We start from the raw sequence: 72,089 nt of genomic DNA, 5'->3' as shown, positions 1-72,089 counted from the left end.
ATTTCTACTGTTAATGAAAATTTACTCAGAAAATACATACAGTTGCTCTTATAATTCGACCCATAGATACATATATAAATCCTATCTGATATCCAAAGAGGATGTAAGTTTACCTAAAATGCTGTCGCTTTTGCTAGAAAACTAAAAATATGAATTATACAATTTCTACCATGATATCTATATAATATATTGTTATCATATGCGATTAATTTGTTTCAGATAATTGCTTTGATATGCTAAGTAAACGTAACAACAGTGTTAGTGGATTGGTTAACAGGACACGTAAGATTTCTACTTCAAATATACATGATTTATTTGCTCAATAAATTACTGAACTAGAGAATATTTAAAAACACTAGCTCAGGTATTTAATACTATAATTTTTGTCGTCGTAAGATTCATTTTCAGCCATATGTTACGAGAATTGAGGAATATTGTAGATATAATATTGTTAGTATTAAAGCCAAACAACCTTTTAATAATAAAATAATAATTCAGTTTATTTCAAATAAACGATCAGGACGAATGTTACCAAAAGTAAAACAGCAAAATATTCGGCTTATGTTCCATAATAAAGATCTCATTATAAATGATACCACAGTATTTTTCGGTATTGCTTCAGATTCAATACTCCAATGGAGTTCTCATTTATCACCCTCGTCAGCTTATAGGCTCAGCTCAGCAGGATACTTATACGAGTTAGGAAATCACGACAACTGTCATTGATACAGCTCGAATATTTTAGTTATTTTAGGTATATTACACTGGGGCTAATGCTTCTAACTTCACTAAAGACTCTTTTCGGGATGTCTTTGGTAAAATATTATAAAATACATTGGTATCACAATATATTAAACAACAACATAATACATATCCATAACAACAAATAAATAAATATTGGACAACATTACATACATTACTCTGATCCCAATGTAAGTAGCTAAAGCACTTGTGTTATGGAAAATCAGAAGTAACGACGGTACCACAAATACCCAGACCCAAGACAACATAGAAAATTAATGGACTTTTTTCTACATTGAATCGGCCGGGAATCGAACCCGGCACCTCAGAGTAGCGTACCCATGAAAACCGGTGTACACACTACTCGACCACCGAGGTCGTCATCATATTATACATGTGTATATAAATAGACCAGAGCCAATTGACCAAAAGCAGTGACCACAACATTATATTCATTTATTTTGCTATTTACTATCTTGTTGTTCTAGTGGCTAGCTCATGTGGCTACAGATCTCATAGACCTAGTATTGAATCTCGAATTAGATCGATGCCTCCGAAATTTGATCAGGAATATCGGTCAGTTTTAGATTGATAGATAAAGACACTATGTTTAAAAAACAAAACACTATTGTAACCTAATACAAAATCATACATTTTGAATGGAATTTAATAGCTCGATTGGATCAAATTGTCTGTAGATTAATTATGAGTTATGACTAGTAAAGCCTCTGGCTGAAATCCAGTTTCATATTCTAATATTCCATAAGCCATTTCACAAATATTAGATAACAGATAAAACCCAACAAATGTCATTCACCTTCAAACTAATCATCATGTAGGTATATTATCAAATCAAATACACTGAGACTAATATTTTGAATGAATCGTTTTGCTAAATATCATCATGATGTTGCATTTGGATTGTCAGACAGCTGTTTTTGTGCGACTAACGTACCTAGTCGTACGTCCGGTCCCTGATTATGTGAAGTGATCTCGTCGTCTGTTATGCACTATGGAACATGTACTTTGCACTACTGCAAACACAGTCTTCAAGGATTAATTATAAGTAAAAAAAATAAAAAAATAACAAAAATATTGGTAACATGAAATATATGTATATGTACAAAGTATTTATGGGCACATGAGACAACGTTCAGTAAAGGTTTGAATGTGAAGAATGAAGCCTCAGAATTCATTATGAGGTTTCATTCTTCACATATGACGTCACTAGATAAGTTAGTCCGATCTCTCAAATGTACTATGTAGACGTTCAAAGAAAAACGTTGTGTCGATAAATTAACAACATTTATTATTTGCATGACATAAAAATAACGAAGACAGAATAATATTATATTAATAATGATTATAATAAAATAATATATGAAATAATTATCATATCAACTTTGGGAACTACGTCCCTTGTGCCTGTAGTTACACTGGCTCATTCAAACCCGAACACAATAATACTGAGTACTGCTGTTTGGCGGTAGAATATCTGATGAGTGGGTGGTACCTACCCAGACGGGCTTGCACAAAGCTCTACCACCAAGTGCGTAGAGCACGAGAAAGGAAGCTCTATTTTATCTGAAAAAAAGCTTTCTTAAATTATATTTTTTTATTTTGCTGGCATGTGTATGAATTATGATGATATAAACAATTTTTATGACATCTAAATACTTGAATCTTTAGTCAATATCAGAAAGTAGTCCGTGTGAAAGACTGACTGAAAGTCGTGTTAAGAGTGACTGTAACGACGGTTACCGCGTCGAAATCGTGTTTATAGTGGACAATGACGGAGATATACGGTCACTAGACATTACATGGTTGCAGTGTCTTGTGAAAGCTCTCACATTAGCTCATACTTTACACGCAGCTTTTCACGGCACGTGACCGTGTGGAACTTCGGTTTAGCCCATACCTCCAACTGACCTCCAAATCTTTGGTCGAGGTACTTTTCAGGAGAATGCTCACAAAACATAATATACGTTATTGTATTATTATCTTGAAAAAAATTGTTTTGAATATAAGTAAATATTATTATTCATAATATAAATAAGGGATAAGATTAAATAAAAAACAAGATATGATTTTCAATTTAACACTTATGATTCAAAGTGTTCTATCATTGTTACTTCTAATAAATTAAATACTTATTTACGATTACTAACAATGACAGCGCATTATCAAAATTGCTTTTACAAGAACTCTTGAAGATCTCTCGAGAACATAAAGTTCAAGGGTGCAGAATTTTTATCCATTAATATGAATATATTCAAAAATAACTCAAAATTTCAAAATGATAAAAAAGTTATTGTCTCATTCGTCCTATGACAAACTTATTGGTACTGTACCGACGTAGTTCAACATAAATATTAATATAATCTAATATTTAGTGTAATTAGAAAAATATTGAAAAATTATGTCAACGTAATGATTTTCGGTTTTCATTTTATTCAATTCAAATTAATCTAACATTTATCTTTCCTAAAATGGCAATCAATCAATTCTTATTATTAAATTATTCATAGTAAAATGTTTACAAATTATTAAAAATTAATAAATTGTGATTCAACAGGGAAATGTTGCTAGCGTTCTCGGCACTTTATCGCGCGGTCATTATTTTTACAGTAACTATTTTCTTTTTTAATTAAAATCAAATATGAAGTTAGTATGACATTATACAAAATGTGTCATATTTAATACTCTATCTATATTCGCGATACACTCCGAAACTACTGAACGGATTTTGATAAAACTTTGTAACCATTTATAATATGGTCCAACTTTTCATCTCAATATTTATTATTGCAAATTAAATGTTTATTATACGACATTCGTGTATATTTATCGGTTAGTTCTATAAATTCTTAATAGATGGCGGCTTAGCATCTAAGTTGCACAGGTATCAGGCAGATGGCGTTGTGTTAATATATCTAGATTATACAATCTTCGAGAACAAACATAGAACAGTTTGGGTTCACATATTTTTCAATTGGATTACAGTATTTACTTGATTCCAAGTCATACTATAACAATTTTAATGCGTGCTAATAGAGCTCATGAATTGGAAGAATAAATTGCAACAAGAAGCGCAGCTCAACGAATCAGAACAGCAGAAATTCGCAGACCAGAATTTCGAGAACAGCATGATGAAGTAGCTGTCAAAAGCGTATAAGGCTCTTATTAATGTAGAGTTTTGCAGTTCCGTCAAATCTATTAAGTACATTTGTAAATATGTTAATAAAGGTAGTGATTCGGAAGAATTTGAAGTAGATATAAGCAGCAGCGAAGCTATCTGACATATTTTCAGTTTTTCCATACACAAAAGAGAACTTTCTGTCCAGCATCTTGCAGTACATCTTAAAAACGGTCAACGAGTGTATTTTACCGAAGAAAATATTATCCAAAGAGCATTTGAGACACCGAAAACGACACTAACTGAATTCTATACATTATGTTGAAAATCTAATGTATTCTTGAATTTATTCAATGTATTATAATTACTGAGCCACAGCAACGCGTGGCTGGGTCATCTAGTACAAGTATAAAGATATTACAGCATTATATAGACATTACAGCAGAGATGTTAACAGATGTTGAGTGGGGAGTGAGGATCTGCTGCTTTTATATAGCAATTACAATCATTATCTTTAACTATTTAAATTACACAGGAGCATTTGAATTAATCAAAAGGATCATTTCACAGCTAATACAACATTAAAATTTTAAACACTATTTCTAATGCGGAGTTTCTCAATATTTCTCAACGAAATATTTAATTTTTAACAAAAATTATAAACTGAATTATTAACAATTCCTTTGACACAATAAAAATGGCTCTTGCCACCATCGACGTTCCTGCTCTTACTGAGCCTCGTGGACTTAGTCGTGATGATGGTAAGACACCTGATGGATTAACATTGGCTCCCTGGGAACGAGGACACTACATGCGTTGTCACGTTGGCCTCGTCTCATATCCGAGAAACAATGTTAAGAGCCGGTGCCACTGCGGAAAAAGCTGAAGCAAAAAAAAAGATCTAAATATTCGTGTCTTATGTCAAATTACTTTTTTTGTCCCATATGCTGTCAAACACTTGGCTCTTGGAGTAGTGGTGCAAAAAGCTTCATCAAAAGTATAACACCTCGACTTATTGCCTCCACCGGTGACATGAGGGCTAGTTCGTTTTTAGCCCAGAGGATTGCGATTCAACGAGGAAATGCTGCGGAAACCATTCCACGCGGTCAAGATTTATACAGTAACTATTTTTAATTCATATTTGTATATATTTAAGCACTTACTGTTATGAATTCTTATGTTAATAAATATTTTGATTCACGCCAAAAAAGAAACAATTCCTTATATCGTCAATATGCCACTAACATTGGTCTTCAAATCGTAGAATAAATTATGTGGTACCTACACTACCTACCCAGACGGACTTGTACAAGGCCCAAGTAAAGATTGATTCAAAGAGCAGCGCAGAGCTCTAAACGAAATATCGTTTCTGACTTTAAAGGTAGTACTAGATTTTTCAGACAATAATTTAAAATTGACATTGTTATTATTATTTATGGATTGTACGTAAATACGAAGCACTCAATGAATGGAACCCAACCCAACAGGTTGATCATGAAGAACGTACATTCTTCGCCTTGCAGTGGGATATTTACTTTTACTGATAAAAGAAGACTATTAAAGATAAGCATTTGCTTATTTGCAGTTTTGTATGATATTTTTAGATATCTAAAAATATAATATATTGGTATGTAGTATTTATTACTAGCTTTTACCTGTGGCTTTGCTCGTGTACAATATGTATATATTTACAAATTAACTTAAAATATTACGTCAATGTAAGACCTCTTTGTATACCACATTGGTATCTATATTCTTTAGCCTTTAGGGTAGAATATCCAGAAAAGCTTAAATGCGAATAAACTCATTTTTAATTGGTAGCCCAAAAAAAAAAATTCATGCTTCTAACTTCAAAATGAAGGACTTCCAGACTAATCTATATAAAGAAATGTCAACCCCTATTAAACCGCTTAAAGGTGGAATATCTAGAAATACTGAAATACGTATTTAATCTTTTTTAAACAGTATCCCATAACTAAGGTTTCATGTTTCTACTTAAAAAACATTACGAACTTCCATACACACGTTCAAGCTTTATTTCACCCCTTTAGGGGTAGAATTTCCAAAATTCGCTCCTTTGTGGATGTCTAGATATGTTAGTTAATAAGTGTACAGCCTAAAATATAATTTTAATGCTTCTAGTTTTAAAAATGACAATACTTTCAACAACTTTCAACCTTTTATCCCATTTTTGAAAATCAAATAAAAAGTAGTAGTAGTAAAAGTAGTAGTGAAAGCGAGACAGACAGACAGACAGACAGACCATATATATATATATGGATTACTATCCATTATCCATTAGAATTATTCCTACGTCCAAAAAACAAAGACTTTATACTATTATTAAAAAAAACTTAATTAATTATATTTATAACTTTATATCAGACTTATCAATTAACTTTTTATATATATTTTTTATGAACATTATCTTATCTTATTGAGTCTCGCGTCGACTTATTACATTATGATCCGCTATAATACAGTCGCTTCCAATGAAGGCAGTGAATTACTCAGTATTCTTGAGTATGTGTTAGTCTTTGCGCGTTTCCCTCTGTCATGGTCTAGTTTGTGGCATAAACACAGTTTTAAATAATAAGATGCTTGCGTTAATAGTAGCAATTGTGCTTTTGACTTTATACTTATACGGAACAAGAAATTTCAAGTACTGGGAGCGAAAAAGAGTGAAACATGACAAGCCGGTACCCTTTTTAGGCAACAATGCAAGAAATTATTTAATGCAGAAAAGTATGTGCGAGATGGCAGTGGAGACGTACTGGAAGTATCCAGAGGAGAAAGTGGTAGGGTTTTATCGAGCGTCTGGCCCTGAACTTGTTATTAGAGACCCGGAAATTTCCAAACGAATACTCACAACAGATTTTGCTTACTTTTATCGCCGTGGAATGAACATGAATAGCCATGGAACAGAACCTTTGCTTCGTAATTTATTCTTCGCTGACGGTGACCTTTGGCGGCTACTGCGTCAACGAATAACACCTACCTTTACTAGTGGCAAGCTCAAGGCTATGTTTCCGTTGATCGTAGAACGAGCTGAACGGCTGCAAGCCTGGGCACTCAATGCCGCTTCCAAAGGAAAGGAGATTGACGCACGCGAACTTATGGCGCGATACACGACTGATTTTATTGGTGCCTGCGGCTTCGGACTTGACTCGGACTCACTCAAGGAGGAAAACTCCGCTTTTCGAAAACTTGGAGCTACTATATTTAAAGTGGGATTGAAAGAAGTCACCGTAGTGTTTTTGAAAGAATTCTTTCCCAATATATTCAAAAACTTGAAAGTTATGACTCGTGTGGAAAAAGGAATATATCAACTAGTGAACGAAGTCCTAAGTCAAAGAAACTATGAACCGTCGGGTAGAAATGACTTCATAGATCTTTTGCTTGAATGTAAGAAAAAAGGAACAATTGTTTGCGAGTCAATGGAAAGAAAAAAATCAGACGGAAAACCAGAAATTGCAACTTTAGAAATGAATAACGATCTGATAGCGGCTCAAGTGTTTGTTTTTTTTGCTGCTGGTTTTGAAACGTCCTCTTCGGCAACCAGCTTTACCCTACATGAGCTAGCTCATCATCCTGACATACAAAATAAGGTACAAGAAGAAATTGACAGAGTCTTGGAAAAGTATGACAACAAATTAAGCTATGACGCTATCAAGGAAATGCATTATCTAGAGTGGACATTTAAAGAAGCGATGAGAATATTTCCATCACTAGGTTTCTTGATGAGAAAGTGTGCACAGAAGTACACTTTCGAAGATTTAGATCTTACCATTGATGAAGGAGTAAGAGTGATAATACCTATTCAAGCAATGCAAAATGATTCTAAGTACTTTAATAATCCGAAAGAATTCCGCCCTGAAAGATTTGATCCGAAGAATTATAATGATGAAAACAAATATGTATACTTACCATTTGGTGTCGGACCTCGTGCTTGCATTGGTAATTATTTCGATATCTTATTAAAATATAATAATAGATTCTAGGTAACTGGTCATAGCTATACGGATATCTATGAACAGCTCTATTCATATACCAGAGATTTCTGTGTACATAGAGAAATACTTTTATAATAGACAGTAATGTGTTACTTCATTTTGGAATAAAACGATATTTCCACTATATCAAAATAATATTATACTCTCCAACTGATATGATATGATAGCAATTCCTTACAGGAAATATGTTTGCTCAGACATTTTATAAAACATACATCTTAATTTTTGGCTAAATGATGTATACACATGTATTATAGCAGAGTTAATGTATAAGTACAGTTTTGGCGACCGCAAAGTATTTATAAGACAACTATACGCCTACGATACGACTACGATAGGTAAACAATGTATAAGATCTAAATTGTAAAGCGTAAATGAAGCAACGAGAAGTATCAGAATTCTTGTATCACGAGTTATAGCATAAAAACGAAATTTAAACTTTTTTCAAGATCGCGTCGAAAGCACATAGAAAATCGAGGTCGACAATTTCAAGTCAAGCTGTTCAAAGTCCTCCCGACTACAAATTAAAAAATCAGACTTCTCGGTTCATATGCATTTCCATATGTACCTATATAATGACTGGACTACTTTACAAATTTAAAAAAATATATATATATTTCTTCAGTGTTTACCAAAAACGTGTTTATAACTTTACATTAGCAAAATGATCAAAAGGCAATAAAAAAAAAATAGATTTCTTCCGTGACATATTTGCTTTGATTAATATTAATCGATTGGTGTGCTTAATCCAGGTGAGCGACTCGGCCTGATGCAGTCGCTGGCGGGGCTGGCCGCAGTGCTGTCACGTTTCACCGTACGACCCGCACCCTCTACGCTACGACACCCAATAATTAACCCCACCTCGGGCGTCGTGCAAATTGTGAAAGGCGGCATGCCACTTTTGTTCCGAGAGAGGAAGTCCAAAGGCCAATAGATATTGAATCGAACGATATGGAATACGAAAAATGTAATAATATATAACTCCTGTTAAATTTTCTACAGTGTTCCTAAGAAAACCGTTATTTATTTTAATATAAATGTACCCGTATCTCATAAAGAGTATAACATTTAATACGTATAATTAAATAAAAACTATTTCCATTTTTAAGCATAAAGTTAATATGAAAATTCATAGTAATTGTTTTTGTTATTTTAGAATAAGTTTGGATAATAGTATTGTTTTCTGCGCAAAATATTTGGGCCACTTGGGCTGATCAATACATACATAATTATGCTTATAATGTTGCTACAAAAACTATGGCTTCTTAAAGTCAAATTCAGGCAGGTTTCTCAAGACATAAAAAAACTTTTTGTGACTTGAAATCATCTTTCTGAACCACAAATTTGTGAAAACGTCCTTCATACTTTATACTATATGTCTTCCTTTGAGAAGTTTTAGAAGTAGCTTATTTATTGACTTCTTTTATAATTTATGTCCACACCATAAACACAGTATATTATATATTCATTTGTTCACTTAACTATTACAACTCTAAATTAAAGATTACGAAATAGATACAAAAAATATACACACAATAATGTCTTCATGAGATGTAAATGGTCACCAAAAACATTACAGTCGCTAAAAATGTTATTGAAGTAAATATTAACGTCAACGATCTATTTACGGTTTAAATATCTAAAATTAATGTAAGCAAAGGCAACGTTAATATCGAATGAGACGATTTATATCTAGCAAATTCAGTAAAACGACAAAATCATTCGGGTAGTAAAAGCACAAAAAATCTAAACAACGCTAAGGAGTTACGCAACGTCAGCAAAAAGATCATTTCGTAAATGTGACCTGACTTACTTTCAAGTTGAAAATGATAATAACCAAAGGATACGGGACAGGTATAGAGTCGCGCATCTTAACCATACACGAAGTGTTTGCAGTTACACAACTGCATCCCCCGCGTGGCTGTGAAGATAGCGGGTTTAAATCCGGACAAGACCGATGAATTTTCACGCGCAATTCCTTAAAATGAGCCTTAGCTCAGCAGTGAGACATTAACAGGCACTTCTTAACTTTGTCAGTTAAAAAATTTAAGTTTGTGTTAAAAAAAAATAATAAATAAGGCATATTTAGCAACACAAAACATGTAGAGTCAGTATTTGTTATTTTTTAAGCAGGATACTTATTAATTATATTATAGACGAAATGTAACACGATTAATTATTACACACACACAAACACAAAAGGTAGTAAATGCGATGTTTAATTTCTTATTTTATATTATACTAATAGTGCCCGCGTCTTCGTGCGCGTTTTAATTTAAGTTATTCGGACATTGCAGCGTGACTTTATTTTATATATAATTCTAAAATAAAACTAGCCTTTAGCTTCTGCCAGTCAAAGTCCCATCAAAATCGGTCCAGCCGTTCCAGAGATTAGCCAAGACAAACAGACAGATATACAGATAAAAATTGTAAAAAAAAATTATTTTTGTATACATACATATGCGTATACATACATATGCATTTAGTAAAAAGCGGTTCTTTTAATATTACAAACAGACATTCCAATTTTATTATATACATTTAGATTTAGTGATGTATAAACTATAAATAGGTTGCTTATTATTATAATATATGAGTGAGACAGGTATTTTAGTTATCAGATCTGTTATAATACGGAGATTTAAGGCATATGTAAAGTCAGTTTATAATCGTCATTTTACAAGGGAATATTATTAATGCCATTAATGTAAAAATGAGTTTATGGGCATATCCCATAACACAGAAATTGACAAACCGGTGATTTTGGTTGTAGAGATCATTTATAGGCCGTCAGCTGCTATGAGGTATTTTGTCTCGGGAAAATTCGTAAGGAGCAATGCGAAGTTGGTGAAGACTGGTCAGCAATATTTATCTCCTGTTATAATTGAATTGAACTCGTGTGCGTGACGTGAAGTTTCGTGCAACCTACGATTTAATCAACGATGGTAAAGCAAGTTTTTTTTATTACTTCGCACACTGTCGCTAATTTGACCAAACATAACTAATTAATAATAAACATAATACTTTTACATCTAATTTTACTATCAACATTTTTTTTCTAGTAATAATAACAATAACAATCATAATACTTGATCCGAGTTTAAAAATAAAATAAAAAAACGGTGCTCTTTCACTTAAATATTAAGAGCTAGAAACTTCCTTCTGGGTGTTATATAAAGTTATTCAAAAATTAAAAATTTTAAGAAGACATAAACTCATGTGAACACTAGAAGTAAGGATATAAACGTATAACACCAAATTTCGACTTCAGGCAGGATTTGATTCTTTAATCAGTATTAATATAGAAGCTTGTGAACTATTTCAGTTTGAAGAAGTAGTTTTGGGGTCATAAATGTATATTAGATATACCTAAAGAATGCAGCAAATAATATTATTACCTATTATAATATGAGTATACATAGCTATGAGGCATACCATGTGTAGAATTTCATACAGAGCTGCAATCATAAAATAAATAAAAGTGTATCTTCTTATTTGGTGTTATGATTATAATAACAATATATAAGAGTTCTATTAATGAGGTAGATAATATTACACAGTGATTTTATGACTTGTTCGTTTTTGTTTGTATAATCTTTTTTCGAAAAAACGTAATTTATGAGACTCGGTATACGTTATTTGGTATAGCGATGATTGAGGGGCGTATCACGCTCACGCAAGATTCTCAAACTTGCGTGTGGCGCCCGTATGGCGGCGCGGCGTTGCCCCCGGGTGCCGAGCCGCTGACGCAGCTCGTAAACACTTGTCAAGTGGCCCGCGCAGCCCGAGCTCGGCCAGCAACGACGCGGCCGCTGAGAGCGCACACGTGGACATGTACCCGTATCAACAATGGATTATATATCAGAGGGTTGATCAAAACAGATCCCGCAGCGTGATGTGCGTGGGGCGGGTTGCCCAACTTCGTACGAAACGTATAATTTTGACACGCACGATGAACCCTACGCGTGCGTACAGTACCGCGCGTGTTGCCTGCGCGGACGCATGTGCTTAAGATTTGTTTCTGTTTTGAAACATCGGTTTCGAAGATCGCGAGATAATTTTTTTTCGAATCGAGTTCCAGGGAAGAATTGTGATTTTCCTGTAATGTTTTTTATTTATCTTTATTTTTAAAGGTAAGATATATTACTTTCTTAATTTAAAATACTTATAGTGTATATAGTCAATAGTTTCACCTCATATATTTTTATATTTCGTCTTTCATTTGTTCCATACTTGGACAACACTGATTAAAAAAATAGCAGCGTATTTACTAGGACTTCGCTTGCAATCAGGAATAAGAAAAAGACATTTTTAAAAAGGTTACTATCGAATTGATTAAAGTAGTAATTGGAGAAAGAGAGTAACTATTAAATTTGTTGACGGTAAATTTCGAACCGATTATAATTTTAAGTGTAATGAATTAAGCAATCGAATAAAATTTAAGTTATTAAAACTAAATATAGTAAGATTTATATTAAAACCACATGTAAGATGAAAATAGTTAAATTTTATTATAGGACAATGTCTAGGTCCACCTGGGCTAGGCACATGGGATAGGATTAACACCTTCGACGCCGTGGTTGGCAGCGCATTAATAAAATGTAAGGGGATTTCTAGCAAAGATAATGGTTTCTCATTTGCCTTTAAAAAAAAAATAAACAAAAGTTTTTGAGAAGAAATGTTCACAAACATATTTCAACACGGATTAAATTTTGATTTTCAAACATGGAATTTTTATATTCATAAATTCATATTACCTTATAGCTGAAAATAAAGGATGTCCGACTTGAAATTTAGAATATAAATTTAAAAAAAAATGTTATAAAATATATAAAAAATGCATATATCTAAAATCAGCACCTTAATATAACAATCTAGAATTTGGTCCTTGCGTGTGAAACTATTAGACAAGATATTGTTTTTTTTTCAGAAATATTGGGTAAAACGCTTATCATCTGATTAATTGATTACCAATCATCCCCTGTCGGTGTTGCTACTTCGCGAACTTGCTGTGCCCGTAATCGCTGACATTTATTATTACAGCTTCGATTCTAATTCATATAGGCTAACGGTCTATAGTCTATAATCATCCTTTATTAATGGACTATATAATACCAAATATGTTTCCAATGGAATCGATAGTTCCTGAGGTTACCGCTTCCAAATAATGTTCCATAACTCTCCTCTGTTTTAATATAAATATAGATTTTAATTGTCTGCTTACTCAAGTATATATTAAGAAGATTATTTAAAATTACTATGTATTGTATAATTTTAAAATTTACTGAAATCACTTTTAATTAAAATTAAAACAGAATTTATAAATATTTTGTATTCATTAGGTTTGAGTGTACAAAACTAACAATGTGTAAATATATACCTAATTTAGAAAAGAAGATTTGTTTGTTTAAACACGCTCAGAATCTACCAAGTCCCATTTAAAGAAATCTCTTAGCTATAAATGGGCCAATTGAGAAAGTTTTTAGATTATATAAATACTCGCATCTGCGAGTATATACGGGCGAGGCAGTAGAAGGGCGAGAAGTTAGTATACTTATAATATAATTTCCTGAATTACATCTATGACTTATCTTGAAAAATAAGTTTCTTTAATTAATTATATATATACAGTTTAATTATAAATTATATTTACTTTGTGGTAGGAAGTTTTTAGTGTAAACCCGTCTGTAGGGACGATTCACTCATAATGCATCAAGTGGCCATTTGTCAGTCTAACTACATACTTTAAATAAAAATTGGAAGGTGTTCAACACATTTGTCCAATCGTATATGAACATATTGTGCTAAATAGAATAATAATATTAAAATTTATAAAAAATATTTTTTTTAATAATATTTATAAATACGACATGGCGAAAGAATTAAAACCAAATGTTTCACCAAAAGTGTAGTTATAATTAGATGAGGCGATTCCGGCATCCTATGATCCGCGTAATGATCCTGTCAAATGTCAGTGCTGTCAACGAGCGCAACGTCGGTTAGATATATTAACGAAGACCCATATTTAACGATTTTTGTCTTTTATTTGATACAATAATACAAAATTCACGCTTCTCACATTACTAGTCTAAAGTATACGTACTAAAACTTTCTTCGATAGGCGTTGTAGTTCAAAAGGTTCGGTAGTTTTTTTTAGTTAGGCGGTAGAAGAAAACGTCTCCTCATATATTATAGATGTCATGACCAAGTCAAGCGAAAATTTAAGTTAGAGATTATTGGACTGAGTTTTATAGTACATACGTACTACAAAACTCCGTCTAGTATAAGTATCTTAGTAGTCTGACTATTTTAGCTTGAAACATAGTAAACTATTTGTCTGTAATTAAGACAATTTTACAGTCTCAATAGATTTGAGAGCAAGCTGATATTTAAATAACCTATTATTGTTTATGTAAAGATTTATTTTTTTAATTTATATTGAAATGTTTTACCCTAACTCCTTTATATTGCAGAAATTAAAAGATTTTTTTTTATGACAAATGGCTCAAAATTCGGTGTTCCTAATTGTCTGCATACACTATTATTATTTATATAGAAATCACCATCAACATATAATAATAGACATAAAATGCTCCCATCTGAGAAATACATACGTATGTACGTGTTTAGGTCCAGCTTCCTGTTTTTACTACTGTAAGATGAGACAACATAAATCACGTTGGTTATACGTGACGTGTGACATTTCCATAACTAATTTTAACCACACATAATAATAAGTAACTTAATAATTTTAATTAATTATCTATTGTGAAATATTTTAATAAAACCTCATTTGTTACAATGACGTTACAAATCAGGGCATCGATTGACAATCGAAAACGATAAAAAATCTGATCGTAATTTCAGAAATGTTTACCATACTATCATATAAAAAGTAACAAAATATTATATATGTAAATATATGTGGCTTTATGTGGTTGGTCAATTGAAAAATGAAAGAATAACTAACATTTCTTATCCCCCTTCGCTTGTCAGAGCGGTGACAGTGAAGAGTAAGGCGCGCAGCTGCGGCGAGGAGGAGACCCGCGTAACCTTTGCGCGATATTCCGGGCGAGCTATTTGCGGCGGCGTGCAAATAGCATCGCGCGCCAACAGACCACTGATTAACTTAGACCCTCCTATACTTGGTCACGTAGACCCACTGTCCACCTCGGCTTAGATACTTTAAATATTTCACTTAAAAACGTAATTATACATACGTATATACCTAAAGAGAACGTTTGTTTATGTATATATTAACGACTTACGGCTTTACTTGTAAATGTCTTCTAGCTGATTAGACATAATTGCGAGTCTTCTTCTACGGAATCTGACATCGATGATACATAAAATAACTGTGTGTTAATTAAACGATATTTAAAAGTAAGGTCAATTACGTTAGTTATTATATTTCATTAATAAAAACGCATGAGAGTGAAAATTTGTAAAAATTTTATCGTATATGGGACGTTATATTTTTTAAGCCGGCAAATAGTTAGAAGTTCATACAAGGAGTTAGGTGTTAATCGTTGACTTTTACACGGGTGGCGCCGACAAGCGGTGTAAATCATGGCAAGCTGGTCGGCAAGATCAAAGTGCTTTCTTACGATTATTGTGTAGTCCGGACTTTGTGCCCACTTTGTGCACAAGTACGCGTTTAATTAGCTATATACCAAGACGGCTTTACGACTACAGAGAAATTCGGAATGTATTCATATTTACGCGCGTAAAAACACTTACGTTTGATTCGTAAAAATAATAATATCGAAGTAAGATTTAATTGAAACGTTGATGGGAATATATTTGAAAATAATATAGAAATACGTCAATAGCTGTTAATTTCATAATTTCAAGTAATTATGCTAATAATCATTACTGCATAAGATATCTGCAAAGTTAACATACTTAATTAAAAAAAATTATATTCATTACATAGGATACTAATAATAGAATAAAGTAGAGCATCTAAGAGCTCTTTATTATATTATAACATATATTACAATGAACAACGTTTAAAATTAGGTTTGTATACGTAATTAAATTTTCATTACTTAATGGAATATTATAACGAGATCATTGTTTATGAAGTGATTTTATTAGTAACGTTTGAATTTTGCAATAAATAGTTGCCATATCTTTCCATTGCTCGACGCGCCCGCGCTCGACCAGTGAAGCGAAGCGCATTCCACCACTTTAATCCTGTCGATTCCGAATGATACCTACGTCTATCTATCTGTATATCACGAAACTAAATGTGTCTTTAAATATTTCATAATTTTCAATTTATATCTATTTGATTTCATATGAAGCTTATTAGAAAGTGACCCATTTGAATAGTTAATTATAAGTTTGTCACTATTTCAACCCATTTCAACACTGACGTTGACTTTATGAGTAATAAAAGTTGATACTTAAACGATAACTAATAATAATCATTCAAATTTATTATATCGTTAAATTCGAGTCCTTGTATGCACATGCGATGTGGGATCCAATTTTTCCATTCCAAAGCATTTGATCGGTTGTGTGGTACACAGAGATAATTAGAATTTTTGTCGTGTGCTTGTAATCAGTCTGTGAGAAGACTTTCAGTACAGAAAAACAACAAACACAGACTATTAAATTCCACTTCTGACAAAGGCCTCCTATCTTCTTAGGTTTGAAGTTAGTGCTATCACGCTGTTCCACTGCGGCTTGGTGAATTGATTAATCATTTAAATACATATGATTCTTGGATATTTATTAGTGTTGCCCAGATTTGTAAGCGCGATTTTTGTTAAAGTTCTATAATGTGACAAAATAATACGAGAAGTAATTATTTTACAATAAAAATAACTATCCTATAATAAATATACTTGTAACATTAGCTAATAATTAAAATATTTTTTTCTTGTTAAAGGTTTTATAAATGAAAAACGCAATGGATGCTGGACGGACAGTTCGTTGATGTGTTTACTGTGACAATACAAAACCCAAACACTTAGTGCATTGTGTGTTGTGTGGTGTAAAGTGCGCCTGGAGGTACTGGTGTTGCTGGTGTGGGTTCAAGTGCTAGTGCAGTATGTGCGAGTGTGTGTGCGGACTGTTGCTGCTGCTCGCTGCCCTACCGGCGCTCGCTGGTATAGTATAATATTTTATATGAATCTTGCATCTTTATGTTCATTATACTGCACTCACAGTTATATGTTGCCAAACAACAAAACCAGTGTCAATAAAAGCATAAGAGAGTATGGTAAATTGAAAGTGTGAGGCGATTTAAAATTTAGATTTTTGTAGCTATGATGAAAATTGATTGAATTTTATATTATGTAAGTTCGTATCACATTAAAAGCTATAAAGGTAATAAAGGTATGTATAAAGTGTTAAAATAGCCGTGGATGTGAGGCGCGTAGGGCGGTCGCATCCTTCCCGCCGCTGCCGTCCCGCGTCGCGGCAGAATTCTCATAAAAGCTTTTATAGGCACCGCGGGGCCACGCGCTGTGACGACACTGCACACATGGCGCTGATTTGTCATGGGAATATAAAGTATCCAAATTATATAGTTGCGGGCATGATACTGCATCGCTTGAGTATTCAATCAAAATTATTTTGTTTCATTATATCTATGATCCGGCTTAATACGGCGTTACTCATCAGATTTAAAATATGATCGTACGTAGACGATATCCATAGGTATACAAAGATCCTTTGTGTGGATTTTTATTGTAGACAAATAGTAAATGTATAATAGTATACTTCTGGACTGGACATATATTAATATCAAAAATATAATAAAATAAAGCAGGTTTTCAAAGGTATTTGCGAAATGAGAGTTTGTCAAAAGATCTTTTGTAAGACGATATGTTTGCAAGGTAAAGATGTTTGTCACCTAAATAGTTTCTACAGCTTTGAACGTTTGTAAAATGACCAGTGGCGATATATTTTTTGTCACCAAATAAAATTATAAAGTGAACATGAGTGAACGTGAGTCGAGATGGCCCAGTGGCTAGAACGCGTGCATCTTAACCGATGATTTCGGGTTCAAACCCAGGCAGGCACCACTGAAATTTCATGTGCTTAATTTGTGTTTATAATTCATCTCGTGCTCGGCGGTGAAGGAAAACATTGTGAGGAAACCTGCATGTGTCTAATTTCAACGAAATTCTGCCACATGTGTATTCCGCCATCCCGCATTGGAGCAGCGTGGTGGAATATGCTCCAAAACTTTCTCCTCAAAGGAGAGGAGGCCTTTATCCCAGCAGTGGGACATTTACGGGCTGCTAATAATGTGAACAAAGGCGGACTTATCCCTTAATAGCTGAATCTTCTACACAGCCTTTGACAGCTTAAAATAATGAACAAAAATGATCCTACGCAATAATACTTTAAGAAGAATTATATGTAAATAAATAAACGATAAGATAAGATACCATAAGTATACATATATAAATATCATATTATTAGTTATCATACCAATACATACATAATCAATACTAAAGATATTACATATATATATATATATATATATATATATATATATATATATATATATATATATATATATATATATATATATATATATATATATATATATATATATATGTATATATTAGATATAAACACGGAATTTTAAATGATAATATTATTGAGTTTTAAAATCTTTAAAATTTCATATGTATAAGATTTCAATTTTATCATTAATTCATTAAAAAAAAAAACAAACATGCAAATAGATCGTGAATTCCTTGAAAGTTAGCGTAAGTATGATAGTATTATTTTATTGTAGATTACAGTCATAATTCATGTTAAGTGCGTAACGACAGGGAAGCAAGAAGGCGTGGGACACGGTATATAGCCTGTCACGTGCTCACGTTATTTTGGTCTCGAACGTGGACCAGAATATTTGCTAGATCTCAAATATTTCCGTGTTCGTAATAAATATCAAATTCTCGCCAAACACTACGTATGGACCGTACACAGCAGGCGTAAAAATGATCTATCTCAATCTAGGCCAGTATTCTAGCCATTCAAAATATATATCTCTATTAACATTTAGCTCATGGAAAGCGTCCAAATGTTTTAAATGAGATTTTTAACGGTTTGCAAAAATTAATTTAGATGTTTAAATATTTATTATTTATGCAATGTATTCTATGTCAACATAACTGTTTAATTATGTTTTATGAAGTTAGTTTATTTATGTTCGTTAAATATATTTTTGTATCTGACTTTCATTATCTATAAGGCAATTAAATGCTTATAAATATTATTGTAATGTAATATTTTGGAGCTTGATGTGACATATATTAGTAGTAGGTAACGCCCAACATGCGTTGCCGACTCTTGACTCTTTTGTTTGTAAAAGATTATCCGGTACGAATTGCGTTGAAATATTATTCGTGCTCAAATGTATACCAATAGTTATGGCAAGATACAACAATTTTATAATATAAAAAAAATCATATTACCAGCCAGATCTGCAAACAGGAAATTTGATTGTTGACACTTTAGGATATTAACTATACCTTGTACTATCAACGCGCCATCATGTTTAGAAGCTAATATGTTATGTTTTTAGTGTCTGTAGACTGACTCACTAACTCTTTAAACCGCAATACCATAATATTTAGTACAACTGTTTGCCGGTAGAATATTTTATGAATAGGTGGTAACCGGTATCTATCCGTGTGCATAAAGTCTTACCATCGAGTCAAATATCAAATATAAACATACTGGATATATCTAAATACATTATCATTTATTAATAATGATAACGATATAGATACTTAATATATCTGAAAACATTTATTCTTTTTAGTAAACAGATAAGTTTATTTTTATAGTGCAATTAATTGAATTTGATATTTGAATATGCGTCACAGCGTCACCTAATACCGAATATAGTTAGTGGTGTTAGTCGCAATAATGGGTATCCGATGATGTCTCATCTCGAACATGATCTCTTGTCACGAGATGACGGACGGTGCGCGGTCGCAATACGATCGACACGAAGCAGCCGAGTTGATCCCCTGCACTCGCTCTTCATTTATTTTTAACCGATGTTGTTTTGTTCTAAATCATTAGAGCATTCGGCATCTTGTTTGTTTTTACTTGTGTAAAATGTTAATGAAGTTTTTCGTGCAGGCCGCAACATAAATACTGAAAGTGTAATAAATACTTTAGCATCGACTGTTGAATATATTTTAAAATAAGTTTCGTAATTAAACTTCGTTTGTATGAATGATACTAATTTCGTGAAAATATTTATTACTTTACAAACGCTTTAATGTCTCAAAGATACGTTGAGGTGGAATGCAAATATACCCAACCCAAGGTTTTTTTTTGTGGGATAGTTTGACAGCGCTTGTTTGAACAATTTACATATAAATTGCACGTAGAGTAAATAGCATCGCCTTTATATAGGATGTACGGGATCGGAAACGTTTATAATATTTTTGAAATGGATTTTTATGTTTCGTACGTTTGATTGATTTATTTTTCACATTCTTGGTATGTGTACGTTCTTACCGAAAACCAACTTTAACTATTTTTCCTTAGTACATTTGAGCTAAAAAAAAAGTAAATTTAATTATATTCGTTTTTAAAACATCTGTTTTATTGTATACAAAAAGGTTTTAATAGATTTAATTACAATAATTGTATCGGGTGTAATAATAGAGGATAATAGGAGAAAGGAGGAAGTTGGAAATTTGAAAATATTAATAAACATATGACACAAAATACTCATGTACTAAACATGTGAATCGATGGTAATTTTTCAGAGTGAGTCAGAACCATCGCTCTCAGCGACACGTGCCTGTGCCGCGCGCCCTTCACGCCCACAGCTCGCACGCAACGAACGCACTTCCGACCGACACATATAATGAAATAAACACATCGAGTGCGATGATTTGGCACTGGAATCTGGAGATGGTATTCAAAATAGAGGAAAGAAATATATTTTTATTACGGAGTAGGCGAAATGACTTAACTTCCCTCGTTCCGGTGACTCAGATCCGCGAGCGTTCGGTCCAGATGTCGTTAGATGATTTCATCAAAGGGAAGCAATTTCGTCGGAAACAAATACTCGTTTAAATACGAAATAAGTATAAATATTTAGTTTAGTTTCAAACAATTACTGAGATGAGTCCTATAGAATCGTCTACGTTTCGAGGCCAAGGATGGCTCTTGTAGAGTTACTCAGTGCAAAGTGTGCGAGAAAACAAAAGAGCGACCGATTAACGTCCGTTGTAATATCGATGTTTGGATCGGTCTTTACTCAATAACTCACTATTAGTGTGTAATAAACAATTGTATACAACACATCATAAAGGGTAACACAGATTGTGCTTTGTTATCTTAACGTTTGATCAAAGAAATATCCCTCAACGTGAATGTATTAAAACGAGTAAAGCTTTTATGGGGCGTCATCGTTTCGAAGCGTATATTTACATCGGAAACATATAAGTAATAATAATAGTCATAGGTTTAATTATTTTTGAAAATATGTCACAATCTGAATCTATTTAATACGTATTAATAAAATACATTCTTTATGTCTTTATGAAAATGTTCAGTATACAATGATCTCTATTAAGGTAAGTAATGGTCTATGATAAAGATATATAAAAGCTATGGAAGGGATGAAATTAAAAGTAAGAGTTTATTGTCCCATCCCTATTATACCACACTTCCATGCGGGTTGTCGGTTGCTTGACAATGTTTCCTTTATTCATTTCTTCGCTGAGTATGAGATAAATCACAATTAAGACAAAATAGTTACGCGGGTTTGAACCCGTGATTTTCATATAAGATTCTAGAGTTCCTACCACTGTGTCATTTCGGTAAAAAATAAATACTCCGTTTAAATAACATTAGTATGATATTGTGTATACTAAGCGGATCTGGACGGCGCCTAGCGACCGCGTAACGTAAACACGTTTAATTGAGCTCTTTCATCTTCCCTGGTTGACTAACAGCACTGGGCTCACTGTACACTACACATGCGCACACATTGTTGTATTTTTTACTTATTCAACACTTTTAAACGCGTCCTTCACTTTTCATCACTTTAGTGATGATGATGTCCTGATCGATTTCAACCAAGGCGGCCCATATCAAGGGAGACTATACATCTGCTAAGGCCTTATTAAAGCGCACAGCTTCCGCGAACACAAGTGAATTTCTCTATCCCCGCTCTTATAACCCGATGGGTCGGAAAAATCAACACAACCAGAAATAGTTCAATCGCATACCCAATGGTTATCCGTGCTTCCCGAGGCAAAGGAGTGTAAACACAGTCCAATCCCAAAATACAAACTTCTATTAAAAATTATCTGTAATCAAAACTTTAATTTTATAAATTCCAAGAATAATAATATAATATGAATAATAAATAGGAAAAAATTACAACGCATGCAAAATAAGTTTACAAAAGAAATTACTGCAATAATTTTAATAATACTATTAATTTGTTACTATTATAATAATTCAGAATGTACGTGTGACGCCTCCCGTTAATTTGCTTTGCTGTGTTTACTCACTACAATGCTAATAAGCGCGAACTTGTTGATTTGCATAATAATGTTAAAGATTTATTGTCGAAGCGAAAGAGGGTAACATCAACAAGTACACAAGCAAGAGCGCCACACACGGCGTGTACCTCAGTCGGTGGTCCCTTTTTGTTCGCATGTGGTACAAATTACAATGAATTATAATAATTTTTAATACGAGGGCAATACTTTAATACAAATTATAATCACATCCCTATATTGACGCCGTTTTTAATCTTTTATAATTGGTATAAAGAGTTAAATGTTGCATGCTGCATAGTTTAAACAGTGATTATATTATACAAATAGTACTATTTTCGTTCGTCCATTTTAGATGTACCTTCGTTTACCTTTTAGTTTCATCTCTGAATAGGAAAAAAACAGTTCGGGTGCGTTCTTGATAACAAACCGCTTGTAAATAGCTGGATACTATTTGGAGGATATCCTGATAACGCTCGGAAGATAAATGCGAGTGGGCCGTTAGCTATGTTTGTGTGTCAGCCTATGTATAAATATCGCGAAGCTGCGATGAAGCGTTGAAATGTTAATAATGCGAGGCCGGTCGTTCCCACATCCCACCCGCACCTACACACGCGTAAGATCGCAAAATCACTAATATCTTTCAGGATTTTTTTTCGTACAGAATTGTTGAATTTCATATTATGTGAATTTTCAGAAAACAATATCTTGACAAATACCTTCTATAATAAAAGTATACCGAAATAAAAGCTTAAAAAAATATATCTTCCAATAAAAACGATTTCATTATTTTTGCAATTGATGAAATATGCTTTCAAAGATGGCGATTAACGCTAGCCTCCCCTTTGGGACTGGGACTGTGAAAGGGACTGTGAATGTACGCTCACGGGCGACCCCTTACTTATTCCAATTAAAAATCAATTATGTGAATTAGTTTTGCAAAGTCGAACTTTCCTATACAAATGAGGTTGATCAGTTTCTATTAAATATTGATTATTTTACATTAACAGACAACGTAAGACAAGTAGTTTACACTCGCATAAATTCGCCTTGGGGTTTAAACCGACCCTAATGTAAGGCAAACTGGTAATCCTTATGTTAACTAAATCCCTTATAAATCAAAATATTTGAAGTAGTTTTTACTAATATTTGTAGAATGAGCTGCCAAAGTAACTTTCAAAGTTATTTAGTATAATAACATTGTTTAAATGTTCATTATGTTGCTTGTATTTTGGACATATTCATAGTTTAATTTTAATAATCATCAATCAAACTTTTTTCTTGACATCAATAAGATTTACGAGTTAATTATTACACTTCCTTTTAAGATTTATAAGAATTCCTTAGAAATATTTATATTGTTTTTCAAATATTTTTTGTGATTTTATATAGTGAAGTTCAACAATGGTGATGCTCATCGTTGTATTAACGAAATATCCGCTTAACTTTTAATTCAACAACTACTTTCCAAGTCCATTGTAACATTAAAACTATGGGCATTGCAATATTCGTTGAAATACTGTACATTACATACGAATGTAAATACCGTGTAGTGTAACCTCACACAGTCGAGGTGATTATTCTTTTCATGGGCAGAATTTTATGATTGTTACACCCTGTAAATTTCTTACTGCTTGGCTAACACCTCCTCTTCCTTTTTGGGCGAAAGCTTGTAGTTAATTCTACCACGCTGCTCCAATGCGGGTTGTTGGATACACATGTGGCGATGTTTTACTTCACCGCCGAGCACGAGATGAATTATAAAAACAAATTAAACACATGAAAATTCAGTGGTACTTGCCTATACTATATCCATATTGCAATATAATAACAGCGGTTAAGATGCACGCGTTCTAACCCACCGGGCCATCTCGACTCTTATTTATCATGTTATTAAATTATCTTACACTTTATAAGTTACATTAACTTTATTAGAATATTAATTATAGCGAAATGTAGAAGACTGTATTTTTATATCCATTAATTATTTGTTAGTATTATAAAAAATAGTAAAAAGTAGATAAATTGTCTATGTCTCTACTTCTCTATAACTCATTGTCTTTGATTAGTAACTATTATATTTGAAAGTACGCCAGACCCTACTCTAACATAGGGTATATAGGGTATATCAAATGACTCTGTAGTAAACAATAGGATAATAAGGTAGTTATAACAAGAGTTGTAAAATATAGAGTATTACTATGCCATAATGTATATATTAGAGTAATCTTACAAACAAATTACAATCTGTGTCACGTAAACACATCATTAGAACAAGTAATGCAACAGGAAAGTATGCAGGCCAACGCAGTTGAACATATTTTATGATCGTTATGCGATCGACTTGGACGACTTACGTTGCCTATTGTACCCTGCATTAATTAATAAATTAATTTTCTTAGTACTAATACAATTGATGACTAATAATGCATATTTATTTTATATAAACATATATAAGACAATGGCTTCACTTTGAGATGCTATATAATACACTGTGTTTTATACTTTACGCACTATGTAGGTTAAGTACAGCCTCGTTAATTTACAATTTCATTCCATTTGATGTGATGCTCTTTCCAGGATACCGATAGATAATTTAATATGAATTTATAATATTTTGAAAGAAAAAAGAAACTACACCAAAAGATTTAGCAATTAAGGCTACGTCAAAGCAGAGCACATATTTAGGTTAGCTACTTGTTTCTAAGTGGAAACTTTAAATTAATACAGATTCGGGCAGATTTGTCATTAATTTTAATGATCCTCTAAAATATGAATTAGTATAAGAGACTCGTTTCAAGGTTCATAAAAATCTATATTGTAATCTATATTCAAATGGGCCAACGATGATACGTCTTCGGAATTTCGTATTGCTAAAAATGATTTTCGACCATTACCGCTCCATTAACCCTATGGTTAGTGGAACTTTAACGGTAGAACCTGTGTTCTATGACGTTAAAGACTTTATATGTACGTTATGTTTGTAATTACACTGGCCGATGAATTCTCTGTTGAAATTTTTTCTTCATGTTTGCCTGGATACTTAAATATTAAAAGTAATAAAAGTCACATTGATGAGTTAGCACTTTATATTAAAAACAAATGATTTACGTCTTGACATCATTCTATTTTACGTATCATTTAGAACCGTTATTGTTATTATATCAATCCTAAAATTTCTTAATTTTTATATGACCTTTTTTTAACCTTTTCTGGGATTGTGTAAATAATAATGATAGACCAAAAACAAAATATGGGATTCATGTTAATAAAATGAGTTGATCAAGAGCATGGAAGTTTAATTAATCCAGTGAGTATTGTGATCAGTACAATTGTGCAGTGTTGACGGTGTGTATGCAATATTATTTATAAATATGTAATTTTAATCCACCGATTTCTACTTAAAGCTGATTTATTATAAGCGCCATCTTTACAATTTCCTTCGAAAGCGTCCGATTTCATTCCTTTTCCTAAGTACATTAAACCAGGACTAAAACGTTCAACGCCTTTACAGTAGATGGAGTTACAATTATTTAGTAATGAAAATCTATTCAATACTAAAAATAGTATTACTTATAAAATATAAGTAATATTTACTTTATAAAAAATAATTTTAATTACATATTAATATAATTCGTAATATTATTGGCGACTTTTATTTTTTACCTACAATGTTTGGATTAAATAATTATTTAAACGTTTTATATAAAATGACAAGTAAGATAAAGTGTATCTTTCATTAATACTTATATTACAAAAATGCCAAATAGTTACAAATGAATAGTTTTGCATAGTTATAATAAAATCACTTTCCTGTGTTTGTTTTTAAAGAACTCATGTTAGATCTACTAATCGGATGGAGATGGACGTTTTTATTATCACATAGTTTACAGAACAGATACAGAATACGTTGATCTTAAGTCAAATCTGGTCATGCACATGTATTTGTATTTATAATTAATCTCGTGCTTGACGGTTAATGCGATATCGAGAGCAAACCTGTAAATACCGTAAAAGACCGTGGAAGATCGTGGTGGAATAATAAGCAAATTGGCTACATAAATGATTTTTCTCTTATGCTTTCACTTACTGTTCCTCAATAGACTTTGAGTTCTCTTATTTTTGAAATCATTTATTTATACCAGCAAAACCAGGCTGTTGATACTAGTCTTTCAATTGATATTAACCAATAGTTATTAATCACTCATACCTATATCCTTCTCCGTAAAAAAATACTTTAGTGGACCGAACCCTCATAAGTTCAAACAATGTCGAAGTCCATTCATCTGAATATGTTATGGTCTATTAATCGGAATAGCTGATATACTAATATCCATTTACATTAGCGCAGTGAAAGAAGGGAATTCTTGGTATGATATTGGTTAAATTATATTGTGTCTTGATACAACTGTATTTGTATTGTGTTAAATTTAATCTTCTATAAATATAAGTAGAGATTTATGATGGTCTCAATTAACTAGGTCGAATTACAATGAAACATAATAGGTATGTAGAATAGCTAGTGAAAACATATAGTAGTTAGCCATTAATAGCTATATTGTACCTTTCGAAAAATCATTTATAAAGGGTCACCTAGATACAAATTGAACTTGTTTCAAAAGTTTTTTTTAGAATGTACATTTAATTTAGTTGAGCAATTCAATTATGTCAAGAAATTCCCAGTAGCAGCTCGAAGTTAGAAGTTGGCAGTTCTTAAATTCCCATGTCTCGGAAAGTAAATAAAAACCATTGTCCCTTCGCCTGAACTCTTCGGTCGTATTGTTCCGTATCCCATCAGACTATGTGAGTTATATAAAGATTGTCACCTTTGCGCACGAGTGCACTATAATTCTCTTGCGTATTTAGTTAGTCTTAATTAAGAATGGCCGCCGTACCCAAAATAGGTCAGAAGGACATTTTACTAGCACAATGAATGAAATTAAACACAAATATTAGTTGGTAATTTACAACCAAAGTCAGAACTTTATATTTTGCAATACAAATTGACTTAAATTTGAGTTTGGAACAAATACATTTTATTTATACAATAATAACGTATCATTCGCTTGTCATTGTTCAAATTATTTGGTGACGGTGCAGTTTGATATCTGTCTGATATCCACTCTTCATGGTAATGCATTAGCTTGTTAGTGGTTTTCCCGCCACTAAATGAGATTTTGAGGCGCTATTGTAGAAGTACTGATGGCATTGTAAACGCAACCAGTTTAAATTATTATTTAGTTGGTTCTATTTTACTCTGACCGAGATCACATGACCATCTGTTTTGTTATGACATGTTTTTGTTTTGTAGTTATTTACTTATCATATTAATATTAACGATATATAATTATATCTTAGGTCCACGCATCGCACCGGCAACTACTGCTGCAGCCGGTCCTGCGTTCGATGTGCAGCAGCAAACCGCATTGTTGGCGCGTGTGGGCGAGGCTGTTGCGCTGCGCTGTCGCGTGTTACACCTAGCTGATCGCGCGGTACCTATTATATTCCTGATATATCCTACTTTTTTTTTAATTATTTTTTAATTCATCAGCGCTTAAAGTTTTTTTCTGTTAAATTATATTCTTATTTTATAATTAAATTGTTAGGAATATTTGATTAGGAATTTTCGATGGTAAGTGCAGTGTACTGAATTTTATATACAATTAAACATAACATGAACTCTTTTATTTAAGCATTGTCTAAATCTGATTTTATTTTGATGACTTAGTAGATAGACCATAGTTTACGGAAAATTGAAATAAATAGATTTTTAATTGTGCTAATAAGCAAATGCTTAAACAAATGTCTAACATGACAAACATATAGATATAGAGCAATGGTTCTCTTCTGGGCCCCCAGTTTTGCGCAGCGGTGGCGTATTAACTAACTAGTTATTAGTATTACTATGGTGGCCGAAAGTATTATCTGTTAATTGAAGGAAGCGTTTAAATGAGGTACAGCATAATAAATTACTCACAAAGCTTAAAAGCAATTAAATTTATTTCAAACATTTTGAGCGGATCGTCTAGAACTATTTACAAGTCAAAGTATACTTTATTATTATTTTTTGAATCTTCAGTCACATACCGAAGACTTAAAATAGATTAAATATCTGTGGTCTAGCATAGAATAGTCATGTGTAATCAAAGTCATGTGCACCGAGAGATCGCTTTAGATGCGCGCAGTTCTGCGGCGCCCGAGTTCGCACGAAGCGGCGTAACTCGCTGTATACTAAAAATAATCAATGCCAATGTCACACGCTTCCCCACGTGCTTCGGATGTCCGTTCGTTTGTCTGCGAGCTTCCGCTCAGTGAATCACATGAACAACCCTCGGATTATTTACATGTGACACATTAAACTAAACCCTTTCATCGAAATCCTTTTGATGCATAAATCAACAACTAAACCAAATAATGTAGAATGATCGAGCTAATTCATGATAAAAGTATAATTTATAAGAAGCCATTAAGCTTGTTAATAGGTGTGTTTTTAAAAAAAACAAGTCCGGATTTTATTGGCGACGTTAACATCTAGAGTTTGAATGGAAAATACAAGTGACGGAACATAAATACGACTCGAATCTAGTTGCCTTATTCAAAATATGCGATATAAATCGACAGGGGAAAATAGGCCGCATTAAAGTATAGGTCGGTAAGTGGTATGCGAAGCAGGAGATGACGTGGTGCGTGCGGACTGCGGCCACGGAAACGTTCGCGAATCCTTGGAGGGACGTCACGCGGCTAAAAGTGGCGACTCGGCGATGTCGTGCGGGCGATTAGAAAAAGCCGGTCATCGACTCGCTCCCAATATAGCGGCACGCGCGCTGCTTCCCGGAAGCAGTCGCTGCCAAGGAGGATTCGCGAGGGAGTAGCGTAGCGCTAGTACGCTAGCTAGCTACGACATAATAATCGCCACCGTACGATGTCTTCATAATTATTTTTTATAGTGCTTCTTCCTGAAACTATTTGTATATTCTAATAATTTAAATCCACTTTGTAAGAAAGGAATTTTATTATGTGTCTTATTCATTATAAGTCTGAAAGTTATAGGAATTTCAGTTTTTATTCGTTTTCATATTTTGAATCATCCAACTTTCAGTGTTTTAGATAACAGTAATAAGTGGATTAGTTGAAGTCGACATATATTCAAAATCACTTAAATCAATTTAATTTTTTTTTACATTTCATCAGTTCTTTAACTTTTTTATATGCTGTATTTTAGCAGACTACAATCAACATAACAGTATATATTTAGTAACACAATTTTTATAACAAATGTTGATGAATCCTTTTAGTAGTTTACTTATGAAAACATTTTCCCCTAGGTGTCATGGGTCAGGTCGAGTGACCTGCAGATATTGACGCACGCGGGCGCGGTATTTACTGCCGATGCGCGCGTATCGTGCTACGAGGCTCCGGCTGGGCCTGGCGTAGGAGACACAGGCTCGGATGAGCTGCTTGGTGATATTCTGACGTCACGAGACGACACTGGCCGTGTGACGGGTGCAGTACATACGCTGCGCATCGAGAGGCTACGAATGAGCGACTCTGGCAGATACGAGTGTCAGATCAACACAGAGCCCAAATTGAGCTTGTTTTTTAATTTAACAGTAGTAGGTGTGTATATGCAACGATTGCAATTAATATTATTCAAGCAATATGATATGTGATTTATATGTTACTACTATGTTTTTTCTAAAGATCCGGCTCGAAGGATCAAAAAATGTATGATTTTGTACCTTACAGCTTTAACAATGTAATGATACGCAACTTATTAAACTTTCATTAATAATATTAAATAAGCGGTGGGCTGATAAATGGAGGAGGCTTATATCCAAAAAGAATCCATATCAAATACTAACAAAAAATTACAATACCTTCAATTTTGTTACTAAAAATATGAAATAAAAAAAGTTTTATTATTATTATTAAATAATTATACAAATGATGAGCACATTTCGTATGTTTGAAATACGATTTTCGTAAATTTTTTCGTTAGTTAAAATAATCATGATTATTGTGGAATTGTAGACGTGATCTTACTTATTTTTTATGTTTATATAATTTATCTTATCTCAGCAGAATCGGCGTTACCGGTGGTATCAGTACGCGCGGTTGGTACTAACGGAGGTGCGGTGTGGGGCGCGCCTGGTGGAGCAACGAGGCTAACTTGCGAAGCTCGGTACGAGGTCACACATAGCTCGGCGGAGTTGCCAGCAGACGTTCTTGCCGCACTGCCACCCTTGCGCATGCGTTGGCTGCATAACGGGATAACACTAGATCCACAGGTATATTAATTATATATAAATTTACTGTTTCAAAGATTTTCAATAGCTATTCTCGAGGCATAATAAAACTATATATATTTATTTACAAGAGGTTATGTTTAATAAAGACGTTATACGTTGTTGAGCAGGGTTCTCGTGGAGGCATATCACTGGATACGGAACGATGGGCGGGCCGTGTGGTGTCTCGGCTTACGCTGGCGCAGCTGAGCGCGCTCGACGCGGGGCGCTACACGTGCGCGGCGGCCGACCGTAGCGCCACCCTACTCTTGCGATTGCAAGGAATGGACGACCAAGACTATGAAGCAATAGGTATATCAATTATTATTTCTACTGTTTTATATGGTAGATTAATGCTTATGCTTTGAACATTCCAAATATAACTGAATCATCTGCGAGTTCATAAAAGCTGTGCTCAACTACTGATTTTTTATTTAAACTGAACATATAAATAGGTCTATTACTGCTACGTATTTTTAGTTTACATTTTCTACTGAAATACGTGTCATTACACGTGTATACATTTTAGTTGCATTGTATTTAATGAGTTCTCCGTTAGTTATTTGGGTCACCTCGAATAATAAAACTCAAAGATTTAACCGCGAAGGTCTCTCGCATTATTATATATTTTATACTGATTTTCTTCAATCATTTGTCTTTCTCGACTGAAAATAGTTTTGGATACATTATAAAATAGGTATTTTGAAAAGATCTGTGTAGTTTGCCAAATATTTTAGCAGCTATGAACGTTATTAACTGCTTAATTGTAGAGTGCTCACGTGCTCACGTGTCGAGGAAAAGTAAATTTAAAATTAGTCTTCATGAACAAAGGGATAAAAATTCTAAAAGTAACAAAAAAATGAGATAAATGTGCTAGAAATTAATGGAAACGGTTTTACATTAAAATTACTGCCGTTGAAGTATCTTACCACCTAATAAAGATCGCAGTTAAAGCGTTAATTTTATTTCTACATTATGCCAAATTATTCAACTCTAGCGTAATACAATATTAGATAAAGGATTGTAGGTACTCGTTTAGACATTCCTATACAAAGTCACCACCATCCACCAGTTAAATTTCCAATTCCAACTATAATGGCGAGTGAGCCATTATAGTTGGGCATGTCCAATCCCATGGTTAGTGTAAAACATTTTTTATACTACCCTATATTTGGGCGAAGATCACCTAACCAATAGAGTAACATTTGTATTCCTTTAAAAAAACACCTACACAAAAATGTATTCGTCTTTAAATAATTAACTTGATTTCCTGTTCTTATTTATTTAGAGAGTGAAATGGAGACCATGCAACGTGATCAAGCCGTAGCGCGAGTGAGCGGGAGTCCTCGCTCACAAAGGGCGCCTTTTGCAGCGCTGCTGCTGCTGATACCACTGGTTCTCACGTGACGACGCCTGCGCACTGCGGCGGTGTAAATCTTGTACATATGGTTATTTATAGAATGTAAATAAATATCGGATAGTACGCTGATGTTGTTTCAGTTCATAAATTACACCGAGGTTTAGGTCGCGGGTTGCGATTATTGGCACGCCGTTGGCAGTCCGGCTAGTTATAGCGCAAGAATTAGAACGGTTATATGCCGAGTATTTCCCAATCCTAAAAATAATAACACCTTTTTATTTATTTTATCGATTTAATTATTTCAAAGCAAATATATTTACAGTAATATTAAAAATAGTTTAAAATTTATATTTTATTTGCGTAAACATCGTTTAAGTAGGTATAAGTAACGTTCTATAAAATTATAAACCTTTTAAAAGTAATAGCCAAACTTTTGAACTTTGAGAGTTTACTGCTAATAGAGTGGATGTATTCTAGGGACATGTAGTTAAAGAGAGTTAGAATCCGTTTAAACTTTTTAGATTATTTAAATTAGATAAAAATAAACGATTTTAATACACCAAAACTTGGTGAAAACAAGGAAATCAAAGAGATCTTTCGATATACATTTCATAGTATAGGCTCATAAAAATCAGTTTTGAATTAAATGTAGAGCTTCCACCGGTTCGGAAAGTAAATTCTACCGAGAAGAACCGGCAAGAAACTCACTAGTTACTCTTTTCCATCATTTAAATACAGAGTATATCAGTAAAGTACAATTACATTTTATTATATATCGTGTCTAGAAATCAATAAATACTAAGTCCAAGCTTTTTATCTTATATTGAGTAATATGATAATATAATCTTGTATTAAGTAATATGCCGTATTTATCAATATTTTTTTGGCATAAGGTTTTATATTTTTCATAGGCCAATTTTAAAATAACTACGGAATCTTATTATAGAAACTAATGCCATGCCCAGGAAGGATGCATTAGATTTGCGAAGTTGAAAACTAGGTGTTATTATTTTACCTTTCCTCCTCGTGTCTCTACAATGATTGTCACCGTTTCTTCCGAAAAGATCTATATTATTGTAAATATACATAATATTGTTGTATACACATTGCGAAGCAACTGTAAGTATACCCACTTATTAAAAACAACCTGAAAGGAGTCCCGAAGGGGGAATAATTCATATGATCCTCTTATTCATACGTTTATACATAAATAGGTAGGCTGTAAATGTTTTCCCATACTGATATTGTAAAATAAAAAACGTACCTCTGACTGTCATTTCGTCTATGAAGATACTTTAATCTAATCAAATTTAATAATGATTACCTCACTACTATAAAGTACTAAAAATAAGTAAGTGAATAATCGAATTGAACTACATAAAAAAGTTAATAAAAAAAAATATCTACTATGATATTAAAAATATTATGCAAAGTGACTCTCCAAATAATTTTACATTTTTAATCATTATCGTTCAAGTCGCAAGCAAAAGGTATTGTTCTATAGTTTCACAACTATCCTTTGTAATGTTATACTTTATCGTAATACATAATATATTCGCTGCATCTGTGGCCACACATATTGTTATAGTTACAATTAAAACTGACTTTTTCATAGTGGGACAAAACGTATTCGAAATTTAAAAAAATCATTAATTATATTATTGCTAGCAAAATTATATCAAACAGGTATTCGCTTAATATACTACGTCGTTCGTCAAGCTCTACGATTATCTTTGACGTTGACGAAGGAATGCTAGATCAACCGAGTGTCGCCGCAAGGCGAGGCGAGCGTGCCAGATATAGCGTTCCTGAAAAAGCGTGCTATTAGCGGAGCGGCCCGCTATTAGCTGTTTGTTTGTTGCGGCACGCACACACGTTCACGCACTATGCGCCCACACACGCAACGTGCCCCGTTTACGCTGTCACTATACTTTTATTGGACATAAGACATTGCTGGTTAATGACTTGATTTATTGTTAATTAATTAAAGATTTATCTATATACATTAAATTTCGATTCCATTGGAACAAATTTATTTTATCATTAGTAAGAATCGTATCGGTTATTCTAGTACGCGGAAGTTGTTCTATTCAAATAGCCTCACGTTGTAAATACTACGCCCAATACAGATGCTCGTTTAGTTCTAATTAGATACGAAAAACAAACTTAACATATGAAACATATATAGGTACGTTATTTACAATGTATAAAAAATATATTTTTTTTTCTTTATCAATTTGAATTATCAAATATGTTACTAACTATTGTTTGCTATTTCAAATAGTTATCTAATTAATTTGAACGTAACAGTTAACTAAAAGTACTTAACGGTAATCGAGGTTAAAGATTGGTTGACTATATTATGGACGGAAAAAGTACAGTCACGTAGCAAATTAAAAAAATGAAGAACTGTTGCTTTTGCTTCACACGACGGAAATCTTCAGAAAAGTATCCGGGCCCAAGATGACGATTTCGTCTTTTTCGCAGAGCAGAATCGCAGCATTATCGTTTTCACTTCATCGTCTACTTTGGACCATAACAGTCTCATAAAAGCAGACAGTCTCATGGAAGATCTGCCTTTCAAGGGGTACGGTTACGTTTTCGTTGTTTAAGCGGTGCCGGTCCATACAACAGTGGCGACATATCGTCGTCTCTTCGCGTCTGATAACACACAAGTAGTCTCCAAAACAACAGTGGCCAGTCATTAATTTCATTCCAGTTATTACATGTTTAAAGACGTCGGATCTACTTTCGTCTCAGCCAGGATTGCTTTAACGACGTATTTGCGTAAGTACCATTTGAGCACATTCGAGGGGCCGCGTTTTTTTCCATTCTGATGGAGGCTGATATGCTGGTAGACTGTCACACTCATATTCACTGGAATATCTAAGGTTGGAAAACACACTAGGAGTGTTGCCACCTGGAAGTATTATCGAGCGAATACCCCACACTATGCGAATGGACAATCTGCTCCGCTGCGAACTTTGGGTTTTAGGTCTGCAGTTTGCTACTGCAGTTACTGATGCACATCAGTCTGTGTAACCAAATGGGCCACCGGATACCTCCTCGAGTACGTCGAAGTGCCAGCGACCATCCTGTATTTAATATACGTGGTTACCTAGGCGTCTGGGTCCAATGGACTTAAATAAATAGTACGACAAAAGTATGCCTGTCTTTGCACACATACTTATGTTCTATTAAGAATAAGTAATCTCGTATTTTTGGCCGAAATCGGTTAGAACATCACATCACATCAGTTTAAGATAATTTCAGTAAAAATAAACAAATTACATTTACTACCATTTACTCGTGTAACCGAGGTACGTCGTTACAAGCCACAATGTCATGAAACTCATGATATTAATGTATGTACAAATTTAATAAATTTGACTTAAATAATTGTGCGGATTAACTTGGAAATTGGCACAACTGTATCCATTATGCTTGGTAAACCATCAGCTATGATAGTTATATGAGTTATAACTGAAGATTATCCATAGAAATCGGTATCAGAGGACTTCGAAACATTCAAATGGCAGACGTGGTAAAGATAAACAAACCTGGGATTTAGATATTCCAAATTTATCTTTGCTATATTATGCAGTGCAAATAATTCTTGAATAATATGTTATGTTAATTTATATAATGACTTTAATCTTATTTCCAAAGTACTCATAATAATCTCGATGACTTTCAATACGCCATTTTTTCGATCAACACACGTATCTATAATTAGTAACATAAATTATATTTTAGATTTCAACCAATGAGGTCACCTCAATTGAAGGTCAAAGTTGTTTATTTGCCTTCACTACTCCTGCTATTGGTTATACATAATCTGTCAAAATAGCACTTTCGTATATTGAAGCGCTAATAAATTATTGGTATACAAAACTGTATGGTAAAGTTGATTTTGTGTGTGTTAGAAAATATATTTTTTGTAATATTGTGTTGAGATATATTTCTTCAAGATACTTCATTAACAAGATGAACGAACACCTATCTAGGAAAATTTGTTATTGTATTAATGATTCTTCGGTTAGTTACGTACTAAAGATAAAACGATTATGTATAATCCGAGAATTACGAGGATGAAAGCTAGTATTTGACAAATATATACAATACATCTCATCTAATCATAACTTTAATGTAATGCTTTTTAATGTACTCTTATACATAAAACAAAATTTTCGATAAAAACATATGCTTACTGTGAACGACATGTAATAATTGATTTCTACATTTTTGTAAACCTTTTGACGAAGAGTTTTCATTTATTAGCTGCTAATATCTTTCACGAATTGGTAGTTTCTTATATAATATCATTTAAATCGAATTGAATGAGAAATAAATTAAGTAAAAATTACACTATAAGACGTGAAATAAAATTGATTTAGGGTCGATACTTTGATTTAGAATTATTAATAATGTTTTTTTGAATACACACATGTACATACTTATATAGATATAATTATATAGATTTGAATGGTATAATTGTAAAATATAATCGAAATAAAGAAATACTGAATGTAAACAAAAACTCAGTTTTTTACCAAAGTAATAAGATAATTTTCGTACTAATGTATTTTTAATGAGTCGAGATGGCCCAGTGGTTAGAACGCGTGCATCTTAACCAATGATTTCGGGTTCAAACCCAGGCAGGCACCACTGAATTTTCATGCAGTGAAGGAAAACATCGTGAGGAAACCTGCATGTGTCTAATTTCAACGAAATTCTGCCACATGTGTATTCCGCCAACCCGCATTGGAGCAGCGTGATGGAATATGCTCCAAACCTTCTCCTCAAAGGGAGAGGAGGCCTTTATCTCAGCAGTGGGACATTTACGGGCTGCTAATGCTAAAATGCTATGTATTTTTAATGTTAGTCTTTAGTGAAGAATGTTTGTATGGTTTTATTATAACATCGAACATCTCGTTCCTGGAAGGATATACTGACTTCGCGGAGTCGGAAATGTTATTAAGTTCATTTTAGTATACGGTACACATTTTAGTAGACGGACGTGCAAATAAGTCACCTGAGAGTGGTCACCACGTCCCATATACATAAGCTCCGTATGAAATTTTAAAATTATTCACATTACCAAAGTGCCACCAACCTTGTGAACTAAGATGTTATGTCCCTTGTGCCAGTAGACACACTCACCCTTCAAACCGGAATACAACATAGTAACTATTGACACTTGGGTGCAATATATGTTGAGTGGGTGGTCACTACCCAGACAATCTTACACCAAGTAAATGTCCAAAATTTAAAGACATAATATTTAGTAATAATATTATGTTTAACCTTTGTATAACTTCTATTCAGGTTATCATGTCTCACATTTACAGATAGAGATTAATTTCTTATCAAATATTATGTATCATTTATCAACAAATGAGTACGAACAATTACAATAGTAGCAGCTTTAATTACAACGAACATATACATATTTATATATGTATGTCCCTTTTTTATTCGGTAGATAACCTTACTAATATGTCCGATAACATCGTATCGTTATCTTTGCAAGGAATATAATTGTTTCTGCTATTAATCATATTCTGTTTTGCTTTCAAGCAGTTATTGGCAGCCAGGAGATAAAAATGACTTAAAAAGTACACAAAGCCGTTGATCTTGCGCTCTTTTTATCTCTGATCATGTCTAAATACCTCATCTCATGGCACTTTATATTCCATTCTTAATGACCAAGAATATCCTATGCTCCATCCAAGAATATTAAAACCACTGGTTCAGCTAGTGTATAATACAGAAAGCCGAAAGGTACTTTGTTTAAATCGGACTTCTCACGTTTTACTTATCAAAATTTAATTAAATCTGTAATTCCTTTTTAAAAAAAAAATCGTACATTTTAGTGCTGAAAAAATATGAACAATTTTATAGTGCACTATTATTAATATACTAACTGTGCCCGCGACTTCGTGCGCGTTGTTTGATTTTAAGTTATTTGGATATTGTAGCATGATTTTTTTTATTCTACATATAATTCTAAAATAAAAGTACCCTAAGTTACTCCTTAATACATCCACTATCTGCCAGTGAAAGTCCCGTCGAAATCGGTTCAGCCGTTCCAGAGATTAGCCGGAACAAAAAGAGAGACAGATAGACAGACAAAAATTGTAAAAAATGTTATTTTGGTATATGTACCTTGTATAGATACATATGCATTTAGTAAAGATGGGTTATTTTAATATTACAAACATACACTCCAATTTTATTATATGTATAGATATAGATTTATTTGATTCAAAGTATATAAAATATAGTAAAATCAAATTATAAGCAGTTAGGTCTACTACGTATGCATAAAAAACCCAAGGTATTTTTAAATCCAAAGAGACACAAATATAAAAAGGCGCTAGGAACAGAACGCCACGTAAATAACTCGAAATTGGACAGTTTCGTCAATTACTCCGTCTGAGATTATGTTTACTCGGGAGTTATGACGACGCATTAGTTCTGTTCTTTTGTAGATTTAAAAAACACAAACGCTTACGAAATTAAGGTTAATTTCTTATAAATTCTGGCGTCATCGGAATTCATTTGGAAATTAATCTTGGCACCGCTTGCGGAGCGTTCTTTATATTATTTTTTTTCGATGTGAAACATCTATTGGCGCGCCTTGGGAGTAACACTGAATCGCATGTCGTGACGGCAAACGGTATGAAGCCGCGCCGCTCTTAGCGCTAAGCCTTGTCTCATTCAAGCTTCTTTTTCTGTGAATGGCTCGAGAACAATAAGGAAAAAGTAATAAAAACTAATTCTCATATTAATATTGTATAATTACATAATCATAATTACTCTAATACTTTGCACACGATGGTATGCGAGTTGGCAACGGACGTGTTGTATAACGCGACATTGTGGCGTGCCAGAATCGTGACGAGATTTAGCAAAAAAGGGGGCTCGTGCTTAGGAAATACTACGATATGTTATGTATGATAATGTCATGTGATGATCAAATTTATAACTATTACGGAATAATATGAATCATATTATAACGTTTCGATATCTATGACGTCATACTAATTGCAAGTGAGCATGTTTACATTTAGGATAATCGACACACAGATCTAGTTTAACACTATAATAATAGCCGAGAGGTCCCAGTCGAAATAAGCGATTTCAAACCAGGGTACCACTAAGTTTTTGTGTTTATAATACATCACGTGCTCTGATGTCAATAAACATTGAGAGTAAACCTGCATGAGTCAGATAAATTTCTGCCACATGCGTCAATTTTAAACACTTACGTTGGAATACTACCATTATATAAAATCCATAACTTTTCAAAAGATGGAACAAAGGCACAGCAAAATCTCTTAACTAAACTAACTAAAAATCCAATTATAGTAAAATTCCGAAGCAAAGATGGGGTATCAAGAAAAAGGATAAAAAATGCAATGAATATGTAATAACACAGAAATATTTGTGAAAGAAACTGAACTGTAATCGACTGTCGTATCTTATTATAAGACGAATCCTAAATACGAATGAGGATAAAGGATAACAAGGTAAGAGAAATACCGAATAAAAAACTGGTTCATTTGTGTGAAAGGATGAAATATGCAAAAAAAAACACAAGAATATGTCTAGATATAGAGATGAGTGAAACAAAAAACCCACTCCAGTCATTCTTACTAAATATTAGGACGGCGCACGTACGTACGTACGACGTACGGACGTACAGCGCTAATGTCTATCAGCAGCGGTGGCAACTTACCATCATTTGCCCGTTTTCCTACCTGTTATATATGATAAAAATAAAATTGTAAAAAAGGACCAGTGACTACAAGTAATGCCTATACCGTTATTTTTATTTGATATTCATTTATTTTTTTTATTTACTATTTAGTGATTGCAGTCGTCTTGTTGGTGTAGTGACTAGTTCATATCGCTCTAATAGTGGCCCATCAATGCGAGCCTTCAAGTTAGAGGGGTATCTAGGGTACTCAGAGAGGACCCGGCGCGTATATCACCGACACCTTCTCCCCGATCATCTTCGGCAGAGCAAGTCACGCTCTTGATCCACGGCCTCGTGCCGTTCTAAATACAGCCCGAACTAATGCTCATATTTAGTATCTTATACTTATCTTAAGATACCTCGGCCGATTTCAGGCTTGTTGTGATTACGGTTTATTTTTCTTTCACACTGTACAGCACTAAGCCCAGTGGTACGCACTGACAGCGCGGTGCGGGGTTGGGTATACGGCCAAATAATTCAGGTACAGCAACATAAGAAAATAATTACAATACTGAATGTTACGCAAGATGAATTATCGTATAGTTATAAAATATAGGTATACCTATATTTGTTTTGCATTAACGGGAACTTAAAAAATCTGACTTTACACCGGTCGTAATACTAAGAAAAATAGGTGGCGTAGCAAAGTTAAATACGGCTATATTCTTCACAGTGTAAGTGATAAATTAAATAAAAAGACATTTTTGATATCGAACTTAAGAGTTTGGCCAGATAAAATTGTGTCTTGTTGAGATTAGTTATGGCTAACATAGCTTATGGCTGAAACTCATTTCTATGTTTTTCTATATTTCAGAGATCATTTCACTTATATTAGATATGACATAAAACACAACAAATGTTTTCAAACTAATTCTAATAATTTTTACAAAATTCCGGAAATCGAGACGATTACTTTGTATGAATTTTTTTGCCAAATATTATCATGATGCTGCGCTATTCCGCCTGGATTGTTAGACGGCGATTGTTTTCGTGCGAAACGTCAACAACAACGTCTTGTACTCGCTGACTCGGCCCGTGTGCTTAAATATTATTCATAGTTTCACTTATACTCAATAAAATTCAAATACTTCCCAAATAATAGTTACAGGTCCTATAATCTACAACATAAGCATATTTAGTTTAAACAACCTTAAATACCGATTTGAACATTTCTATCGTCAGAAATTTAATTTTCATTCAAACTAATCCCATGTCTAACCCACTAAAAACTTCCTTCCATAATGCTCACCTACGTTCCATCTAGGATTTCTATGTTGTAATTAGTTCCTGGATGTTATCTTGTTAGAACTATCGATTTAGGCAGTAACTTGTATGACAGTTAGTCATTTTTATTACTAAATTAACCCTTGGATTTGCTAATGTCAGTAAATCTTATCGCTTATTGATTGTCTTTTGCATCGTCGACTGCCATCCACCAATGACAATTCAGATTAAACTCAAATTATGGATTTTGACTTTGACCAGTCATTTAGAAATAGAAAATAAGTCTATTGTTATATTAAATATTAGGCAAATATTTAGATGTCGTATTTATGCTAATATCTAAAAAACTTTATTTTCTCCAAAATTACCATAAAAATCATTACTGTTAAAAACTATTTCAATGAAGTCTTAAAATGAACGAAAAAAATAAAAAGACATAAATTAGTCAGCATTGATTACTTAAGAGAGACACTTCAGACGTTTTAAGAGCGCGTTAGGTCACCGCGCTCACGATCAGCCACTAGATTGAGATCAAAGTTAATCTCAAAACTGGTTGGGAAATGTAAATTTTAGAAGTAATTATCAATGCTATATATAAAGGTATGTACAGTGTACAGTGGACATGTGATATACCGGTTTGGTATCTAGGCCGTATAATCTATGGAATATTCCTTAAGTTTTACGTGCTCAAAGACCTAAGTATATTATTATTAAAGTAGAATTAATGGCTTCTTAGAAATTTTATATTTTTTAATGTTTGTTTTAATAGGAACTCCTATCGTACAGTGACAAAGTTCTCGTTGATTAGTCAACAGGCTAGCTTATGATCTTAACCACAGTTTAAGATCAGGTTGTGTCGCTGCGGAATTTGGTCAGGAAGACTTCATTAATGTAGTGCAATAGAGACGAAACTAATTTTACAAAAAATTTAATTTTGAGACATTGTCATAGTCTGAAGTTTGGCCAGATCAAATTTCAGCTAGTTCAATTAAAATGAATATAATTCACAGTCCATTTATTTTTTAAAGAAAATGTCGCCAATTTTTTTATGTACATCAATAAGATTCAATCACCTAATTTTGAATATTTTTTTATCACATAATAATAAAACCTAAATTATTAGTTACCTAGGATAATGATTATTAACGATCATCTTCAAGGTTACGAGCGATTATTTTGAATTATTTATTTTGCCAAACATCATTATCACGCTGTGCTCAGGTCCCCGGACTGTTAGTGACATTTCATATATGCATGCATTCGGTCGCCGTTTAACAGCTCAGTGATGACCGTGCTAACTCTTCCACATGTACACTATTTACGCATGGTTGACTGTTGCCCGGCGGCGGTGGTTGTAATATTGTCGAGTTACCAGACTGAAGACGTCGAAATTGTCATTTTGCATTGCATAATTATGATCCTTTACATATATATATTCTCAAACAATGTATATATTTTCATGGTTGTTATATCTAAATTTTGTTTGTATACTATACTTATAAATGGAAGATATTAAGGTCCTGAGCATGAACGTGGATGGATATAGAGGAAGGGGACAATAGATGGATGGGTTGTGTGAAAGATGATATGGCTGGAAATAATGTTACTTGTGAGATGACGTCAGATAGAGAAGTATGGAAGAAGAAGACAAGCTGCGCCGACCCCAAGTAAATTGGGATAAGGGCAGGAGGATGACGAGGATGACGATGATTTATGTTATTAAAACCCAGATGTAAATTAAATAATATATATAAACAACACGTAACTAATCTCTTACAATTATTCAGAACAACAATTCAAACATTAATACTATTTCTAATTCCTAAAATCAACACAACCATTTAATTAATTAGAACAATTATTACGAAACGAGCATAATTTAATGATAAAATTAAAAAGGACCATGAATATTTCAAAAGCAACTATTTAACGACCACCGCTCGCAAAGGCCCGCACAAAAGTGAGCCTGAGGATGTCATGATCCCTCTAACGTAGTTTCTTTCGTCTACCCGACACTGTTAAGCCTTGACAAATAATTGGAGGGTAGGAAATGTTGGCTATGTCTTATTTTCTTGAAAATTCTCTAACAATGTACGTGTAAATTTATCTAGATTTTGTCTGTATACTATATTTCACTTTTACTAGCTATTGTAGAAGAGGGCCATTGGTACAATCTATAACTCAGGGCCAAAAGATTCGTTTCGATGTAAATTAAAAGAAATTAAAATAATTACTGTCGCTTCTCAATTTGTTTTTTTATAATGTTATACGTATGTACGCAAAACTTAATTATTTTTCCAGAAATTGTGACTGATACTACTAATAAGGAACAAGCGTAAACTTGTTACTCCAAGTACCTGATCACACAGGTCTAGTTACGGGATTATTACTTTTTTACAACAGAAAACGTTCGAAAATATTCAATTGTAAAATTTAAAAGAGTCGGTCCCATATATCTTTTTGTAGTAATACTTTTTATTACATTGGTGGGAATTAAAGAGTGTTGAGCCACAAGCATAAAGGGCATAACATCTTAGTTGGCATGACTATAGCGTCGCTTTAAAGGAATTAGTTACATATTTGTAGCGAAAACTGTATTAAGTTATGGATCAGGTAACATAAGAGCTAAGTGGGTTTTTGTGGTATATCTATAGATTATATAAAAAAATATATCTGAAATGTTCTTTAGGCGATTATAAATGTAACCAAATATACCACTGGTTACAGTTTTTCTCTAATGTACTCCTCTTACCTTATTCAGAAAAATAAACGTCATTTTATTTTTCTGAATTAGTTAACATGAAATGATGAAATAAACGTAAGTTTATACATAGTGCTATATATTTTATACCTATAATAAATAGGTGTTCTCATGAAATTTCCGTTAACTATCGAGCATGAAGTGAATAATAAACACATGAAAACCCAGTAGTGCTTCTGTATTTTGCCTATTTATCCTCGTTTAAGATCCACGTGTTCTATCTACTGCACGATATCGGCTTTTCTGTATGTGATGTGTAAATAATTTAAATAATGACTTACTTTATGTACAATTCTCATTGAATTCATCGGGCTTAATTATATATCTGAACGCATAAATAGTTGAAGAGTCAAAGCGTTCTTCATCCACTCAAAGAAATCCTTTTGAAAACTTAAAACGACTTTGTGAAGAAGAAACGCAGAAACTCGACAAAGCTTTGTGGTCGCCTCGATTTCTTTATACGGATATTAGATATTATTTACTAACAATTTAAATTTTAAAGCTATTATATACAATAAATACAAATAGTAGAATTTGAGTTTGAATCGTTAAAGATAATAGAATGAAGATACTTTGGAATCAGTGATAGAGTCACCTGTCCGCCCAGTTGCAGCGCCGACTCCCGTTTACGGCTCTATTATATAAGTGTCGCCGGCACTTGCAGAAGTCGGAGCAGCCGATCCGATAATCCCCTCGTATATCTGAAACTTATAGCCGCCGCATTAAACTTGCCGACTTGTGAGTGTTCCTGCACCCGCTCAGTTTAAGTACTGTTGCCATTGTTTTGACGAATTATTTTATCAAATATTATATTTTAAGGTGAAGTGAAGCACACAATTATTGTTAAACATGTTTGTGATGGCAGTCTGGTTTTTTATACTAAACTCCATATTCAAATCCTATCTCCAGTTGTTGACTTTTGTTTGTCTAGAATTCATTATTTGATCCCTTAGTAAAAGTTAGTTTTAATTTTCAGTCAGCACGATATTTTTTATTGAATGACAATTGTATCGAAAAGTGCTAATAGCACACTTGTGCTAATGTCATATCAATGGAGTTATTTCTCTGTCCTTGTTTTTACAACAGATTAAAGGTTACCCTGGAAAAATCCTCGTTCCTTTCCTGATATCGTGATAACTTGTTTTTATTCTTTCTATTGCACAGTGCACTCGGCTAAGCATTAAAAATACGTGTCTATTATATCTTTATTACAAGTCATAAAGATATAATTGCAATATTTTCAAATCTGTATATACCTAGTCGTATTCCATAGTAAAGTATTTAATAAATAAGAAATCTTAAAACTAGAAAATTAAAGCAAATTGTCACAAATAAAAATTGCTATTTCCATCAGTAAGGGGCTTTTAATCGGGAAAACTTTATTGTGATCAATTATTATGATTGCAATTGTCAGATATTATAAATAGTTATGGAGATGGTATAGTTGTAGAACGATATCTCATTTATATAACGCTGAGTGTTATTCGTGTTCAAAGACGAGTTTTAATATATGAGTATGGACTCGCCGAGCGGCCGGCGCGTCGTCTACCGAATTGCTCGTTATCAAAACTTCTTACATCGCTAGGAAATAAAAGGGTGTAAATGTGATTCGTCATTTGTTCTACTCAAAACAAATAATTATTACAATTTAACCCCTTGCATATAATATGATATTTATATTTAGAAACATTTTTTGTGTCCTAAATAGTGAAAAAATGGGGTATATGTATCTATGATATCTATTTTAATTTTTATTTATATATTTTTTTGTATTTTACAATGTATGTTAATTAATGGATGGTAGTTCTACAAACGGGTGAGTTAAAAGTATGCACATTAAAACGAACATGAAAAATCTTTGATGTAATGAAGTGCTTTACTTACTGCGCGTGCCGGCTGTTGCGTTTCTTTTCCTCGCTACTTTACACAGATGAAAGTTATTTCGTTCCCGAGCAAACAGCTTGCGTTCCAACCTTATGATATAACAGCGCACTTTAAAGCTTACGGGATATTTGTATGAATGCTGTAACGAAGGTTGTTTTAAACACCAGGATTTCTTGGTGAACTAATTTATTAATTTAATGGCTCGGATTTAAAACATAAGTGTTAATTTTTTATTATTACTAAAAGCATAAGTATAATACAATACTACGATTTTACGATTTATTATACAATACTGAAGTGACGATCATTATAAGCTGATTCAGTAAAAGCTCCTTTACAGTCTTCCATATCTTCTGAAAGAATCGATAAACATAACTCAAGCTATTACCATGACAATAGCCGCGGGAGCCGCAACAATTCCTGCCCATTGAGCCGACTTCGCTCGTTATACGGAATAAATAAAGTGAGAAGACCCTTGAAGGCTAAGTATTTCTTCACCGATAAACAATTACATTTAAATTTAGAAAACTGTGCTCTATGGCAATATATATAAAGTTTGAATCGACTGAACGTTTAAAGGTGTCGGATGTTGAATCTCAAGAGGCGCGATGGCGACGTAATTGCTTATAGCCCTTTATGTTTAGCTTTATTCGCTAGATAGCATTGTCGTGCCTCACCGATGCTCAAACACAATTTGTTCGGCACGGGTCCGCGTGTCAACGATGTCATTGTTAAAATTAAGTCGCCTTTGTCAGTTGAAGAGTCTATTAGCGCTACGGTGCTGCAGTTAAGTCATAAAATTCAAGTTCCCATTAAACTTTTTCCGCCTCGCCTTTATTAAGGCGTTTTGCGCTCACGATGTTATCACAAAGGCCTAAAAGAAAAATGCCGGGGGTCTATAAAAATCTTAAGGTGAACGTAATTACTAAACACATAGTAAGGTGCGTTTTATATTTTAATTTTTTACTATTCAGATTCGGATTTCCAATAATTTGGTTACTCGCATTTAAAATATCCAATTATCTTAAAATAAGTTATCATATATTGAATTAACTAATTACTCTGTATTTAATTTAAGTGTAACTTGGCTTCACTTTCCTTTGTAGGTTACTCCATTGCCTACTATGTATAAATGTGTACATATAAAATATTATGTCTTCCAATCTCCTTGCAAATAAATCCTCAATATATGTATTTATAAAATCTTATGTGTTTTAAAAAGACTACCGTGTAAAAGTTAAAAATGAACGACGTGAACATTCTTTCTTTTCCTTTAAAGATTTATTAAAGTCGATCTATAAATCTTAAAAATAATTTGTAATAAGTAAATAAAAAATAAAATAAATAGTAAATAAAAAAATCGAAATAAAAATACCGCCGATCATTTTATTTGACTACAAAAAAAAGATAATTTTATTTTGTCAATATATTACATACATAGATTGACATAGGTTTGTGTTTTATTTATTGTTACATTGTAATTTTAATAGTTCGGCTCCAGTAGATTAGCTTTGAGTCACCCTTTCTACGTCAGCAACCGAGAATTCATATGGTGGCAATGAAACAACCTTTCAAAGAGAGCATTACCGAGATAAGTTGGTAGCCAGCCGTATTAGTTTAATAAATCGAATAAAGGCATGTAAATTATGTAGAGTTTTATGATTAATCATCAATGCGGATTGGAATCAGCCCACGCTACAACAACGCGCTAGAAGGTATGCGATCCTACAACCTTGAAAGTGTTGAGTATAATTTCACAATGACGTAAGGGATAAAACTCAGTCGTGGAGTATTTACAACGTGCAACTGCCGTTGAATAATCTATCTTCGCGAAATAGAGTACGAAATTTAGTGTGGGTAATTATGAATTAAATTAATTAAAACGAAATTATAAATTAAATAAACGAACGAATATGATTTGGAAGTATTATGCGAAATAACAAGACATTAAAACAAAATAAAATATATGTACAGCTTACATGTGACTGTTTAAAGCTTACTTGCGTAAGTTTGCTTTTATTGACAATAAAATAAAGTATTTGTTGCAATCGTACAGTAATAGGGCGGTAGGTACTAGCAAAACACAGGCGCTTACAGCGCTTGAGAGCAATCGCTCCCGAGCTCACAATAAAGTTTCGATATCAAAAATCGAGTGTCGAATGCGACCGCTTCGACAAATTGCCCTCATAAAACGGGCGGCGCTGCTAGCCGACTTTATGACGACTTGCATTTCTCTGTGCGATACTGCGCTCAAACTTGGGGAAATAAAGCCTCGATCGGATCGGGAGCGAGTGCCTGCAACTTATACGAACATTTATGTTCATTCCGCACTTTATTTTATTCAACTGTAGCTGAACAATACAAATAAACCGTGCAAATTTCGGATTTGTAAAACTACGGTCAGCGCTGACTCGTTTGCAGAGTGATTTAGGTAGGTTTGTTACAATTTCACTTTCCATTGAGGCTGAGGTTTCATTGGTAGAGTGAATAATCATTATACAATACTTTCGTTTCAAACATAGTCTGTCTCGCTGCTCAGGAAGAATCTTTCTCGTGATCGGACCTCATGAAGTACAGGGGTAAATTTATATGTAAATTGTTTTGTGGCATCGGTTTTATGTTACTCGTACGAATTTTGTGAATATGCAAGAAATATTCATTATGATTATTATTCATAGCCGCAGCGCTATATAGATAGGAAATTAATTTAATCTTAGCGTAATGGAATAAAAAAATAATACAATAATTGGAGATTTTGCCTTTTTTTTAGGGAGCTTTGCGAATTTTTCCCCGTCACTATTTAAATAATATTTCTTAGTGGATATAGAGAACAGCCGCACACGTAAGTGATAAGGTCGTAAAAATACCCTTATTTATACAAAGGTAGTAAATCTGAAGAGACAGGAATGTGGCGCTGCGTCCCAACCAAATACATGCTTGTAATTGAACTACTGGATTATTTATTTTTTCATTAGTTATTTATCTCAAAGCTTCTTCTTTTTTTATATTAAGTTATTGCCTTTGAGCTTCATTGTTTTATTAATTTACTCCATCTGTTATTTACAATTTGTGCAATTAAGTATGAATGATTAATAATACACTTTTTGTAGTTCGCGATGAAGACATATTAAGAAATGGTTCCAACCCTTCAAATGATTGTTCCATAAGACGATCGAATTACAAAAAAGTTTAGAATTTATGAATACTATTTGAAATAAAAACTGTATGTTGTAATGGCTCTATAGTAATCAATAGTATAACATTTAATTTTTGTTCTTATCGATTTTTATTTTAAGTGTACTTAATTTTTTTTATAGATATTAGAATAGTATTTTAGAACCCTTAGAATGGTGGCATAGTCTTTGTGAGGAGTATAATAAAACCACATTGTCAATATCTATGTGATCAGATCATCAATTTATTACTATGTCGTATTTGGTGCTAGGGCTTTGTGTAAGCCCGTCTGGGTAGGTACTACCCATTTATCATATATTTTACAGTCAAGTAGCAATGCATTGTATTGTTATGTTAGTTTGAAGGTTGAGTAAGCCAGTGTAACTACAACAAAGGAGATTGTAACTTTGTTCCTAATGCTCAACCTTTACATACATTAAAGATGTAATAAAGAATGATGAATGTCTCTGAGTGGCGGTGACCACTTCCACCAGGTGGCCCATATTGCAGTCCACCTACCGATTTCATAAAAATATAGAATGAAAGGTCTATATTCCATTTACCATCAGACTTTTCATTTGCCCGTCTGTTTTACAAAAAAAAAGTATTTCTCCAAGATTTTAAAGCACAATATCCTTCATACCTTATTATTTGCATATAGCATTACGTGTTGACTGTATATTTTTCACGTGCATTGTTCGTATTTGCCAAACATCGTTTGCACGAGATGTTTGAGGTGTGGAGTGAGAAGTAAATATTGTATGAAGTTCAGTCGCGGCGCGACGCACCTGTTGATGCTCCGCTTGATGACTGCTCATTGTATGTTGGCTTTATCATTATGTCAATTCGGTTATTTGATTTTCCAACACATGAACAATCAATAGATAATATACGGACTGTGAATCAAATTTGAGCTGCATTTTCCTAAACGTTAGAACACGTATGTTTACCAAAGATATCGACTGTCAAATCTGATCAAGCAACACTGAATTACCATATCGTTAATTTTGTTATTCTAAATCATTTCGTGTTCAACTTTAAGGGAAAATATCATGGCATGCGTCGGATAAAATCCGCCACATTTGTAATCCGCACTGGAACAGCTCGTAAGGAGAGGAGGCCTTAGCCCAGCTGTGGGAGATTTTCCTGCCGTTACCTTACATTTTACATTACTGCGATGCATAGTTTCTATATATCTACTAAAACTAACATTGAAGTATTATTACCCTTTAAATGGATTTAAGTTGTCGCTATTTTGTTGCGTCAGTACTTTGAATATTAGTTATAATAATAATACTTCACATAAGTTATTATATCGGTACTATTTTTATATTCGTACGTGCTGTTTAGTATACTTTATTTTAACCCTTTAGGATAATAACTGTTTAGTGGTATTTTTTTGGTTTCGTTTAGTACTTACTACAACGCTATAATTATATTTTGCGACTTGGATGGCATGAAGGCAGTAAAACAGAGTTTTATTCTTTTAAATGCTTTATATATCGAGATTCTAATGTTTCGACTACATATGGTACAGATATAACGAGTATACTGAACAGTAGACGAACTAATGCTGTCTTGATTTCAGAAAATGAGCGTTATTGTAGTAGATATATATTCCTTTAATAAATAATAAAGCGGCTGATTTTCCACTTTGACATATATACTCAAAGCACACGCTGTGATCAAAACCGGGGAGAAGTTGTTTGCAAAAAAAAATTATCATTTTAAACTTGAATTTGGAATTGCAAAAATAAATATTCGGTTTCATAGTTGGATTTGTAAAGCGGAACTATTCAAACGTTACTAGTGAAATACAAACATACCGAGGTCATTCAATTTTGTGTATGTACATATTCGTTTGTATAGAAACAGATCAAATATTTCGGTTATTGCGTGTTATACTATGTTTACTTGCTTTAACCATAATAGTTAGGTCCCTAATGGGCAAGCAAAATTTATACACACACTGAAGGTACGGTACTTAAACATTACACAATAATAATGCAGATTATGAGAACTATTTCGGAAGTGAAAATTAGAAAAGATACTTTCTGGACACAGACTTTTTTATTTAAGAGACAAAAATTATGCTCATGCAGTGTATGGATTGAAGGGTTTATTGTAGTACATTTTAAAATATTTTTTAATGCTAGGGAACAGTTATATCGTAAATTTTATTACAACATATTTTATCAGTATGCGATGTCAAGAACTCGAAAATTTCTATAAGGCATGCAGGAGAATTCGAGGACTATATAATAAAGAGTGGCTTCCAACTAAAACGTAGCAATTGAGTTTAGAACGGAATTTTGATATATCGTCATGTTTTCAAGGTCGAAAATCGGATTGCAATATTTTGAAGTCAATTAAAATATCTGCCTAAGCGAGAAATGGTTGTAAGAGATTGAGCTCAAATATTTTTGTAATTATTTAAAATGACAAATTTTGTACAACTATTCCATATAGAACGTTGGTGAGGACTAAGTATTATGCAAAATTCATCTCCTTGGAGTATTTAAGAGCGAATGAAAGTTTGTGTGAAAATTTAGTTATTTTTTTTTAATCTTATATTTCATTATCATTGCATACAGTATTTTTATTGGTGTGTCGTGACCGTGGTAAGATTTACGTATATTCAATGGTTGTTATCAAAAAGTTCTAATACAAATAGAAATTGATAGGCTTCTGAATAATATTTCCGATTGGATATCACATCAGATACACGTCAAACAATGAACTAAGTTTGAATTCCATACGATGGCTAAAATTTCTGCAAATCAGGGTAGGTGCCACAACATATTCTACCGGTAAACAGGAATACTTAGTTTGTTATATATGATTAAGGCACAAGTGACAATTACATCTTGGTTACCATTGTAAGCGCGTTAATAGTATAAGAAATCTTACATTCCAAATATCTATGAACGCAGGTTATTCGTTAGTTTGACGTAACATCGTAAATAAATTAAAAATATGATTCTATTTGCCCGTTTCTCATGATTGACATCTCACTAATAATATGTGATTTATAGCAGGCAGCTGTCATATCATGACTATGTCAAGTTCATTACTAAGAGGTAATTTCTGGTGGGAGGAAGACTAGTTTCTATTATATTGGATGAAACATTCGTCAAATGGAGTAAAACTTACATAAATTGTTCGTTATGACAGATATTTTATTACTTTCCAACTAATATAAAACACATCACCGCCTAATTACTAAAGTTAAAATAAATCCAAAATCGACAACAATTTTTCCAATGTGAGAGATTAGCAACGTTTTTTATTCCATTAACTTATTGGGTTTTAGAACGGATTTTATTCGTTAGCACTTACAATGCGCTTGTGAGCATTTAAATGTAGAACGTTAAAATATGGCAGCGAAGCCAAGAGATTAGCGACTATTAGTGGGACGTGGAGCGTCTGCTGGCTTAGTGGCGGACATTAATCCTTCATTACGTTTGGTAATTAGACGGTAAAGGCTATTAGTGGGATTACTATCATGCGAGTGTTCAAAGAGATTTGTATTATGCGAGCATCGGCAGCGGAGCGGCAGCGGTGTTCAATATGAGCGGCGGTTAGCAGTCGCGTTAATGCACCGCAATCGACGCTAAGTACGGGACAATGACGCACACGTTCCGCTCTAGATATGTTAGAGGGCCGATTTAATTGAAGTAGTATAAATTATACTAAAAAGTAGTGAAAAAATAAAAAAAAATATTTATATATATGTTTTAATTTGAGTTGCAAACTACTGTATATAGATTAATCTGTACAGTTTGCTTATATAACGTTTCTCTATTTTCACTATTCCTAGTGATAGGTTTTTAAATCAAAATACATTGGGTTCTGAAAATAAAATGTCAAAAAAAAATACAATTTTATTTTATCTATTAAAACTATTTCTAGACTACATTTCACAGACAAAAATTGCTTAACCTTCTAATCCTTAATAAAGTTGTGACTATTCCCTGCCTATCTTACTTAAAATATAATTTTACATTTAAATTTCTTATATTTAAATATCGGTTTGGCTCGTGATTTCGTCTAGTTAGTTAGGATCCATATAACGTTGACTTTGTGTAATAACCGTGTTCTTTTAGAGCGTCAGAGATTATAAATTCAATCGACTATAGAGGAGTCAAATAAAACCAGGTTTATATTTTAAATGCGCTTTTAATATAAATATTTTGTTTAATAATATTTGAAATAATAATAATCGAATGTATGAGATACCGGTCCCATTTCCTTTAACACCTCTTACGAGTAGCTGAAGGATGGCGCTCCTACCCATCTTTATATATTTAACTCTTTTGAAAAATATAAAAGGGGGAGGAGGTTGAAATGGCCCCGCGCCCGCCATCAACTGTAGATTCCAACCATAGATCGGTGAACCTTCCTCGAGCATGGGAAGTGCAATTTTATAGTGTGCCAACACTTTGTTAAATAATATATGAACTAGAACTAAAGTCCAGCAGGTATCACAGCCGTAGCTGAGGTGTATAAAAGACTAATAGTCTTATAAATAAATCAAGACCGTAGTCTAGCGGATAGCACAGTAATAACTATGTTATTCAAATCGACGATTAGACTTATAAATAAATCAACAAACTAGACCGTGGTCCAGTGGGTTTCACAGTCGTAACTGCGGTGTTTATAAAGTAGCCAATGCTACAACAATAATAATAAAAATAAGGATCAAAGTCCCATAAATAGTCAATCAGTCATAGCTGAGGAAATATGTAGTCAATGGGTTTAACCCTGGATTATCATTGCATTAAATCACTGTTTCTCATACCAGTTCAAGTGCACGACCATCAGGCGGCCTAATGCAAGCACAACGTTATTCGTTGCTATATCCACTGTCGCAGAGTGTCGTTTTATCGTAAGATAATACGTATTAATTCCAAACATAGTGGAATAATATTCAATTAAACTCATAGATTACCGCGTAGGAATCATTTAAGTGGATTTAGCATAATTTGCTATATTTTCTACCGTAGTAGGTTATAAAGTATGAATATATATATATCATGTATCATAAACGTATAATCGTATTCTTTCTTATAACTAAGACTTATATCTAAGACTTATAACTAAGACTTAAAACTAAATCGAACGTTTTTTTAACTAGCTTATAAACCTTATAAACGCTTCGCGTATCACGTTTTACTTAAATCTATAACTATACAGTGGATATACTTAACTCTACAACAGGCACACACCCGACAGTCGATTACTTAAACCAGCTTTGAACTCAGATCATTATTTGCATGTGATAATCAACTTCAAAGAGATATACGCAGTGTTATTACTAAACTAGGTGTCCTACTACAATATTTCTTATAATATCCTTAACACTGGGCTAAGGAGGCGTCCCTAAAAGGACGAACATTTTGCTACAAACGACACTTCTCGTATAAAGCGATTAGTGCGCCATATATGTATAGTGATGCCAGCCTGGATGAAATCCATTATTTGGGTCCTTCACTGCATGAACGTATCACTTCAGCATTATTACAGCCTCCGCAACGCCCTGCAACATTCGGTCGTGATTCTGGTACTACCGATTGATGAGAGACATTAATAACGACATCGTAACGTCAACCAGCCATAGCTCAGTACCACATAGCACATACACTACTCTAGTAACCCGGTAAGACAGAGTGAGGGACATTACCGTATCGCCAAAGACGTTATACAGTAACCTCAAACCCCGAAACTATCTCACGTAGGCAGCCTCATTGGTAACAGAAGGAGGGACACTACCGTATCGCCGAAGACGTTATACAGTAACATCACACCTCGCAACTGCATCACCTAAGCAAATTCAAGACGACATCGCCACGAGGGACACTAATGCAGCGACTCTCGGTCGAGCCACACAGCCTCAGACCACGCGTCGAATCATCAAGAATCCACCAGAGTATATTCAGTACAGTACTCGTGCGCGATCATTTTGCATGTGCATAGTACAAATATATTATAAAGGTTTTGTTATTTAACAATAAAAATCTTAAAACATCAACATCATTAGATCGTTGTCGTCGTGATCGTATCAAACAGTTATACCAAACTTGGATCTGTTTACTGATAATAATTGTGGAGTTTTAGAACGACCGGTTTACGAACTTACGTCCGTCGATCGACACAGTTTTACATGAAGAGTATTTATTTCGACCGCTATACGAACTTACATCCGTCGATCGTCACAGTTTTACATGAAGATTATTGATTTCGACCGCTATACGAACTTACATCCGTCGATCGTCACAGTTTTACATGAAGATTATTGATTTCGACCGCTATACGAACTTACATCCGTCGATCGTCACAGTTTTACATGAAGATTATTGATTTCGACCGCTATACGAACTTACATCCGTCGATCGTCACAGTTTTACAATATAATATCGCTACAACTTGCTCCGCTTACGGTTTACAAGAATCTGCAACATGGAAGACAAAGTTGATAAGCAATATGTTTAGTTATTTTACAAATTAATTATTATTGAAAGAAGTTCAATCATTATTTATAGCCTTATTGCTATTTATTAATATACTTGATTTAAATTTCATAATTAATAGTCACCGAGGTAACCCTCTACTATCAGTATGCATCGCCCAGTACATACTTTTTTTCAATTAGATATTATTGCAAGACGGCTACCATCAAACCATTTCTATATCATATTAATTTCATTATTATATTTTATTCGAGGTTAACCCCGACCTTCTTTATATCGCTTTTATATAATAAATATAATGTCTCATTGAGAACACTCATTCATATGACGGCCTGCCTTACCGTCATTTGTAATAATCATTTGTATTATTTATAGGAAAAGTGCACGAAGCACATTCTCATTATAATTATATTTTGCCATGCATCCACCATTAATATATGAGTAGGCACTACACCGACACACGGATCTGCGCCACTCCTATATTTCAGAATAATCAACCATAGCTAGCAGCCTCGCAGTATAACCCGCACAACTGCACCGCCTAGTATCATTTCTTATTATGTAATTTGATATGCATTATTGCACGCGGCCGATGCGACGAGCGCAACACTCCACGCGTCCAATTTGAACCGAGCTGCCAAGCATCATACCCCTATATATGCTTTCACGAGAGTATGACATTCGGCGCAGGTCAGCCTTAAATCTATAGAATTTTGTATGGAAAAAGGCTGGCGCCGAGATTTTTCCTCAAAAAGTGGCACGTCATTTTCTTCGCCAATACACGAACATATCCATGAATACACGAACGATTTCACCAAAAACGTATGAAAAAAGGTAAGCGTGATATAATGTCATTAATTTATTATTCCATGTATTTGTATACATTTACTATGCAATCTCATGAATTTATTTGTATGTATGTTTTTATGTTTCTATATATGACATATAATTCTATATATGTATGTATGTATGCATGTATGTAAACTCTCCAAAACAACTTGACCAATTTTAATTAAATTTTAATATGTGCTTAACTAAGTCTACGGACGGCTTATATTGGATCCGGTAGGTGGCGCTGCGACCGATGTTATGTTTTATATATAAAAAAAAAATGTATTAAAATAACAATAATTAATTCTCACGTATTTATGTAAATAGTATAGTATAGTCCGTTACAAAGTGTTATAAAATAATATATTTTTGTCAATTTTTCAGTATAAATAAATATCAATGACATCGCCATTCGTATAGGCAATAAAAAGTTCAAATATATTTGTTTATTTTCCAACAGTATTGTCGCTGAACGAAGGTTGTATTGTGTTGAGAACAAAAGGTCCTCTGAATAATCTGGGAAATAACTAATACAAATAAACCCGATAGAGTCTATTGTGAACAAAGTCGAAGTGGACAATTGCGTTTTAAAAAACTAAATTAGCTCTTCGAAAAATAAAATATGACCGTGACGATTTTTATTGTTTCTATAAAAATAAACTATTATATAATCTCGATTCCAATACATGTATATAGTAACTGTTTTAATGACGATCGACGCATGCAATGAGAATTAAAGTATTATTATACCGGTATTATTTTATTACTTTAAAAAGTAAAAATATATTTATCATATACTTTAAATATTAAATAGAAAATTGTTGACACATTATCAGCTTTGATTAAACAACAACGTTTTATAAAGTGCACTTAGCTTAGAGAGTTTTAGCGGCAAATTAATAAACTAACAGAATTTTGATTACTATAAAGAGAGATATTTACATTACATTATATTACATTAGCAGCCTGTAAATTTCCCACTGCTGGGCTAAGGCCTCCTTTTCCTTTGAGGTGAAGAGAGATATATTGAAGATTAATTATTATTATTGAAAGCGTTTATAACAATTATTAAAAACATTAAAATACCGAACAAAGGTGTTATCGTGTCTTTGTTCCTTCAATGTTTCGATTATATTATAATGATATATTTTAATTAAATAATATTTTTATTTTGTGATTCTTTAAAAATATAAATAGCTTGATGTATGTATTTGGTACCAGCTCATTAGTATTCTACCGCCAAACAACATTGCATAGTATTGTAGTGTCGCAGTTTGAAGTGAGTGAGTCAGGGTGTCTACTACAAGGAACATAATATCATAGTTCCCAGGGTCAGTGACATCGGTAATATGAGGAATGATTAATATTTCTTACAATACCACTGTCTAAGGGGTGACTATTTATCATCAGGTGGCTCATTTGCCAGTTAGTCAAACTATATGATATAAAACATAAGTTTTTATACATTACAAACTGTATTTCTTATGTTATACTCTGTTTTTATTTATTTTACTTTCTTTTTTTATATTGCCGTCGAACCATGCGCAGGTATACTGGTTTTACAAAAGACCAGCGCTGTCTTGAAACTCGAATGAAAACCACATTGGGGATCAAATCTCAAATAGTGATTTAGTTATTTGAATTTTTCGCTTTACCTATTTTATACTTCATTTATTTTGTACCAGATGTAGAATATGTTATGATGAGTGGGATTACCTACCGAGACGGGTTTGTACAAAGCCCAAAAACCAACTAAATGTTATGTAAAATTACTTAACTATTTACAATAAAATATTACTACTGTAAAACATTTAATAATCATAAAAAAAAATCTAAATAGCAGTTAGCGGTAATTAGGTATAGTTTCTTGTTATAAATCAACATACTTTTACATTCTTCAAAATAAGACAGTAAAAATCTGTAGTGTTTGCTGACTTTAACTAACTAGTGAGTTTTTTGCCACCAAACCGGTATAAACAATCAAACGACGAGGGCATTTATTGAAATAATGTCTCCATGTGACCTGATTGAATTTCTCAATGTGCGGCAATCTGACAAACCGGAGAGAAATTGGGCATACTGACTTTACATGCGTTCCACGGCACAGGAGTTCAACACTGCTAGGAATTTGCCAAGGATTGGACCAGAATCACCTAGACAGCGGTGATTCTGGTCCAATCCTGGGCTCGAATCTACAATTGTGGGATTTTCAGTCTTATATACCAGATCGACCAAGTTTATTGATAGAATACAAATGTAATTTATATCTGTTTAAATAGCTTGCATAGTTGTAACAAAATTTAATTGCACCCAAACGTTTTTAGGTAAAATAAATAGTCTATTATAAAAGTAATATAGAGCACATGAGACTTAATAATTATCGTCAGCGACGAGCGCGCATTAGAGTAGTTCCCAGAGTGCTCGTAAATATGTAAGGGAGGTTTCAATTAAACGTTTCCTATTAACAGATCGACCTCCTCTTACCTTCTGTGACGTATTAATATTAGAGCATAACTGAAGCACTATGATATAAAAATATTGAATTTTATTACATATAAAGTTATACAAGTAGAATAGTATCCCCCATTATACTCAGGAGAACTTCTTTTTCCCAACTAAATTACTTAAGTGTGTTAATTAAATACGATTATATTTAATAAATCCCGTCCAAAAATCGACAAAAACTGACGTTATATTCAGTACCTTATTTGTTATTAATTTAATATATTAATGATTTGAAAAGTTTTCTTTGCCAATTAATTTATTACTAGGTAAAGTTAAATATATTTATTTAATTTAAATATAGAAACGAATACCTTGCTACGGTTATGATTTATTGACTTTCCGGAGTGGGAAACTTGGTGTAATAAGCTTATCTTTACTTCTCTTGTTTATGCAGTGATTAACACTGATACTAACAAAATAATCAATGTTATTTTGATTATAGGTAACATTGTTCTTAATATTTGATTAATATTCAAAGCATTTATTGAGAATTAACCAATTTGTACCAGTGTTAATACATTGCTTACATCATCAAAATTAGTTTATTTTGGTGTCAAAAAAAGTAATTTTGTCTTGGCGGAAAATATACCAAAATATATACATAATTTTCAACGGTCAAATGCTTCGCTTTAGAAAAATTTCAGAATACGCCAACAGCATTGTTACTTTTCCTATGCATTGTAAATATCTTCAAGAAGAATTACTTTTTTTTTTCAAATATTTTACTTTTGAATTAATGTTAGTATAGTTTAAATATGGCCTTTGCGTTATCAAACTACATACTCGTATCTGTCTTGAGATAAATACTCTACAAGAACTCTGACTCCTATTCGTAAGTACTGTCAAAACTTTCCGCTTTACTTCGACGTTGATGTTTTTCTGCAAACTTTAGCTAAATTTACATCAAACTAACGTTCAACTTGCTATCGTCCAAGTTACTTAAGTGTTGTCAAATTTCAAAATGTATCCCTCAAAATTTAGTTTTATACTAAAAGACGAATAAAGTAAAGAAGAGTAAAGCATTAAAAATTTTAATTATTTAAAGTTTACAGCAGCAGTAATAATATTGTAAGAACTCACTTCGCATTTCACTTGTGAAACTTGTTTACAGAATAACAGAATATCGCTACAAATTATTCTTTGTTGGTAACATAATTTTATTTCGAATCATCCTAAGCTATGGTAGTGAATATTTCGCTAGAAGTTGCGTTTGAAATGAAAAAAAAATATATTGGTCATGATACACATATCACAATTGCTCAAAAAATGCCACTAAAATAAAAGGAATAAAAAATAAAGCTTCTAAATCATGACTGTTTCGGAAAAGTAATGCAGCGACTTGGTAGTACTTTGTGCTAGCCCATCTGGGATTATACCACCCACTGCATGAATGCAATGACAACGAAATTAACAATGAAATGAACAAATGACGCAAGATGACAACCAAACCGATATAATAACCTAATTAGTTAATTCTATCTAATGTCAATTGTAATTAAACTGATACGTGAAATTAAATTGAATTTTATTTTTTAAATTATGAGAATATCCTAAAAAAGACGGATTGTGTCAGCAACATCAAATATGACGTAGGTAGCGTGTTGGCGGAATAGAACGAATTGATTACGTTTATGCCGTTTACATTGTTATTAAGCGTTTCCAATTAATTTTGAATCTAATATATATAATATTATATAATATTATATATATAATATTAGAATACATAATTACAATACTATTTGGAGGAGAAAGATAACTTGCCTTTTTAATAAATTAATAATGACATTTGGATATGCTCAATTGTGTATCTCCAAACGATTTTGCATGTTTCAAAAACAGCTACCAATAAAGTAAAATCATTTGACAAACAGAGGAGGAAGAGAAAGAGTCTGTATTTCTGTTTGTTGCTTTTCCACGGCCAAACCACTGAACCTAATTTGATGAAATTTGGTATGAAGCAAGACTGAGCTATAAAATACAAATAGTAGAAATTAATATTGTTTAACTAATCACCCCTAAATAACATTTATAGGTAAAGCTGAATATCTCTTCATAAGGGAGCTATTTTCCGTAACAACAACGGAGGAAACTTCACCAATTTTTTAGAACGAGGCCGAGGGATTAATTTATTTAGCAGGCGCATAATGAAATCGCTCTTCAACGGCCAACGGCTAAATATTGAGATTTTTTTACCTTAATTAATATTTCTTGCCTTTACTTTAAAAATAAATGAACAATGCTTCGTAGATAAAAATATTCTTCTAAAATATATCTATGCATGCTTCCTTGTAGAGTGTCAGTTCATGTATTTCTTTGATAACGTGTCTTAGTCATATTAAGATGGAACGAAAATTTTATTTATTTCGTAAAGCTCATGGCAATTTTAGTTTTATTCTCACAGTTCGATCTTAAATAATTTATGAAAAATGACCTTAAAATTATTTTGATTACCGTTAACTAGTAATGAAAGTCATATTCGAAAATAGTATAAGATATTATTTACAGATGTTGTCAGTACGTAATTATGCTCATCGAGAATCTAAGCCACTCATACTATTTTCTGAATCATTTGTCGTTATGCAAATATATAAAAGTGGATTCAAGTGAACGTTTTACACAGAATACTAGTTTGAACTAGTAAGAACGAATTTTGTAAAGGTACGTGCAATGCAGGATGGCAAAATGATCAGATATAGTCCAATTATTTAAGCACTAACTTTGAAAATAAAGTGTCTCGCTCACTTGCCTGCGGTAAGTATAAAATCGTATTTCAGTATAGATACTGCACGTTCTGTGAGGTTCCGATCCTTCTAACAAGCGGCTTAAATCAAAGCGTCCTAGCATCGCCGGCGTTTTTGTTTCGTACCTCGGTCTTTGTTGTTGGATGTACTTAGAAGGGATTTGTTGAACATTTCGTGCCAATACATATTATACGACATTGCTGTATAATGTTTTTGTGTATCTATTAGTTTTTATAGAAATTAGCTCCGCTCTGTGAGAGTGAAAGACGGCCAAGTCGTTAGAACAATTAACGAATTACACACGCAACGAAAGTCACGTTGATTTCATGTGATCAATTTATGTTTATCATAACATCGCGAATAACCCCACATACATATATAGTGTACAAAACTTCCTCACTTATATCCATCAATCTACAATAGAACAATGACATGGAATACGCTCCAAACCTTCTCATAATGAAAGGAGACCATATCCCAACACTAGGACATTTACAAGTTGTAAAGCTATGTTAGCACATATTTGGTTTGTGTGTGTCGAAAATACATAATACGCCAAACATGTAAATTTCATAAAATATCATGGAAAGTTTCAGTTAAATTGTAATTGGACTGGTCACAATCAGTTATACCGGTATGCGTTGGGTTATTATTAACAAGGTTATGCTTTTATAAGATTCACGCACTGCCTGCTGTAATATTTAAAAAAAAAATTCTGAACTAGTGAAGACATGCTAATTTGCCATATCCTTACGATAATAAGCTATAAAATAATGTAAGCTAAGTTGAGTACTAGCGCTTGTATTGAATGTTTCTGGTCCATTGGAGCGTGACTCGCCTCGGTCGCAGGCGATGCAAAACTCCAAGGAATTTTAATATGCCATCCTTACGTTATATATGCTTTGAGCGATATGTTGAATGTTTGAGATTGTTGCATAAAAATGAATTCCTATAAAAATAAATCAGAATTATTTTTAAAATAAACTTACTATAGATGGCACAAAGTAATAAAAAATCTTCATACATCAGCTTAAAATATTATTTTTCACTAAAAAGGCAAATATGTAAAACTGTTAGCGCTATTATTTCCAGCTTGTTATATCTTATAATCTATGACAGTATATACGGGCCTGTCGCGTTGCCAAATTAGAAGCTTCCGTGCATGTAAATGCGAGGAATAACGACATAATAGACCAAACAAAGCAAGCCTTTTCAGTCTTTGTTGGCTTGTAGTACAGCCGAAATTGGTCTAAACTTGTGTTCGTTTACGTCGTAGTTGTCCAAATATAGTACCATGTCCAGGCAGGTGGAAACACAACTGTCGTGGAACGAAGCGACCGCGGCAAGGAAGTGGAGAATTCAGTTTTGTAGCACAAATACTATGACGCGACTTTATAAACTCAATCGCCGCTTTGTTTGATGTACATTACGAGTTATAGAGGAAGTGAATATTATTGAAAACGATGTACGTAAGCAATGGATTTAAATTTTCGGAAAAATATAGAGTAAAAGCAATATTGTAAATTCCATATATAACGTGTGAGGGTTGTGAATGTGTTGGGAGCGCTTGTGGATACGCTCTAACGGACAATTTTGTTATTATATCATGGAACAATTGTTGTAGTATTAACGCTTAAATGACATTATAACAGCGGTTGCAATGTTGGTAGGCTTCCTAACGTGACCGATTAAGAGTTGTGTAATACAATATGAATTGTGGGACCTGTAAACTGGGGTAAGATTATTGCTTATTAGGTACTTCCACGACTCAATTATAACCGAATTAATTTTAGAATAATATGCTACTTTTTAGAAAAGTGAGGCAGAAAAAGCTATGCAAAAATATACTTTATATTTTTTTAGTTTTACTTTATAGTTTAAGCTATAGTTTTAGGTTTTATCCCGTAATATTTATTAGGGATTCAGAATAAGATTACGGCTCGAAAACGTGATATTATTCCAAAAATCAAAATATTCCTTATTCATTTAGACTTTTCGTTATTTTATAGGAAATCACACGTTAAATATCACCTATTCAGAATGTTGATTTTACTGAAAAGAAGCGGAAACTTAGTATTTTCTTGGAAGTTTATAAAAAGATGTACCTATTTGAAAAAAAATAATGTTTTAATATTCCTGAGGCGTGGAGTAAATAGATACCCAAATTTCGGTCCAAGTGTGAAATAGCGGGTGCCAAACACGAAGCTTATTTAGCGCAGACTTCATCGCGAGAGAACCATCCATTAGTCGGTGTAACGACGGCGCCACCAGCGGCCATAACTCAACGCAAACGACTCCACGTTGCCTCAAACAATTTATTTAGGGCTCCTTAAAATTTAAAATTACCATTTGATTTCACCGCCATTGTTTGCAAAGAAACACGGAGAGGAGAGATACGACGGGAGAGACAAATGTGAAGTGGCTTTGTTTGTGGCGAAATATAATAAAAATATAGGAGATAAAGTAGCAAGATTTATACTCTCCCGCCCTCCGCTGCGCGAGACACTGCAGCGTGCTCGGGTCCGACGCGCGACGGCACTGTCGCGTCTGCTATATCATGTTACAAAAATGAAAAATGGAAATTCAATTTACTGTTCTTTTTACTATTTTAACAATTTTTGTAAACGTTCAAGTCTATACAAAGATTCGTAAAACGAGTGTAAAACTATAAAATATAAGTAAATATACCAGATTGACACCGCAATATACAGGCTGAATCGTTAGAACCGAGATTTTTAATTTAAAGTCTCCATATTTTATTATAATTGAAAAGATTTTCTAGTAATTGAAAATATTGTATATTCTGTACGACTTTAATTAAATAGAAATAGAAAAAACAAATATTTAGTAGCTATAAAAAAAAAAACAAATTTTATTTGTCAATTCCTTAAATACTACTACTACTAGCTACTCTAATTCTAAAAAATTCTACGCTCTACCTTTTTTGTATGCAATGCTTTTTCTGTCCACACGATACATTTCCGAAACTTACTAATAAACAAAATAACCTTATTTAAATATCTTTGCTAATATATCATTCTTTGTATGTATTTTAGTTACTAAAAAATAGTGAACGTTAAAATTTTTCGTCTCTTTCAAAGAATGTCTATCCCTCAACATAAATAATGCAATAAATAAATAAAAAAATTAACAATTTTCGCCTATTCTACATATATTATATATTAAAGTATTTTTGTTAGTTAATTAAAAAAAGGAAATATTATAAGTTTAATTGCTGCAGGTCTAGACGAGTGATTAAATTGGTCGACAACAAAGGGAAGGATTGCGGTTGGGATCCGTTAATAGTACGCCTGTGTGTGGACACTCTGACCGAACGTGGTCACGTCCCGCGACACCGCTCGCTAACGAAGGATAAACAAGCGACGGCCGTAGCGCCAGCGGTTGGTATTCAATGAGAGCTGTATGAGGGCACGTATTGGAAGGATTGGTTTCTACACTGGCCGCCTGGATACATGTTATTTTCTTTTTTGTGTTCTAATTTTTTTGTTGAGTTCGGAATTGGAATTCGATTTCAGTTTTATTTAAAATATAAACTTCAATTCGCAATCACTTCAAAATAAACAGGCGATTGAAAATTATTTATGAACAAACAAAATATCATGACGGGGAAATGTTTGAAAATATATTCGAACATAGAATATTACATTAGAAGCACGTTTCGCAAACAAAATCACAAAATAAAGCATTAGTTGATTGACAACGTTCAGTGCAGGGCTCATTATAAAGCTCGTGTATAATTAGCCGCCTAATGAAAAATATGATACGCGAAAGATCAAACAAACGTTAATTTAGTTCAAAATGAACTGACAGAAAATTACGCAGTATCTCTTGAAATAAACCTGCTTTTATAAATACTTCTTAAAATAGAGCATTCATTGTACTTGTACTAACTAACCTAGACTTAGATTTTCTTATTGACTCGCTATGCTTAGGATTTCCTGCAATTACGTATGGATAGGTATCACCTCATAATATGATTTACCATTAAACAGCTTTACTTAAAATCGTTGTGTTCCAGTATGAGTGGTAAATATGCCAGTGTTACAGACACAAGGTACATACTCCTTATTTCGCAAGGTTGGAGCCCATTGGCGATGTATTGTTGATGTAGGTTACTATTTCTTACTGAGCTAATGTCTACGGGCAATGGTGACTATATCATCAGATGAGGTCCATTTGTCGGTCTGCTTACCTTAAAAAGATTAAACAAACCGTAATTGAATTCCTAAGTCTCATTAATTGAGTCGTTCAATGATTTTCCACTTTTCGAATCCCACACAGTACACATAATCCCCTAAGCTTTTACATACAAAGTTTTCAGAGTGAGTTCTATATTTTGAAAAGTATACTTCTTGATCTTTTACGAGCACAAACTGTGATAGCAGTTGACGGGTCATTCAGGCTCATTTGGGGTACCGCTGGCCAGTTATCCTATATAAATCCCAAGAGCAATATTTTGTATTGTCTGGTGAGTGAGAAAGTATAATTGTGACAGCTAAAAATATTATAACATGAACATGATATCTTAGATTCCGGTTGTCGATTTTGGATGTCATATATTTGTAACTTTTGCCAGAGTTTATAAATTACATATTGAGCACATCAAGAGTATTAAACTAATTATTAATTTAAACACAAATTAAGCACAGAGAAAACACTGGTTCTTAACTGAATTTGCCGGCAATTTTTCGTCTTTTTATTAATAACTTTAATTTGGCTATAAGTTAACTTTTTTTTTATGATATAGGCGGCCAACGAGCAGGAGGCTCGCCTCATGGTAAGTGACTTCCAACGTCCATGTATATCTGCAACACTGGGGGTTTCTTGAAGGTTCCCAAGTGGTATCGGTCCAAAACACCAGATAAAACTGGTTCAACAAAATGGTTGTGAGAAGTAAAAAATTACTTAAAAATTGTTGTGGATTTTTTGATGTGTGATTGTTTTTCGAATTTTGAGGGTTGAATTGGACTAGATTATGTTGCCGCCAGTCCGAGACTTGTTAATCTCTACCTCTAGGTAATTCTTAAAAGGTTACCTTGCTTAAAATTAAAAGGTTACCTTGAAGAGATTATTGAAAAAAGTCTTTGTGCACTTTAATTTTCATATAGTTGACTTTGACGTTGTGTAGACAATAAGAGGATTAGCAATAACAAAAACAAATTTGACTTATTATATCCAGTCTACCATCGAGGCTTACATGAATTACAGTTTTTTAAAGTAACACTTAAATTTATAGCACTTGGTTGATTATACATTTGATTGAATTTGAATGATTACATGAATAAGTCTAAAGTTTACAATATAGTTTTTTTTATTATACATGAATACAGAATATCCAAAATTAATTGGGGGCATGAGTTAAAAAAGGCTTAGAAAAAGGTAGTAATTTACAGTAATTATGAAGATATAAAATGATTATAGATTAAAACATTAGATATCAGTTTGTATATCAGTAAGTTTGACTATAAGCGATACACATTTGTTTTACAATGTTAGGATCACGAATTTTTTTTTATGGTTTTGGTAGGCGGTCGAGCAAAGAAAAAACCTGACGATGAGTAGTCACACCGCCCATTGACAATGGCGCTGTAAGAAATATTAACCTTGGGAACAAAGGTGACATGTCCTTTTTGCCTGTAGTTACACTGGCTCACTTCCGCTTCAAAATGGAACACAACAATACTGGGTGCTGCTGTTTGGCGGTAGAATATCTGATGAGTGGGTGGTAACAACACAGATAGGATAACATAAAGGAAATTGCCATATTGCTTTTAAATTATTGGTTTTACAAGTAATTTAGAACTAATTTCAAAATATGATGTAAAGCATAATTTATATTATTATATTATAATAATTGTAGGAGAAACCCACATATTCTTTTATAACATTACATCAAAACGGCGCTACAACATCCTTGGTCTGAAACAAACGTATCAAAGAGACGTGAGATGTCGCACGCACTACGCTCGGACGAGTTTATTAAAATGCATGCAACATAAATCTTTTTATTTTCATTCCGTTCTTTTAGAGGCGAAGTATTTGTCCAATTTTAATCCGAATCACACGCTTTTCTGTACACAACTTGGATTAAAATTGCAATATCTATATTCCTAGATAGCTCGTAGTAACTTTAAAATGCCATACAAGATGAGTTTTTATGATAATATATACCAATGAATGAATTTATTTGATAATGAAACTGATTTTTCTCTTAGGGATTTTACTCAAAAACATTTCAATATATTTTATTGCTACAAATCATAATTCTAATAGTTGATATTTTCCAAAGATATATTAGTATGCTTTAGTGCAAATACCTATGGAAACGTATTTGATATACACACTCACACACACGAGTAATACATATGTACGTGTGCGCGCGCTTGTGTGAGTGTGTACGTAGGTATGTATATTGTGTAGTCTAATGTACTGTAGATATTGCATAAATGGGGGCATAATATTATATTGCATGCTATTTACAAATAGTCTCTAGTTTCATGAAAAATTAAAGCTATTTATATTATATTAAAATTATGGCTTTTCAAGCCATTTATAGTTTCGTTTTACATTTATATTTACATATACAATGCAGTTATGTTACTACTTGTTTCAATTTGCAGTTATATTTTATTTTGAATTAAAAGGTGCTTAGTATTCGGTTGTTCAAAATATTGGATGATAGCTAAATTGCAATTACATAGAGATTTTTCCCCTTTAAATACATAATTAACTCAGAATTCGAGCAACGAACGCAAATAGCAGCAATCCTGCGTATCCTCGTCGCCATTGTTGCGCACCGAATTACGTTCTTAACGAGATTTTAACGTTTATTTTGCTGGATTGCGTATCTATATTTATAATAAATGCCGTGATAGTATGAGAATGAGAGGCAAGCTAAATGTTGGTTCTTGATGAGAAAAACCAGAATATTAACTTGTCAAAGGTCGGCAGACAAAATTATTACTAAAAATAGATTTCAATTATTAATTTTTAATAAAAAATAATTGTGTTTAACTTATTTTTATCACTGCTTGAACATTTTACCAATTTAATATTAGCGTCAAAACAGGAATTCCGAATTTTAAACGAAGATTGTGGTTTCAAACACGAGGAAGCACCACTGAATTTTCATGTCAGTATAATTTCTCTCGTACTCGGCGGTATCTGAAGATATTGTGAGGATACATGCATGTTTTGGATGAAAGACTGTCGTGTGTTTAACACAAATCGGCATTAGACTGAGAGGTCAGTGTATCAATGTCCCAGCAGATAAGCATTTACAATTTTAGGGTTAAAATGTGTAATTATAGTATTGATGTACTATAGTGATGTACTTTTTAATGTGTGTTTAAATACTACTCAATACTAATAGTATTTTAGATCTTCAGTATAATTCACTACAAGATATCTTTCGAGTGTAACTTATATTTAAATAAAATGTAAGATTTCGATTTCACGTAGAATACGTGGGAAGCGATCGCGCGGTTACCTGTCCCCGCCAAGCGATTCGTATGCATGGAATACGCGTCATTTGTGACCTCATTGCTTCCATCAAGCACATTTGGGAGTTCGGGAAAAGCCTACGTTTCCGTATACTCATGAAAATTTATAAGTCGTCTGTCAAATATATTCCAAAGTTATTGAAATATAATTGATAATATTAAAGATGTTTATTATATTGTATAAAAATCGTGGCTGTGGTTTTATATAAAAAAAGATTCGCTCACAGTAGCCAATCTAAATGACTAGCCATATTGTAGAGCTCAAGTACCAACCGAGTTGAACCATATTTTCTCTCACCCTAACCTCCTAACCAAGACCTGTTATAGGAAATTCCTTTTTATATATAAATAGATAGATAGGCGGACTGTCAAACGAACCACCTGATAAATATACATAAACATAAGCAGCCCGTAAATGTCCCACTGCTGGGATAAAGGCCTCCCTCTCCCTTTGAGGAGAAGGTTTGGAGCATATTCCACCACGCTGCTCCAATGCGGGTTGGCGGAATACACATGTGGCTGAATTTCGTTGAAATTAGACACATGCAGGTTTCCTCACGATGTTTTCCTTCACCGCCGAGCACGAGATGAATTATAAACACAAATTAAGCACATGAAATTTCAGTGGTGCCTGCCTGGGTTTGAACCCGAAATCATCGGTTAAGATGCACGCGTTCTAACCACTGGGCCATCTCGGCACCTGATAAAGGTGCTGTAAAAATATTAACCATTCCTTACATCGCCAATGTGCGTCCAACGTTGCGAACTGGGATGTTATGTGCCTTGTGCCTGTAATTACTGCAGTAGAACGCAACAATACTGTGTATTGCTGTCTTATGCTGGAATATCTGATGAGTGGGTAGTACCTATACAGGTGGGCGTCCAAAATCCAATAACTTTTTACTGGCACTTAAACAACAGTTAAGGATGCCTCGTTAACTGCAGTAAAATACTGTAAAATAATAGGATTCTTTTTTATAAGTACGTCTTAAAATACCCGGTAATCTTATTTTAAATGAAATAGCGAAAAAATATCTTCGCCCTAAGCTGGCGATTGCTGTTATCGGAGCGAATTCTGACAATTTATAAGCGCTCGATTTTCAACGAGCCTTTTGCTTCCTTCGTCACTGTAGATATACATATACATTTTATGAACATGTAGGTTCAGAAAACCTATATACACATACTTTAGTAAAGTTAAATTGACCTAAATTAATAGATAAATATTACTTACAGCAGCTTGTGACTCATGACTTCGTCGGCTATTTCTTTTTTCACTATTTTTGAGCAATAAATAGTTCAATCTCTTGATAAGAATTAACATTGTCTTTTATTATGTTACGTGACTTTACCAAATCTCAGTTCATTTTCTCTATTATAAAAACAAGTCAGAATCGGAAGTAGGTCATAATGAGAAAAATAAATTTGGATCGAACACAAATATTTTAAGTTACACGTGATACATCTCGAAAATATACATTTCCACTTGATGTCGGTTAAAGAAATATGTATATGTGTCAAAGCAATGTGGGACTGGCCGTATAGTCGAGGTGGCGTTTGCCTGTCGGACCCTATCCTGCGCGACTATCCGACCGTGACCCTACCTACCCCCTAGCTGACGACTTATATGTAAAATGGCTTAAGCATACTTAGAGGGAAATGAATAAAAAAAATACTGAATTGCTTTGGTTGTTTTGATTGAGTTTAGTTTAGTGATTTAAAAACAATGTATTATATAAATAATATGCATATTTCATTACCTCTTTCAGCTTCAGCTTCAGTTTCAACTTCAGTTTCTGTGTCTGCCTCCTTGTGGACAGAAGCTAAAGCCCTTCCGGGTCATTCCGACCTTGCGTTAAACAATACGTATCTACTCAAACTAAACCACTCTACTTTTACTACAACAAGTAAACGAAGTTAGAGTAAATATTAGTAACTCTTTACTATCTTATATTTTTATATCTTATATTTTTATTTTACAGTATAAATGTGTATGTAAATAATAACCCGATAATAAATTATAAACAGACGATTCGCGAACAATGTTTATATATTAAAAATCAGAGTTACTGTCATATTATATAAAGATTATTTATTTAAATAATTCGATTACATAACGAATATATAATATAATATAAATTGAACATAAATATCGCACAATGAAACCACGATTGCTATCTCCTACTGCGTTAATGTTGTGTCATTTGAAACAATCGTTAGTGTCCATTACATACGCATAGTATAGGCGATGAAACTGAATTTAGTGTAATGATAATCTAAATCGCGTATTCAATTAGTATTATTTCACGTACAAGCTGTCAGGTTGTGTTAACTATCGCGTTAGTGGCGCGCGGCGGGCGCTGTTTAAACTCGTATTATCAAGCGAGATTGGTGTCCATTGCGGTGCGCGGTGCGTTTTTTATAATGTTATATATTTTATAAGTCAGAATAGTAACGATAAAAATCTTTCACGCTTCAATGTAATCGTTTCTCAATAATAAGGGTCGGAAGTACTAAACAAATAGCAGTAATTTTGTCTTCGCCAATTAATCAGTGAATCATTCCATTTAATCATTATCATAAAATATTTTTGAAGCCCTAACATTTATAATTTACAATGTCTAGTTGCCTAGTTTATTTTAGTGGAAATTACATAAAAATAGTTTATATATCTCTCATGTATATATAGTTTATATATCATTAAAGGTTAATGAAACTCTTTTTAATAAAAAAAAAAGTGGAGTCAGTGTTTATAAATTTTATATGATGATTAATTTTAATTAGTAAAATAAGTAATTACCTGATTATATTATAATTTTATTTAAATATTTGTAGAATAACCTCATCTGGCTTTAGAACTGCGTTTGAAGAACTGAAGCTAAAGGTTATATCTTAGGTTTTTTTTATCATTAACTATCAAATACAACAATATTTTACCCTATTTTTATGCGTGGTTTTTTAATATATTTAAAAACACTAAATGTTCAAATCTACAACTGAAACAGAAATCGATATAATTTTGAAAATGGCATTTTAAATGTTTATATTGATAAAGCTTTGACGTCAAATCTGTCGGTCCGTCAAAACAAGCCTGTGGTTACAATGAGGCTGGATACATACAGGGCGCTAATGTGCCCCGGATTTACATATAATTGCACGCCACCTC

The 72,089-nt window shown here is 33.1% G+C and overlaps 2 protein-coding genes across 4 annotated transcripts; both read left to right on the top strand.

Moving 5' to 3' along the window:
- Positions 1-6,474: 6,474 nt before the first annotated feature.
- On the top strand, positions 6,475-8,914 carry LOC125067614 (cytochrome P450 6B6-like). Its single transcript, XM_047676287.1, has 2 exons — positions 6,475-7,834; positions 8,643-8,914. Exons 1-2 carry the CDS (start codon positions 6,475-6,477, stop codon positions 8,822-8,824), a joined length of 1,542 nt encoding a protein of 513 aa, XP_047532243.1. The 3' UTR covers positions 8,825-8,914.
- A 2,755-nt stretch (positions 8,915-11,669) lies between these two features.
- On the top strand, positions 11,670-32,147 carry LOC125067751. Of its 3 annotated transcripts, none has more exons than XM_047676496.1 (7): positions 11,670-12,023; positions 16,790-17,009; positions 27,759-27,892; positions 29,726-30,017; positions 30,483-30,688; positions 30,814-30,997; positions 31,974-32,147. In XM_047676496.1, the coding sequence occupies exons 2-7, from the start codon at positions 16,952-16,954 to the stop codon at positions 32,090-32,092; spliced, it is 993 nt and encodes a 330-aa protein (XP_047532452.1). In that variant the 5' UTR covers positions 11,670-12,023; positions 16,790-16,951; the 3' UTR covers positions 32,093-32,147. The 3 variants fall into 3 exon arrangements, with proteins under 3 accessions (XP_047532452.1, XP_047532451.1, XP_047532449.1); XM_047676495.1 differs by having other exon boundaries at positions 30,480-30,688; positions 30,817-30,997; XM_047676493.1 differs by having other exon boundaries at positions 30,480-30,688.
- The last annotated feature ends 39,942 nt before the right edge of the window (positions 32,148-72,089 follow it).

This window comes from Vanessa atalanta, chromosome 12 (assembly GCF_905147765.1).
Source record: "Vanessa atalanta chromosome 12, ilVanAtal1.2, whole genome shotgun sequence".
NCBI lineage: Eukaryota > Metazoa > Arthropoda > Insecta > Lepidoptera > Nymphalidae > Vanessa > Vanessa atalanta.
Note: the sequence above shows the minus strand (reverse complement) of the source record. Positions and strands in the feature narration are given on the sequence as shown.

Excerpts from the sequence above, each read along its gene's own strand:
- LOC125067614 (XM_047676287.1), top strand. The coding sequence starts at position 6,475 with ATGCTTGCGTTAATAGTAGCAATTGTGCTTTTGACTTTATACTTATAC. Across the intron at positions 7,835-8,642 it reads CGGACCTCGTGCTTGCATTG|GTGAGCGACTCGGCCTGATG; the intron begins GTAATTATTTCG and ends TGCTTAATCCAG.
- LOC125067751 (XM_047676493.1), top strand. The coding sequence starts at position 16,952 with ATGTGCGAGTGTGTGTGCGGACTGTTGCTGCTGCTCGCTGCCCTACCG. Across the intron at positions 30,018-30,479 it reads TTTTAATTTAACAGTAGTAG|CAGAATCGGCGTTACCGGTG; the intron begins GTGTGTATATGC and ends ATCTTATCTCAG. Across the intron at positions 30,689-30,813 it reads GGATAACACTAGATCCACAG|CAGGGTTCTCGTGGAGGCAT; the intron begins GTATATTAATTA and ends TACGTTGTTGAG.